This window comes from Symphodus melops (genome assembly GCF_947650265.1).
Source record: "Symphodus melops genome assembly, chromosome: 11".
In the NCBI taxonomy this organism is placed as follows: Eukaryota; Metazoa; Chordata; class Actinopteri; order Labriformes; family Labridae; genus Symphodus; species Symphodus melops.
In genome coordinates, this window is record NC_136701.1 from 14,192,790 (window position 1) to 14,263,229 (window position 70,440).

General features: G+C 39.8%; 5 protein-coding genes across 13 annotated transcripts in view; 3 read left to right on the top strand and 2 right to left on the bottom strand.

Moving 5' to 3' along the window:
- LOC306831120 (actin-binding LIM protein 3-like) overlaps window positions 1-12,870 on the top strand; it is a 42,658-nt gene extending 29,788 nt beyond the window's left edge. For 2 of the 5 annotated variants that reach the window (XM_079355021.1, XM_079355023.1), the window contains 6 exons: window positions 3,239-3,376; window positions 3,460-3,524; window positions 4,186-4,327; window positions 7,621-7,650; window positions 9,518-9,576; window positions 9,904-10,114. In XM_079355021.1, the coding sequence (XP_079211147.1) occupies window positions 3,239-3,376; window positions 3,460-3,524; window positions 4,186-4,327; window positions 7,621-7,650; window positions 9,518-9,576; window positions 9,904-10,071 (602 nt within the window). In that variant the 3' untranslated portion in view covers window positions 10,072-10,114. The other 3 variants (XM_079355024.1, XR_013780057.1, XM_079355022.1) reach the window with 3 other exon arrangements.
- Window positions 12,871-14,108: 1,238 nt separating this feature from the next.
- On the top strand, window positions 14,109-30,748 carry LOC306831904 (actin filament-associated protein 1-like 1). Its single transcript, XM_079356178.1, has 19 exons — window positions 14,109-14,307; window positions 19,642-19,770; window positions 21,333-21,413; window positions 21,552-21,637; window positions 21,719-21,836; window positions 21,960-22,049; window positions 22,173-22,369; window positions 23,528-23,707; window positions 23,795-23,887; window positions 24,461-24,563; window positions 25,785-25,940; window positions 26,573-26,787; window positions 27,824-27,969; window positions 28,089-28,167; window positions 28,406-28,520; window positions 28,670-28,837; window positions 28,941-29,107; window positions 29,551-29,676; window positions 29,854-30,748. Exons 1-19 carry the CDS (start codon window positions 14,286-14,288, stop codon window positions 29,878-29,880), a joined length of 2,298 nt encoding a protein of 765 aa, XP_079212304.1. The 5' UTR covers window positions 14,109-14,285; the 3' UTR covers window positions 29,881-30,748.
- Window positions 30,749-31,228: 480 nt separating this feature from the next.
- On the bottom strand, window positions 31,229-49,753 carry fgf13b (fibroblast growth factor 13b). Of its 2 annotated transcripts, none has more exons than XM_079356180.1 (5): window positions 49,435-49,753; window positions 39,458-39,568; window positions 36,018-36,121; window positions 34,611-34,809; window positions 31,229-32,578 (listed from the first exon to the last, which is right to left on the bottom strand). In XM_079356180.1, the coding sequence occupies exons 1-5, from the start codon at window positions 49,475-49,477 to the stop codon at window positions 32,439-32,441; spliced, it is 597 nt and encodes a 198-aa protein (XP_079212306.1). In that variant the 5' UTR covers window positions 49,478-49,753; the 3' UTR covers window positions 31,229-32,438. The 2 variants fall into 2 exon arrangements, with proteins under 2 accessions (XP_079212306.1, XP_079212305.1); XM_079356179.1 differs by lacking the exon at window positions 49,435-49,753 and adding an exon at window positions 40,094-41,068.
- A 5,304-nt stretch (window positions 49,754-55,057) lies between these two features.
- On the top strand, window positions 55,058-60,432 carry f9b (coagulation factor IXb). 3 transcript variants are annotated; one of them, XM_079356501.1, is made up of 8 exons: window positions 55,058-55,907; window positions 56,359-56,531; window positions 56,630-56,654; window positions 56,753-56,866; window positions 56,972-57,103; window positions 57,818-58,233; window positions 59,037-59,181; window positions 59,568-60,432. In XM_079356501.1, exons 2-8 carry the CDS (start codon window positions 56,481-56,483, stop codon window positions 60,125-60,127), a joined length of 1,443 nt encoding a protein of 480 aa, XP_079212627.1. In that variant the 5' UTR covers window positions 55,058-55,907; window positions 56,359-56,480; the 3' UTR covers window positions 60,128-60,432. The 3 variants fall into 3 exon arrangements, with proteins under 3 accessions (XP_079212627.1, XP_079212626.1, XP_079212625.1); XM_079356500.1 differs by having other exon boundaries at window positions 55,058-55,718; XM_079356499.1 differs by lacking the exon at window positions 55,058-55,907 and having other exon boundaries at window positions 56,218-56,531.
- A 3,369-nt stretch (window positions 60,433-63,801) lies between these two features.
- Window positions 63,802-70,440, bottom strand: part of mcf2b (MCF.2 cell line derived transforming sequence b) — a 13,003-nt gene continuing 6,364 nt past the window's right edge. Inside the window, exons 11-26 of one of the 2 annotated variants that reach the window (XM_079355379.1) lie at window positions 70,395-70,440; window positions 69,750-69,850; window positions 69,522-69,588; window positions 69,258-69,373; window positions 69,057-69,126; window positions 68,838-68,930; window positions 68,630-68,722; window positions 67,926-68,051; window positions 67,115-67,330; window positions 66,912-67,004; window positions 66,704-66,782; window positions 66,499-66,544; window positions 64,681-64,778; window positions 64,359-64,471; window positions 64,062-64,174; window positions 63,802-63,925 (exon numbers count right to left, since the gene is read on the bottom strand). The exon at window positions 70,395-70,440 is cut by the window's right edge and continues 43 nt beyond it. In XM_079355379.1, the coding sequence (XP_079211505.1) occupies window positions 63,844-63,925; window positions 64,062-64,174; window positions 64,359-64,471; window positions 64,681-64,778; window positions 66,499-66,544; window positions 66,704-66,782; window positions 66,912-67,004; window positions 67,115-67,330; window positions 67,926-68,051; window positions 68,630-68,722; window positions 68,838-68,930; window positions 69,057-69,126; window positions 69,258-69,373; window positions 69,522-69,588; window positions 69,750-69,850; window positions 70,395-70,440 (1,552 nt within the window). In that variant the 3' untranslated portion in view covers window positions 63,802-63,843. Of the gene's footprint in view, window positions 63,926-64,061; window positions 64,175-64,358; window positions 64,472-64,680; window positions 64,854-66,498; window positions 66,545-66,703; window positions 66,783-66,911; window positions 67,005-67,114; window positions 67,331-67,925; window positions 68,052-68,629; window positions 68,723-68,837; window positions 68,931-69,056; window positions 69,127-69,257; window positions 69,374-69,521; window positions 69,589-69,749; window positions 69,851-70,394 lie in introns of both variants that reach the window. The other variant, XM_079355378.1, reaches the window with a different exon arrangement.

The following is a 70,440-nucleotide window of genomic DNA, read 5'->3' on the forward strand; positions in this document are numbered from 1 at the left end:
TTTTTTAACATTGAAAATTGTTGTTTTTGTTGTTTTCTCGAACTGACTCAACCTCACAAGAGCTACTGTACAAGGTGCCACTTGCGCTTGTCAAACCTGAGTTTCTTCCTCTTCTTCCTGTTTATTGCTCTCCAACCAGCCTCTCCATCTCTCCACCCTTCAACTGCTCTCCTCCCTCTTCTTTATTTCTCTGCCATCTGCTGCTCTTTCCAGTAATAAGCCTGTGACTCTGTAATAATCAGCCTCCCTGCACGTCAGTCAGGCTGTCTGGATGCACAGCACTGCCTCCGCCATAGCAGTTTATTACCCGTTCTGTCAGCTTTATGGTTAAGGAGACTGTAAATGTACACAATTAATTTAGTGGGAGGGGATGAATAAGAAAACTTAGATTAAGCCCATCTCCTCTCCTCTTACTCTTCTACCTCGCTGCAATACTGATGTTGTTGTTGCCTCTCTTCCCAGCCTCGGAGGGAGCCAACATCTATAGGAAAGCCCCCATCTATAAGAGACAAGGTGAGCTGTCCTCACAATGTTGGGCTTTTTATAGCTTTTGTTTGGCCGTCTTCCTGTCAGGCATTCGATCGTTGATTTCTCGTCTGTCTTACATCTGGTGCTGCTCTCCAGCTCTCTCAAAGTAAAGCATTCGGAGGAAGTGAAAGCACTTCACAAGCTCTGTGCAGCAGTGGCCAGTTTATAGAGAGCCACAGAATCATCTGAGGAGACGATCAAGATCAGATAGTTTTGAATGCAGTATTAAATTTTGTTTTCAGCTTTCTTTTAACAGATCAGCAGATTGTGTCTGTGCCCTAGTCTCTTAAAAGCTCTTTTTTTTGGCTGTGAGGCGTGTATTTAAGTTATTGATAAGCCATTTCAAATTGAATTCAAGAATAAAAACTCCAAGCATTCACAGCTTTCAGCTAATTTAATTTGGGCGGTTTCTGCTTTTTTATTAGTTATTTACTACTCTTAGTATAAACTCTATTTTCTACTGGTCTTTAAATATAGCTAACTGTGAAGGTGATTGTTGGAGTGCACTTCATAAAGTTGTAGCTCATAAGTCGGATACATACTGTAGCAAAATGCTTGATAAGCTTAACAAACAAACACATCTGCAGAAACTAAACTAGTGGACCTCCATCCTCAAAAACACAAAGAATCAAACAACTTCCTTTCTATACGTGGGCAAGTCCACCTACTCAAACCCCTGATCAGCACCTGAGGCGGAAAGAGAGGAGGAGGAGGAGAGAGAAAGAAATGAAGCAGATCAAAACAAAACAAACCCACGAGCGGTGTTTCAAACAGTACAGGTGACGGCTACATCTGACTGTCGCCTCGTGGTTTGTAAAGCTCGATTACAATAACATGTTTATTATAAGCGTCAGCCATTGTCGTGCTGTCATAGTTAGATTCTTAAATGAGTAAAAGAATCCATGGGTTTATGTTACCTTATCTAAAAAGGTTACCATTTAGAAACTTTTCAAATGAGAAAAAGAAAACTGTGTGCTACATCTCATTGGAAATCAACATTGGGATATTCCATGATTTCCTGGCAGGGGAAAAGTCAGATTGGTGTAGCCATAATTATGTCACATAACATCAATGTCAACACTTACATCCCCTCGTAGCTAAACATACTCGCACTTAATTTCTACAACTAAACAACCAGACCTGAAAGGGTTCAAGAACAGAGCATCAATCTTTGAAAGTTGTAAGCAAATAGGGGAGTTTATAGATTCCATTGATGCTTCAAGACGTGAAGTAAAACTGTGAAGTAAAAGCGATTAATTTTTTTCCTTTTTTTTTTTTTTTACGTTCAAATGTGATGCACAAGAGTATGTGTAGCTGATCCATCAGAGCTCAGATGGCAGGTTGAACTGAGTTGCAGCTCCTCAGAAACACCTCTGCATGATTTACTCCCAGCTACGAAGTGCTGACAAACCGCTCTCTCTTTTTTTCTCCTCAGTCATAGACAGCAAGCTGGGATCTCTAAGGAGGAATCTGAATTTACAGCATAAATAACTTTTAATATGAAAAGAACATCATGTTTATAAAGTGTAAATTAAGTAGCAAAATGTTTGTCATAGTCAAATCTGGCTGTACCTGAAAAACTACCTTTTGAAAGACAGAGAGTATCAGTACATCAAATCAAATAATTGTTTACAGGATTAAGGTTTAGGTGGGTAGTTTTTTTTTGTTTGATTGGAAACATCAATATATGGCTTCTGTTGGAGATGAAGAATGCATTATGTGTCTGTTTAATAAGAATTTCCAATTGAATGGATTTCTTAACAACCTATTATCAGAATATAAGGCCTTAACATTTCTTGTGTCTGAGCTCACCGGGGTTTCACGATTTGATTGGGCTATTGTTTCAGTAACATATCTAAACATACAAAATGAAAGCCAATGATACCGCTGATCATGGGGCGCACTCTGGAGACCGGGTCAGAATTTATGGAAGCACACTTAAAGCTCTGGTGGACTTCAAATAATTCTTTATTTATATGAAATAAACTTTTAAGAGCTTGAGTAAAAAAAACTTTACTAACTAAATTAGGTTATTAGAGTGTATGAAAAATAGTTGTGAGAATTGTCTGAAAAGACTTTATTGTACTTCTTGAAACCTACAGCAACCCTGAATTTAGAAAAACAAAGAAATCCCTTCCAAATAACAGAACAGATCGCTCAGTTGGTTTTCAAGTTTTTGTTCAGTACAAGATTGGACGGTCAAAAACCAAAAATTCCCTTTCATGAATCCACATTATCAGTCCAAATATTACTCTCAATATATGACATCTCTTCAACAGTGAATAGTCCTCTATGAAATATCAGTATTAACGACATAACAACATTTAGGTCACGGCCTTATGTGTCTTTAAATACTTCATGTCCCTGTCTTCATCTCCCTCATTCTGGCTTGCTTGCTGAAAGTTGTGTATCAAATCCCATAACGTTTCCTCTGACATCTTTTCTGTTTTCCTTCCCCTTGTTTCTTTTTGCCCTGTTAGTTAATGCACTACTTTGTTGTCTCCTGCGTAAACGCTCGGAAAGATACAAAACATTTAAAACGGCTACATCAAACTAACCTCATTACTTTTGAACCTTCCTCCATTGTAGACTTTTCACTTTTGAGAACCTTAGCCTACCTACTCAATAGGCCTGAAAATACTTGGGCATGGGAAGATTTTTTTATTTCTTTCTTTAATTTCTAATTTCTGATTTCATCTCTGTCATGTAGACGTATCTGCCTCGCAAACAGCCAATAAGACTAAGACCAATGAGAACCTCCTTAACTCCAGTCGCCTTTCCTCCTCCAATTGCAACAGCCTTTATCACTCGGACTCCAACTACTACCCGTATACTGGCTCTCCTAAAGGTATCTCCCTTTCTTTGTCTGAAACAAATGCTTCTGTATTTCCAGCAACTGCTACAATTTTTCCTACATTTTTCCCCCGCTAGTCTCCAGGGTGAGAAGGTTTTCGTCTGGAGGAGAGGAGGATGGGTGGAATCACAACATAAACAAAGTAAGAAAGAGAGAGTGTCCTGCTTCTTTCTTCGATATATTTTAGGTGGTGTTAATATTTAATGAGCAGGTTAATTAAAGGCTTCCTGTCAGGCACACCCTCTGGACATGTTTCAATTAAATCTTTTCGTCTCATTCTCATCTGTTTCTGTCCAGGCAACAACATTCACTTTGTTCTGTCTAAAAGTTCATCCATTATAATCCATCAACAAATGATGAATTCCTCTATCCAAACTGGTATTCTTCCTTCAATAGGGATATAAAGATAAATCGTGAGGCAGAATTATAGGGGTCAAGGTTCGAATTGGTACTCTGAAAAATGAATCTCAGTGATATCATGAGTGTCAGCAGACGTTATCGTGGAAGCGTTTTTGCTTCCCAAGACAGAAAGATGAAGGTTGACAGACAGGACAAAAACCGTGTGCAAATATTGCAAGACAATGAGGAACTACTCAAAAAGCACAACCAACAGGATGCAGCATTTAATCAACAGCACAGTGAGAAGCTCCAATCACCTCCAGATGCTTTTAAAATAAATTGTGAATTTTATTGTATCGTGAGTTGAGTGAATTGTTACGTCCCTAATCAATACATATGTCCATTTTCCCTAACTTAATGTCCATTTAAAACATTCTTCTTCTCCCCTCCTCTCCTCCCTGCAGGGAATTGGCAGAATGATCTTAAAGGAGGAGATGAAGGCGCGGTCAGGATGTTATGACAATGACCTGTGGGGGAGCAGACGCAGTTCGCGCTGCAGCAGCAGGGAGGCGCTGAACAATCTGGGATTCACCTCCCTTAACGGATGTAAGTGTGTCGTCCGAGATGTGTGCTGCATCTGTTTTTAGTTGTTCTTAAATGTGAATGATGAATCCTTAACATCACTGTGTGACTGTTTCTGGTCCATGTTGGCTGTATTGTATGTAGGAGTCTGTAATCGTAGCAGCTGCTCAACTGTACTTTGGCTGCTAATATCTGACAAAGACCATGCTAACATGCTTATGTTTAGAGGGTATGATATGACCATGTACACCAGAGTAGTTTGCCTAACTAGCATTCTAGTGTTGTTTAGTTGAGTGGTGAGGACTGAGCTTGGAGTTGAAGGTTAGAGGATAGGGAAGAAGTATGGTCAACTTTATGAGAGAGGAAGAATTGTGTGCGTCTTGTTGTGATGCTGAACAAGCCTTGTTGTGGTGGGGGCGGGCGGGAGGGGTTCCCACTCCTGTATTAACTCTCCCATTGATCCCATTCCTCATTGCATTCAGCACATGTGAGGGTGAGACAAAGATGGAGAGACCCCATGAGAGAAAGAGAGAGAGTATTTAAGTGACGATCAAATGGGAATAGAGGCGAGGGTGTTATAACAGGATGAACAGAGAGGCAGAGAGAGAGTGGACAAGATATAGTGAAGTACATTTTAAAAGGAAAGAAAAGACAGAGTGAGCAGCTAAAGCAATTCGGAGCAGTTCACAGAAGATGTACGACATGAAGCTGAGAGGTAAATCAGGGTCAGAGGGCGGTGGCGGGAGATGAGCTACAAGCACAGCGAGGTCAGACAGAGAGAGGTGTGGATAATGTTTGTGTTCAGCGCTGTGGCTTTATAGTGTCTGCTGTTATTACACTGATAAGAAAAACTGCCCAGAGGTGTGTGCTAATCTATTCTTCACATGAGGCTAATTCCAAATGAAGGTGTCCACAGTTTTAGAAAAGTGGCATCAACTCCAAATGAATAAGAGACTTAATTAAGCTTAACTGATTTTAGCCAGTCGAGCACTCTGAGCTCAAGGGTAGCAATGTCCATTAACTGGTCCCAACTGAAAGAAATCTCAACACTGTGAAGGATTGCTTTGAAATCCCTGCATCCACTGAGTTAATTCAACAGACTTTTGTTAAGCTTTGACCTCTTACCTTGAAATTCACATGTAGTTTCTACTCATGAGTTGGTATTAATTCTGATGGAAACATTATTTTTTCCACAATCATATTCACGAGTGGGAGGGTTAATTTCTTATTGTTATGAATTGGTGTCTTTGAATTCAGTTTGGTGACTTTTGGGGGTTATTTTAGTTATCCCTCAGTAAATCGTATCTCCTCTGGTCATTTTACATCTCTTGAGTACTTTTTATTGTTTCATTGAACCTTCAGCTTGAAATGTTAAAAGTCACAGAAGTGGCGGCTCAGGCGCCCCCTCATCCCTTTCCCCCTGTGAACTGTGCACAGTAAGCCCATTCGGTTGGACATCCTATTAATAACTTTGAAGAGGATTTGTCTTCTCTCGCTCCACTGTATCAACATTAGCATTCAGTTTGTCTAATAATTTAATTTTTGAAAGGTACCTGCAAAAGTAATGCCATCAAGGCCAGTTGTATCTGCTAATGCTAATCAGCATGTCTTAGCATAAGAACAGGCGTAACTCAGACAGTGAAGCTGTTTAACAGTTCAGCATCATAATATCGGTATGCTAGCATTGTCATGATAATGCCATAATGTTACACATTTAGCTTAAAGCTACTGTGAGAAACTTCAAGCTGAACTGATTTTGTTGACCCCTGTAGACAAAGCAGTACCTCTTATCTCTTAGCTGTCAATACTTTCTAAAAAGTCTCACTGTTTTTTTTATTGTCAGAAGCTATCACTTACAGTGAATGTTCTGCTGAAACTGTAAACAAGGCATTTCCAGTCTGTGTTTCTTTGACACTGACTTGGGGGCAGCTGTGACAGGCATTAAAAAAAGAAATCTTCAAACTCTGTTTTGGTTTGCTCAGATTGAGGCATCAGTATTGATTTCAGTCGGTTTCATTACCGACTAAACTCCTCGCAGTAGATGTAAAGCACCGCTGACTCTCCAGACCTGATGCCATGGCTGACTCTAAGTCTTATTACCACGACTGTCAATGACAAAATAAAACCTCTCTACTACATTTCATATTCCATCATGTTTGATAAAGACAGCCAACAGTTCATCAATATTGCATTGTGCAGTGCTACAGTATACGTCTGCATTTTTTAACATGAGTGGTCTGATGCTGCATGACTGCATGTGCCCATGCTGCTCCATATTTTATACGATGTGTAGGTCTTCATGGCGATTTGACTGCATGTTGGTACTTCAGGGGGCATATTTCACGCAGCTAATGTTTTAAAGATGTCTTCCAGCAGCTGGCATCTTTTATTTCCCTCCTCCTACAAACTCTCTGTTTACTGTTCTGTGCATATACTGTTTGTTATATGTTTATCAACCCCACAAAGTAAGGTTACAGATACTGTGCAGGTTAATGCAAGACAATAATATGCATTGTGTGTAACAGAGCATGTATGCAACAAGTCCTCTATATCTTCTTCTGCATCATCATCACATTGGGTTTTTCTTTCTGCACATATAGTTTCTAAGTTCAGCGTACAGGACACAAAATCTGATCATTCCCCGCCAGTTGCTTAGTTGGAAGACATCCTGTTAACTTCTCTTCCTTAGAGGTATTCAAAGCTGGTGTCGATGTTAATAAACGCTAAATGCAAACAGACGAAGCAGACGTTACAAAAATGTCAATGTGCCAATCATGTCCCTGTTTATTGTAAACATTGTCCACAGATGGACATCTTTTGTCCTGACTTTTTCTGTCCTGTACGAATTGATTGTTTGTTAAAATGTTTGCTCCAACATAGCACTACTGGATCCTCTTCAAGGTGTTTTCTTTAGATGTTAATTAAACTGCTTCCACTTTTTTTCTGCAATATTGTAGCAATAGCACAAGTGGTACGTGACTTTAGTGTGGGTGTTTTTAATTTGTTTTTAGGTGTAGAGGGTCATGTAGTCCTATATTTTTATATCCTTAAGCTCTTTTGTGGAGTTAATGTTTCTGGGATCTTTTCAGTGTCTTTTTAGGTCAACGGAAAATATTATATAATCTATATTTTTATCTTGTTTATGTTAATGAAACTTTCCAAGCCCAGTGTTAAATGATCTATTCCATGCCGCAAGCATTTGTAAGTGATTAGATTGTTATCAACTGTATCTGAGGTGGATTTAATATGCAAGAGTGTTTGGAAGAGGATATTAATATGTGCATTTTCCTATGTTCTGCCCCCCCCCCCCCCCCCAGCTCCCAGGTCGCTCCACAGTGTAGACAGCGGTGAGTGGTCCATCAGTATGTTTGATAATCTGTGTGCCACCTTCCCTGTAAACCCTTTATAACTTCTACTGCGAGCTCGGAGTGGGAGATGGTTGTCAATACACACACACACACACACACACACACACACACACACACACACACACACACACACACACACACACACACCTTTTTTTCTTTGGTTAAAGGTGGGAAGGTGAGTGGTCTGAGGCTTATGCCTGTATTTATCAGCTTTTCTTCAGCAGTAGCACTTATCCCACAGGATCACTGACCTGAAGCTCTTTCAGCCATCTGTTTCAGAATCTATACTCTTACACACTTTTAATTGTTAAAATATATATATATATATTTTAAGAGCTCAAGTTACCCACACTCTGCCACAAAATGCCCTCTGTGTTGCTTCATTTTGTATAGTTTGTGTTTTTTGGTCTCCTTACTATCTCTTTTATTGCTCTCACATGGATATTAAAAAAACTCAGAATGTTGGAATTATGTTAACATCCTAAAATGTCATTGCTGTTCATGCAGACTGATAAAATCCCATGCTAGAGTAACAAAATAACTGATCAGTAATAGAAAGTTGTTTCATTCACACCTTTATATACATCTTGGAGAGAGCCATATGTGCAGATGAAGTTACAGCAGACAGAAATCTGCTGCATCACATTGTCTCATAACAAGTCTTAAACATCTATTTAATATGTTGTTTTCATTTCATACCAGAGAGACAAAAACTGAAAGAAAAGGTGCACAAAGCAGAGGAGAAGGAGGAGGGAGAAAAGCGAAAGAGTTGAATTCATGACAAAGTCAAGAATTAAGAATGAAAGTAGTGAGAGTTGAAAGAAAGGGGAGTCAGCACGTTAGTGTGACTCTACTGCCCTCTGCTGCTGCTACTGCAGCAGTGCATATCACAGATAACGTGATCCCGGAGGATGCTGATGGTTACCAATAGCTACATGAAAGATGCAACTATGTGAGAGGAGAGACAACAACTTAAAAAAACGATTTATGTTGTTTGTGTGGGGATTTGGTCTTCTTGGGTAACAAAAATACAACTTTTCTCAAATCCACTGACCCTAAATGTTTGTTTCTTCACACTTTCCACAAGGGATCAGATTTATGTTATTTATTTTGTAATTATGGTGTAAATTGCAATTCATGTTTTACAACTGGCCTCACATGCACTCTTAGTTGATAGACAAACACAATGTCATGTGGGTGCATTGCAAGCAGCTTTGAGGTTTACAAAGCAGATACAGTATTTTACAGGAGAGCTGCTGCTTTGAATTTTTATACAATATTTAAAATGTTTCCTCAAAAACGGATGACAAAGATGTTAGACATTAATTTGAGACAATGTCTCTTCGTTTGATGATCGGAAAGCACTTTAACTTTTCTTTAGTTTGTATTTGACTCAACCATATACCTTTGTTTACTACAGTTCTGCCAGTTTATTGTTAATTAAAATATAAGCTTTACAGGTTCCAACAGACTGAACAAGTTACCTCTAACCTTTACGGAAGGTAACCAGTGATGTAAAAATACACTGCCTGATTAGTGGTCCTTTTCACTGTCTGAACTTGGATGTTATTTTTATTATTTAAATAGCTGTTCTATGAATATGTAAAAAGAAAAAAAAGGAATCTAATATTTTACTAAAGCTGAGAAAACAATTGAGCTTCCAGTAGAACTATTCTTCAATTACAACAGGCAGATGAGACCTCTGTGAAGTTACTTATGTAGGTTTATAAATGAAAGGTTTTTAGTTTCAATAATGAATAAGTAAAATCTGTGATATTCCAACTACTTGACTGGTTAGTGTCAGTTCTGTCTATTCATGATTATTTGTTTATGTTTGTTTTTCCAGACTCGTACATTACCAAATCGTCATCGTTGCCAGGCTACGGCAAAAATGGAATAAACAGGGTGAGCAATCGTGATGAAGGGTTGTGTAAGTGTGTGTGCGTGTGTGTGTGAGATTGAGAGAAAATAAGACAGACATGGCCATTCACTAAGCCATGAGCTATGGTAAAGTCCTTCACTCACCACTGAACCTGTGAAATTCATCTGTATACATCCACTTCCTGAGGCCAGCAGAATCGTTAAGTGAATAAACAACTGATGTCACTTTTGCATGAAAGATTTTCATCCTGTAGGGCACTTTGCTTGAAAATTTCACTTCATTATTATGATGAAACAAATATTCATTGTCCATATTTACTGTATTAAATAGATCTTGATGTGTTCTTGCAGCCTGGGAGTGCAGATTATTACCAGTATGACAGCAACAACGCAGTTAATTGGCAGATCAGAGGTAAGCCCATTGTGCAAATCTGCTTATCCCAGTTCCTCCTGTCCTCTCCAGATTTACCTCCCCTCCTGGTGCATGTCAGTCAAAGTTATTTGGAGTGTAATAATTAACAGAACACAGATGACACCAAATGTTAACATATCTGACTCTTTATTTTCTTCTTTTCTTTCAGAATACAAGGTAAAATACCAGCGAACTGTTACTGAGCCAGGGCTAAAAGGTCTGGATCTATGGATTATAGATTAGGATGATGTGTTGCCTCTTTAAAGTTCCTATTGCATGGTGAATTGATATCACTCAGTAACACCCACTTCCTTTCAGCGAAAGTTGTGAAGCTGTCTGACTCATTGCATTGACAGCAAAGTGTAAGAACCAGACAGAGACAGAGGGTAACAGCAACAAACAACAGGGTTTGTGAATTTGAGGGAGACGAGACCAGTCCTTCCTGTGTAGAAAAACCTGATCGGAAAATGTTGATATTTTTCAGTAGTCAGAGTTATTTAAAGGGTTTAGCAGCTTTTTTAGAACCCTTGGAAAGTAATAACACCTCATGTAATATCAATGTATCTCTTATACGCCTTGATATTTTTCTTTCTCCCACTGTACATGTACTATTAACATCAAACAGTCATATCCATTAAGTTAAGCTGTGTTTATAGCACTCCCAGAAATGTTATATATTCCTCACATCTCATCCTTTTATGGGTTGTTGTAAGAAAAGTAAAAGCTGCTACTGTAATCTGTAAATTTAGCCTTAGCTGTTGCCTTGGTAATGGTGTAAATGCTATTTTGGCCACTTGAGGGTGACAGAGAAACTTCAGCATTTTTGTCACCTTGTCAGTCTTATTAGTTAGCAAGTTGAGCTTTTAGTAAACAATATGACAGGCAAAATTAGTGAGACACACTTGAAAGAGAATCTGAATCTGCCAGATTTACAGTTGTTGAGTTTGAGTTGTTGTTGTTTCTGTGTGTTAGATCTACCCATATGAGGCTCTAATTGTGTCAATTAGAAAGCAGCAGCGTATCCCAAGTGATGTCGACCGAGCCAGACTGGAGGTAAATAGTTCTTATAATATATACTTGAATAATTGATATCCTTCGGACAAAGACAGCCCAAAGTGTAATAGAGGCAAAGAAAAGAGCTTAATGTTGTACAACATTCACCACCTTAGATTTTATTGTGTTGGCATGCTAAAAGTGTCCACTTAGCTCTCTTTAAAGTACAGCTAAAACTGGTAGCAAGGTAAATAGTTCTCTGGGGACCATGAGCACCTATTGAGAAGTTCTTTAAAACACATTCAGTTAACATATTTGAATGTGTGCATCCCTGACAGGTCGACATACAAAGCAAGGCTATAGCTAAAAAACTGTTTCTGAGACAGACAGTGATTTGTTGACTTCATTTGACACTTTTTCATGTTAGTATGCTCATTAGTTAGTAACAATCACTTGCTCTTATGCTCTAAAAATTGTTCTGTCTCCCCAGCGTCATCTCTCACCAGAGGAGTTCTACAGAGTTTTTGGCATGTCCATGTCTGCCTTTGACCATCTTGCTCAGTGGAAGAAGAACGAGCTGAAGAAACAGGTCCGACTCTTCTGAAAAACTTAAGTCAATAGAGGTGCTCTACCCAATGCAAGTCCACTTCCAGCCATTAGTGCATTCTGAAGAGAAGCCTGATGACCCAATATTGACTTTCTGTCTCTGAGGAACTGGCCTAAGTAAAAGTTTTTCCCTCTGAAACTGTTGGCATCCTTAACTTAGCAAGCTTTAACTTATGCATACTTGGACTCCATCAGCACTTACATATGAAGAGAGCCAACAGACCAGAAGGAAAAAAAAAAGACGGACTTAAGAGCAAGGAAAAATGAGAGGGGATGAAGAATACTGGAGCTGGAACAGACCAAGAATGGATGAGGAGCGGGATTGGTTGGCTGATTCTCCATCTCCCCCCAGCAGATGGCATTGTGTTTCCAGGAGCATTAGCAGGGCAGGTGAAGTGTTAGCTGGAGGACTTGGTACCAGATTGATAGTCTACTACAGTGAGTCGAACACCAATTTAAGCCTAAAGTGACGGAGGTTGATCTGAAAAGCCTTTTTGCTGCCTGAAAGACCGACTAATATGTTGCTTATGAGAAAAAAAACCCAAGCTGTGCGGACAACTGTGTGGTCCTCAACATTAGGGGTTTGGACACGACACACATAGTGTTTTATAATGTGTTAATACTAAAATTCAAAGTTTTGAATTACAAAAAGATTTCTTTTTGTAATACAGGCATGTGTTTGATTTTAATGTCAGTTTTTCTGGAGCCATATCAGCGTTGGGTTCTTCTATTTGATCCGGGCAGAATGTAAGGCCACTGAAGTGGTCTTTGAAATGTGATGCGTCATGGCTCAGAGATGTTATAGTTAAGTTTAGAAATCAGGTTTTGGTACATACCTAAAATATTCGTGTTTCCTTTGTCCCTTCAATGAAATCATAGTTTTTTGGCAATTTATACCTGCAGCTGCACCCATGAAGGTGCTGGATTATCTTTATGCAAAATGAAACTGTCTGTGTGTGTAATTCCAGCAAATTTATAATTGAGGGCTTTTAATGGATTTGTATTCCAAAACCCTCAAAGAACTATTCGGTAAAGACAGGAATTGGGGAGATTTAAAGAAAAAAAAAATAGAGCAAAGAAGGCTAAAAGGGAAAGGAATGTATACAGGTGTGACGGCAAAGCCAAGAACTCCCTCAGATATGTTAATCAAGAGTTGACTTGAATGTAAAAGATGAAATATTGTTTCCTGCTGCTGCAAAAACTGGTACCACAAGTGTGCATGTGTTTTCAGGTCTTAATTTAAAACATTTATAGTATGCAAAGCCATGTCAGCCACTAGATCTCCTGAATAAATGTTTCAGGCATCACGGTTTATTTTGTATTTATTTAAAATGTATTTAACCAGGAGAACCTCTTTGACATCAACAATCTCCTTTACAAGATTGTCCTGGCCAAGACCGTCAGCAGCACAACAAAAAGATACAGAAATAAAACACAATATTTACATTTCCTAAATCACAGAGCACAAAGTCTTCAGTCAAAACATCTACAAGCTGAATCATCTTCTTCCAACTCCTTCAATCTACTTTTAAAAAGATTTAAAGAAAGCCGCTCCCTCAGACCCAGATCATCCGGAGATTCCAGGTCGCAGGAGCAGCATACCTGATATGCATCTTTGGAACAGACAACAACAATAAGTTTCACATAGTAATGTCCTTGTTCATATAATCAAAGAGTGCAACTCATGATGATAGCTGGTACTGACAATATGATAGTTCTTCCAAAGATGTCCGGAAATGTGATATTCAAATGTTTTATTAAGTTATTCACTAGAAAATCAATTACTGTCACAAGACTGACAGCAAGCTGGGTTAGAGTATTACTGAACTGCAATAGCATTACTGTTTTCTTAAGAATTAGGAAAAGAATGGACAAACGAATTAATCAACATACAGGACTGGTAAACCTACATGTTTCAAAAAATAATAATAATAATAACTTCAAGGCATTGAAAAACTGTTGACATATAGTCAATAAGTCTGAAGTATAAACAGTCAACTTGGTGAGCCTAAACGAATTGAGAACTTGTTGAAATGGTAAACTAAAGCAATATTTAGTTTTATGGCAATCTGAATAGCATATTGCAAACATTTGTATAAATAATCTCACAAAGGATTATTTAATGCTGATTAAGTGTTGGATACTTTGTTGAATAAATGTACTAAACATAGGCTTGTGGACTTGATGAGGGGTCAAAAGTAAAACAAAATGTTTTTCACTTAAACTAAGATTTTTTGTTTTGTTTTGTCTTTTTTGGATAGTTAGCCTTAAACAAAAGGGTTAAAATTTTAAGATTAAACTAATTAATAAACTGCTAAAATCATTGTTTTACACCATAGGGGATGGAAAACCAAACACTTTGAGGATTTAAGTGGGTTATAGGCCTGAACTAAAACAGAAACTGTTGAGAAAGTTATGAATGTGTTATCTCCTATTGAAACATTAAGCTTTACCATACAGTCATAGGGACAACGCGTTATATTTTTAGCATGTCAAATGGTTCAAAAGAAGACCTTCTCGTCTAGCACTAGGACCCAGAGGAGCTCTGAAGTGACGAACCAGCGGCTGCGAGTCAAACTCCGAACTGTAGCGGCCACACTGACTGAGTCAGCCGCGCGGAGGCTGCTGGAGCCTCCACACGCCTTTATCAACCGTTCAATGAAACGACTAAACTAAGGGACTAACTTCAGACACAAGCAACGTCTTTCTAACCTGAAATCACATGGACTCCATACGCCAAAGTGGTGAGTGGCCGTCTCTCCTTTAATATTAAAATGTTTGTCTTAATTCGTGGCAAATAAGTCAGTAACTTCAGTGGGATAACTGTAGGACAGAACACATTCAAAGTAATAACCGTTTATACGCACAACATTAAATGTGTGATCTCGACAGATACTTGTAAAACTGTTAACGTGTAATCGGACCTGCTTAATTTAATTTGATTCTCGTGGGAAAAAAAAGAGGAAGAAAGAAAGCCCCAGATGTTTTGTCTGAGAGACTCGTGCACACCTCGTACCCTGCTCCCGGTAAAGTGAACGGTTGAGTGATGTCATACACCTACACGCCGGGTGCGTGTGTGTGTGTGTGTGTGTGTGTGTGTGTGTGTGTGTGTGTGTGTGGATGGAGGCGGTGTCGTCACACAGGTAGAGTGATGCAATTTGATACCAACAGGGAAGTGCCTTGTTGGAAGCAGCGCCGCTGGAAGTGAAGCTGCAGTGGCCGCAGCTCAATGGCCGCTTTGTTTCAGAGCCTTCTGGCCACAGAGCTGCAAACAGGAAGCTGCATTATGAGACACCAGGTGATGAGCCTCTCAAATATCTGAGAAACGAAGATGACTATTTCAAGATGATACAACAAGTCAGAGGAAATCTTTCTTACTTCTGCTCCTTCAAGTAACCATTCATGTCGTTTTCCCCTAATTGATCTAATTGGCCTATGATGTTGGCTAGGTAACAATTCACACACAACAGTGGTGTAAAAAATCTCCTCGGCTTATTTTTGAAAGCGTGTTCTGACATATTTTACAAAACCCTTGAGAATTGCCAAATCCTTGAAACAACTTTTGACCTACAATCATATCAGACACTGTCTAAGCTGATTTCCATTTAAAAAAAAAAAAAAAAAAAAGTGACTGTGTGACAGTTTGCCGATGTGCAAACCATCATGAAGAAGCCAAACTGAAATGCATTATTTCCACATGGACAGATGTGCACTTAATAAGAAAAGCCCTATGGTGAAAACAAGAACATTTATAGAATTATTCAGGACCACAAAAAAAAATCTGCCACAACAAACAAAAGGAGATGTTAACATTAAAATGTTAAAGCCTGTTGAGAAATGTTACAACAAGGGCACAGTTTACATACATTCTTTGGTAGAGTTTGTACGTCCTTTCCTAATTGCATTTATACACCCACACGGGAACATAGGTCTTGTGTTCAACAACCGCCACAAGCCTTGACCTCGACCATGGTTCTCTTACACTTCCTTTTCCCTTTTCCTTCTTCTCATCCAGTGATCCTCCCTGCCCCCTCTTTCCATCCTCTCCCAGTCAGGATGTCCACAACTCTTCAGTTATTTCATTTGAATAGGGAAATGACTTTCCCTCCACAAAGTCATGGTCACTGTTTTACTTTCTGTAAAGTTAAAGTGAGCTGTGCTTCAAATCTTCTGTCATGAAACTTAATGCTAGAAACATCAAAGCACCATCTACAATTGTTGTAGACAACAACTCCTACTCAAGCTGTAGCGAAGCTAATGACTGCAACCTGAAAGCTAGCTTAGCTCAAAAACAGTTTAATTTTTATCCTTTTAGTTGTTGGACGCGTAACAGAAAGGGACTATAGCAGTTAGAGCTTTACTTTTACACTCCCACTGCCATGTTATTTCCCTCACTTTACAAATGCCTTTGCTAAGCTAAGCTACATTATTCTGTCCTACCTTCTCCTAGCGTCTTTATGGAGTGTTTTCAAAATATCAACAAGAAATGTTTAACATGAATTAATTGAGATTCCCCTTCAGCATACACCAAAGAATGAAGTCTAATAGCCACGTGCACATTTTTCACACTTTCACTTTGTGTTTAAATGCTTCTTACCTGGTGAGCTACATCACAACAGTCTGGTTGTTAGATGAAACTCCTTCTGTGTTACAGTGTCAGTTCCCTCTGTCTCCACACTATTTACTAGCCTATCTGGGGAAAGTGATAAGATACTGAAAGAATGTGAAAAAGACAGAATTAACGACTTCTCCTCCAGCTGTTTCTTTTTAAAGATCTCCACTTTGGCTCTGGTCGGGACTTTTGAAAGTGTCTGACTGAATAGTAACCCCGGGGCGAGCAGTGACACTTATCTACTGTCGTCGTGAGATTATGAGTTGCAGGATGCTGGATCTGTGTGAAGAAGACTTTTGTTTTAGAGGGAGCTGCCGGGGCCGCCAAGACTTGACCCGCGACCTCGGCCTGAAGTGGATGGGTGTCTTGAGAAGGGATAGAGAGGGAGGCAGACAAGGGAGTGGAGAAAAAGAAAGGAGTGGAAGAGAGATTGTGGGATCAACCTCTGGGATGGTGGGGGAGGCAGGAACTTGAGGATGCAAAAAATATCAGACACATTTGGAGGCTTTAAAATTCTCTTGAAAATAAGACATGTTTGTCTCACTTTAGTTTGTGTCAAGTCTCCTGCTTTGATAATTCACCTACGTCAGGGAGCACAGACTCGACAACCAAGGAAATCGAGTGCCATCACATATTTCTGAAAGCTTTGCCGTCGTAAAGTTAAGATTTGAGAGGCGAAGCAGGGAGGTTAGCCCAGGTTTGACATGATTGATGGGTTGGACGTGTAATGGATTGGAAGGGAAAGCCTCACGTTAGGAGGAGAAAAGTATGATTTCTCTGTCACCCATAAACATAATGTGGTGAGATAAACAGCAGCAGCAGCGAGCTTGTTTTGTTCTCTGCTGCAACCAAACAGGCTGAATCAGTTCAAATGAGAATCGCATGCTTCAAGGTCCCATGACTGACCTCTTCATACTCGCAGGCTGTCTACACGAGCACACAAAAATGTATGTCAGAGCTCACTGATTTCTTTTTTCCATGCTTTTTGACTGTATTTTTTATATGTAGGACAATGTCTCTGTGTAAGAGACAAATAAATAATGTATGTGTTCATCAGGGAGAAAAGAATTGGAAGCAGAAATCTGTGCCGTGTGTGCATCATGCATGCGTGTGTGTGCCTGTGTTTGTGTGGAAGGGGGGTGTACAAAGATCCCTCTGTGGTGAGACCAACCACAAGCCTCTAGAACAGCTGATCCTCAGCCTCTGAACCCTCGGGTGCCCCCTGAGAGAAAGGGGAGAGAGAAAGTAATAGAGGAGAGAGAGAGGGAAAATTAATGGACGGCCTTGACTGTCTGTGTAAAGTTCGACTGCAAGAAGCAGAATATAAACCAAACGCAGAGTCAAAAACTGCATCATCCCACTATAAACTGAGATTACACAGACGTTGATTGGAGTTTTTTTTAAAGCATATGTTGAAACATTTCCTGGAAAAGTGGAGCTCAATAGGTCTTCAACTTCCGTAACTATCCATGAGGAAAGTTTCTTAACTTCATGGTCAATAAGTGGGGAAAACAAAAAGGGATAGAAAAGGATGGAAGGCAGGCGGAGAAAAACAGCGGGAAGAAGGGAAATGAGGGGGGGGGGGGGGGAGAAGAGGAGGTGAGACTTCAGAACGATGGAGGAGAGAGTCAAGAACAGGAAGGAGTGGACGAAAGCTTCTGTTGACAGCTAAGACAGGAAATCACAGCTGCTGGCTGAGAAATACTACATAAACACACACACACATACACACACACACACACACACACACACACACACACGCACTCACACTCAGCTGCTGGAGAAATATGTTTAAACCCTGAATGCCCGTGGATCGAGTTGATGCAGCTGTGGAGCACCACGCCTCACACCGTGTGGTGTGTGTGTGTTTGTGTTACTTCCTGTTTTGTTTATGTTGGACTTTCTGACATTGTGTCGTTTGCTCTGGTTCTACGGAGCATTGTGATCATCTAAATTTGGCCCTTACCGAGACAATAGAGTATTGTGGGACTTGGGGGAGATGTGGAGGGGGGCTATAGGAGAGTGGGTTTTTTTTGTCTTTGTTCATTCTATGTTTGTCACCAAACCCAGACTGTCTTGATCTTATTTGAACTTAACCCTTGTTCCTGTCCTTCTACCAAACTAATTGCATAAGTTGTAAGTCCATTGTTTAATGGCCTCCTGTCTGGTCTGTAAAACGTCACAAGTCATTCAAGAAACGTGATCGTTTCAAAGCAGAGTAAAGAAACCGTCAAATATTCACATATAATGAGCTCAAAATAAAGAATTGTGAGAACTATTTTCTGATTTCTTGAAACGATAATGAGCTTTTTGAGGTAGATGGTGGTCGATATAAATGTTGTCCACTCATTCATATGTTGTTAAATCACTCACTGCTGCTCTCTGTTGAACATTATGGAACAAGTTCCTCCATAAAATGATGAATTATTTGGATCATAGGATGGCCCAGTGTCCAAATATATGCAGAAGGTTTTATGTCTCTTCAGTGGACCACACAGTTGTTTTTAGAAAACCCAATTTTATGGGTTCAATCGTCTCCACAAAAGTGTCCTTGAACTTCCTCTCAACCTTTTTTCTACTTTGGATAAAAAAGAGAAAAAAACAAAACTTTATGAATATTACATGTTTGTTTCAGAGAGTGAATAACCTTTGAATGGCAGCTTGGAAAAAAAGAGCATTGAAGTTAAAGTTGGAAAGTGAAAGTTTCCAGTGAACTGAAATGAATTATCTCCGGTCTCTGCATCAAATTAAGTCAACTCCACTAAAGGCCTGAACCAATGCCTCACTGTGTCTGAGACGTCTCTCATGAATGAACCAGCATCTGAATGATTACCGTTCTTTGTTACTCGTATCTGTGATGGGACTTGAGACTTTCCTCTTTACTTTGGCTCTGTTTCCTTCAGGATAGGAAGCCCCTCTCTCTCTCTCTCCCTCTCTCTCTGCTCTTTGTCATTTCTGAGCCAGCAGGATGTGTGAGAGTGTGGCAGGGCTTCTACAGACAATGCCAAGGTCAACAAAATGCACACAAAGAAACACACAGGATGTCAGTGTCCTACATGCAAACAGTTATTGGTTTAAGCTTGAAAATGTCCATATTGATGGCTGTGGTGTCGAAACTAGAGATCATTCAGAAAGCTCATGGTGCTCAAAAAGTTGGCTCTGCTGTAGACAAATATGAATGAGCGATATGTTGGTGTGTAAAAAAAATCTCCTCCATGTCAGCTGTTGCAACAGGCGGTAAGCTAATTCCAAAGTGACTGCATGATTGCTGGCACATGCCTGTGTGGCTGTACATGGCATGTGTGTGTGTGTGCTAAATTGATATTTGATGCATTTAGTGTAACAGCATGAGAATTGTGTAGCCATGTTAAGGCTTCTCTTGTATTCAGAGTTCGCCCAAAGGATGATATCCCCTCCTGTAAGTGTAGATAACGTCCTCTTTTGTCTTGTCTTTGTCTTTTTCCAGTCGTGATGGAGCGACTTGTGAACGAGCTGGGCTCCCTGCTGAAGATGCTGGACCACGAGACGGTCAGTCCTGCCACTTCTGAAAAGATGGCGTCCATACGTAACATCCTGGACTCCCTGCAGCTGTCAGGTAAAGACTCAAAGTGTCACTTGAAGGAGAGTGTAGTGAAAGGAAATACCTGTGCTCTTTTTCTCTTCTCTGACTGAAGCAAGGAAGTACAGTGTTTTCCAAACCGTCCAAAAACATAAACTCACATTCTTGTGTCCCTGTCTGTGATTTTGTGATTCAATGCTGACTGTTGAGCCATGTCCCTTGATCAGAAAGGGACCAACCTGGTTAAATAAAAGCTCAATAAAATGAAATAAATACATTAAACTGACACTTCTGTGCTCTTGCATGTTTTGCACTCCTGCTGTTTATATCCTTTGTTCTACAGCAACAACAAAAAAAACACACAGATTTGTTTGTTAACTGCATTCAGCTCAACTTTAAAAAAAACATTTAGGCACTTCCACCAGAAAATAAATGCCTAAGTATGTAACAGTAACACAAGTCTGCAGTACCAAAAGTCAACAGCTTGGTAATATTTAACTGTGTCAAACAAACATGTACTGTTCAAGGCTACAGTTTTAACAGGTGTTCCCATGTAGGCTTTTTAGTACGGGCCGACAGCAGCAGAATGATGTAATGTTTATTTTTTGTACAGTTGTGGGTCATGTGATTGGTTCCTTTTAATTGGCTGATACCCAAGTCTAGCTGTTGTAATCATTAACATAAAGAAGGAGAGGAAGGTATTCTTGATTAATCCCGCATGGGAAACCGTTCAGGATAAAGAATGACAAAACACATCAGAGGTCGAACATTTCACTTTCTAATGTGAATGCTGTGAGAATTAAATAAGATGGTGACTTTGATTTGTTCCACAGGATTTGACAGAATGATGCTGCTTCACTTTTATTCTATGTGACACTTTCTGCACTTCAGCCACCGCTGCTCTGATCCCACAGTTTGAGGTTACACAGTTTTTATTTAGACAGGAACAGAGCTTCTTTTTTCTGCTATCGGCAACAGTGCTGTCATGGGCCAACTGCACTGTCTGCACTGAGACTGTGCTACACTGCCAGTACTTTTAAAGTGGCTCCTTGTTTATCCGGGAGAATACAGGATGCCGGTGAGGTTAAAGAGATTGAGGTAAGAGGATAATTAAATGTTAAGTCTAAAGAGGGCGATGACAGGAGGTCAACGAAAGGAGAAAGTAAACAAGTCTTCACAAGTGTTGGGACGGACTCGCCCCTCCCAGACTCACTCTTTAGGGCTATACACAAAACATAAATATATTCCACATCAATTCAGCTTCTTTTTACAGCCAATTGGTCTCTTTTTTTCTGACACATTTTCAGAAGTCTGTGTGGGTTTGGAAAAGTTTCACACACACTTTGTGACTTCACTTATCTTTGTTCTCCTGGTACAAAGATTTAAAGGCTCCAGTCTGGACTCTCTCGCTGTCTGACTCAGATCGCCCCATGATGTATTTGTCTGTTAAGTACTGTGATACTCACAGAGAACTCACTTGGCTTGTTGCTGCCTTTCAGTTCACTCCAGTAATCCTTGCTCTCCTGATCTCTGTAAAGAACACAATCCTAACCCTTGCTCTCATCCTATTTCTAACCCCTACTTTATCCTTTCCACAGTCAATGGATCAGACGTCTACATGAACAGCTGTCTCTATGGCAACGGGACCAGCTTTGTCGAGTCTCTGTTTGAGGATTTTGGTGACTAGACCTTTAAAACACTAGATCTTCAGAAATCATATGTAGACGTTCTTATTTTCATATTTATAATGAGCATATCTACAAAATATAATTTTAACACAATCTATTCTACTTATACTTGTGATAATCTTCCTCCAGACTGTGATTTGCACATGCTCAGTGCATCTCCTGTGGAGCAGAAGGAGCACAAAGAGGAAGAGGAGAAGACCCATCTGAATAAATCTGTAAGTTGTGTACAGTGGCTACATGCTGGACGACCTGCTTTTCCTTTCTTCCAATAACTTCTAATAACTTCAATCTCTCAGACTCCGACTGACACGCCCCCTCCTCTGCCGACCACCCCCCTCCCCGATGACTACTATGAAGAGGCTGTCCCTCTCGATCCTGGATCCACACCTCAGTATTTTACCACCAACATGAACAGTTCTGTACACTCACACAAACTCCGAAACGCACGTTGGTTTACTCATCGAATTTTAACCAATAAGAGGGTTCTTTCTGTCTCGTGTATTTTCTAAACTGGATTCATCTGCTCTCCTCATGTAGCATCCAGAAACTCTGTGGAGGATGCCTACTATGAAGATGCCGACAATAACTATCCCCTCACCCATATTAACGGACCTCCCAAAAACTCTTGTGAGTCTATACCCACACTTTTACATTATTGTACAAATACAGGCATGTTCTGATTGCTGATATGGTAGAACATGTCGACTGTTTGCAAATCAGTCATTTGTTATGTTTTTTTCCCGTCATTAGACAATGACTCTGATGCTCTGAGCAGCTCCTACGAGTCTTATGAAGAAGAGGACGAAGAGGCCAAAGGACGGGACCAGAGGGAGGAGAGCTCAGACGTGCCAGTTAGAGACTGCCGCATCTGTGCCTTTCTGTTACGAAAGAAACGCTTTGGCCAGTGGGCTAAACAGCTAGTTGTTGTCCGAGACAATAAACTGCAGGTAAATAAAGCTCTATATATATGGTGTTAATTTAACTAAATACATTTAAAAATAGAATTATATCCTACCAAAATATCCCTTAATTTGGTGCATCAGGGTAAAATATTGCGAATGGATCTCTACTTCCACAATGTTTTGCGTAGAACATTTGAATCATCTTTCTTCAGACAACAGTCAACCTACATCACCAATACAGTGCAGTGGTACTTCTCAACTTGAGAAAGATGTGCAACAAGGTTAATGTTGTGCTTGTTAGCTATTACTCCGTTTTTGAGTCTGCTCACATTTTGGTAACATCTCCTCAATCCTAAATAAATCTAAAAAGCTGTTTTATCCAACACTAAATTGGCTCTGATTATTCTGAGGGTAGCTGTTAGCTAGCTTCATCTGACTGCATCAACACGGTGTGAAAGCATGAGCATCGTATCCAGTATCCAAAAGTTTATGTTCTTATTTATTGCAATAGACTTAGTCTTTTGTGGTTATTTGTGTTTCTTTATTAAAAACTCTAATTTAGTGATGATGATCAAATTGCGATAAATTGTGCTGCCCAACAGAGCAGAGCAAAAATAATAAATATCTTTCATAAAGAATGAAGGGATCCTCGGTCACAGTGCTTAAACATCTGCGAGGGAAAAAAAAGAGAAATACATGAAACATATTACAACATCTTAGGAATGAAAAAAAGAGAAAACAAATTATGACAAATGAACAAAATAAAATAATAATGTCATTAACATTGTTCATATAATAGTAGGAATGTGTTCTCCTGTTGTAGAACATTCATAAGTCTTAAATTAGAAGTTATATTATTCAGTGACACTGCACTGATCATTGGTCAGATTACACAAATAATTTTATCTGATGCTAAATCACAAAAAGAGGGAAGCGCTGTCAGTATTTTAAGTGTACCTGCGTCAAACTGAAGAACTCTTTGTTCACCGACACCATCAGGAGCAAGCCCGTGTGTCTGTTTTAAAATGTAACTCACAAGTGTTCAAAAATGTTACATCAAAGCAATATAGGAAACGCAGTAGAAAAAAGTTATATTGCTTTGATTTTAATTTCAAGGATGGATCCAAAAAAATATTTAGTACCAGAATAAAGAAACACCAAATGATACTTGAAGGTTTGTTTGTCCATATCTCTCCTTTACAGTGCTATAAGAGCATCAAAGAGAGCACTCCTCAAACTGAGCTCCCGCTGAGTCTGTGCAATGTCATCTACGTTCCGAAGGAGGGGCGGAAAAAGAGACACGAGTTACGCTTCTCGTTGCCTGGGGGTGAAGCTCTGGTCCTGGCGGTTCAGAGTAAAGAGCAGGCCCAGCGATGGCTCAAGGTACCTTTTATTCAAAGTATGAGAGAGCTGGAGCTGGATGTACAAGAGAGGGGGGGGAAACACATGATTTTCTTTCTTTGTAACCAGGTGGTGCAAGATGTCAGCAGCCAAAGTAGCTACACTGATGGAGTGGAGGGGTCCACCTCTCCGATTATACAGAGGAAGTTAGAGCTTGACAAGGTGTGTGTCTATCTAAATGTTTTTCACTGACATTATGTTCATCAAATGGGTTCTCTTTGTGTTTCTCTTGCTTTTCTTTTGTCACCTCTTACTGTCAGAGCTTTACAGTATTGTTAAGTCATTTTTTGTCATGCATGTTTATTTCTGAATCCATACTCTAGTTTTCAAATGGCTATATAAGTCGCTGACATCACCCCTTTCAGCCCATGCATGACACAACTGTTCCCTTGGCTTTGAGTTGTAAGCACAGTGTGGTTACATTATTGCAGTTGCTGAGCTGGCAGTTATTCAAAGAGCTTCAAACACTCTACAAACTTTTTTTTTTTTTTTTTTTTCCAAATGGTTGCAACGAGCCAACGGGTTGAATGAGCGGTGACATGGCAGTTATAAACCTGGAAGGACAGTGCTGGAAACATTTATTTTAAGGAACACCTGTTTCATTTACGTTGGCATGTTTTTTTCTCGACATCCAGTGATGGATAATGTTGGGTTTTTTTGTAACATACTGTACCTCTTTAACTCTTTACAAAAGGTAAAGACACGTTGTATATATTTCTACTTTTTTTTTAACAGGTTCTGCACTGTGAAAGGCAGGCGTCCGACTCAGACAGTGGGCCAATAGCAGACAACCATTCCACTGCACAGGGACCAGGGCGGGACTCCACTGACTCACTTTGTAGGTTAACCATAAAAAGCAACAGTATGCTAACAGTAATGATACACCTGAAAGAACGATTGTATCATTTACATTTAAACACTGAAACAAGCTGAGACTTTTACTCCATTGTGTGTTTAGGTGTGTGATTGTTTCCAATAGAAAGTAAATGTAGCCTGTGTCTGATAACTGTAATTAAGAAATGATGCCCTTTGGATTTACAGTGCTTGGCAGGAGCAGAACCTCACAAGATTTAAAGTAAATATTTTTTTGTTACAAAATGTCAACAGTTCTCCCTAATAAATGGAGTACTCATTTTAAAAATACATCCAAACACAGGAGGAAAATTAAATGTTACAAGTTCACTTTTTTTTTTTTTTTTTTTTACTGTAATTCATGTTGTTTTAAAAGTTGGAAAAGAAACATTTAGTCAGCACATTACTACCTTCACTTACGCCTCCTCACTCATATTTAGAGAAGCTGGTGAAGAGTGCTTAAATGAACCAGTTTGGCCTCAATCAAGCCTAAGAGAATAATAAAAAGTTCTCCCTTTACAAATGGCCCTCACTCATAAGATATGTATATGCACACACACACGCACACACACAAGTACACACGTACACACAAACATAGCACACACCCTTCACTCAATAATCCTTTAATTCGAGAAGGTTAAAGTGATGTTGTGTCACAATATGGGTCAAACACAGACGTGTTGTTACAGCTTGTTTACTGACTGAGCGACTCTGAACCTGAAGAGACGAGAGAGAGAGTCAGGAAGTGAGGCTCAAACAGATATGACATCCTTCCTGTCCTTTTCCTGCGATTGTGTCTCTCTGACATCATAGGAAGTAGGCTGGACTGATGACTCCAGCACCTGCTACATGCAGAAGGAGTTGTCTTTAATCCATTTTATGTTTTATATCTAAACGTTATACCTGTATCAGCTCGATTTCTCAAAATCAACAAAGGAAGTGAAACAGCATGTTGGGCATTTGTAGGGCACTATTGTTTAAACTCTCTCTGCTCTGAATTAGTCTCTTTGTTACCAACATCTCAAGCTTTAGTATGAGATTGTCAACACTGGGTCACTCTCAAATGTATGAGCTGTAGGACTGCATAAGGGAACGATGCCTTCGGTATGACAGCATAATTTAGGTGGTCTAAAGATAAGGGCTTCATGACACTGCGACCCCAATTTTCAGCCTTCGCTCTCTCTGACCAGGATACGTTTGATCTCAGACAGGGGGAAACGAGGAGCGTTCTCTGAACTGACGGGGTCGATGAGCCGAGCTGCGGGGAAGAAAATCAACCGGATCATCACTTTCTCCAAAAAGAAACCTCCTTTACCCGGAGAGCCTTCCTCATCTTCCAACCATCATGACAACCCAGGCTGTGGTGGGTACACAGATTGATATGAGCGCTACTTGGTTACTTGGCTGGCCTGTTGTAGCAGTTTTTGGGTTTATCAGTATAACTCACTAATGACTATTACGTTATTTGCATAGATATTTACAATTGAGATTTTCTCTCAAAAGCTAAGAACTGTCTCATAAACAACACCATCCTGTTAAATGAATTACATGCTTAATAATTCAGAATGAACTCAGTGGAATTCTTCAAATAAACACAAACTTTATTTCTACTCTGAAAGAATCGATTGAACAAACAGGACCTGTCTGTACGACTCAGCAGAGTTTACATTATATAAACTGAAGAAATGTGCAGACTATGAATGACACTGAACTTTGATTGTAAGGAACAAACATCTTTCAGTCTACATAAAGGGAATATATGAGAATGAAATGGTTAACCTTGCCCGTATTGTGCTGCAGTGATTGGAGTTCCACTTTGACTGACTGATTTAATGTCTCCCGTCTATGATTACAACAATCCTCCGCTTTCTCTCTCTCTCTCTCTCTCTCTCTCTCTCTCTCTCTCTCTCTCTCTCTCTCGCTCTCTCTCTCTCGCTCTCTCGCTCTCTCGCTCTCTCTCTCTCTCTCGCTCTCTCTCTCTCTCTCTCCCCTCAGGCTACCTCAGTGTGTGTCTGAGTGGTTCCTGGAAGGAGCGATGGTGCGTTGTGCGAGGTGGGAACTTGTGCCTACAGAAGGACCCCGGGGACCAGCGGCCTCCACTTAATGTGGTGCCACTCAAAGGTGCAGAGGTGGTGACAGGCAGCCTCGGCCCCAAACACCCTTTCTCCTTCTGCATCCTGCAGGGAGGCAACGAACTTGCATCTCTGGAGGTACATCATTTTGGTGTCAAAGATCTCGAACAATAAAATAAGAGAAGAGTTTGTTTTAATTACAGTTGACTACACAGTTATTGAAACTTGTCAAACAAGGAGCAAAATGTCAGCCCAGATGCAATACAATGTGCCTCACACTTTTTTCAAAACGCAACAAAAACACTTCACTATCATAATACAAATCATTCAATTCAATTCACCTGATGTGTGCGCTAAACGCTGCCACTGAAACAACACTCAATCAACAATCAGCCGGCACTAACAATTCACCTGTGAAGAAACATGTCACCTATCAGAGCACAGCTTGAACTCCATGAAAGGGGTCAGCCTTGCTCTTTGATGTGCACAACAATAGAAGGGAGTTTTTTGGAGAAAGAGTTAGAGGAAGCGGTGTTCTAGTAAGAGGAGGATGAAGAAGAGGAGAAGTAGGAAGAGAAAGATCAGAGACAGAATGGACGGTAATTTCAGTTTTAAATATTGTAGAGAATAAAGCGACGACAAAGCCAAACAAAGGATTTCTTTTTTGTGTTTCTCTTTAGCGTTCACATTTGTTTTGTCATATTTGTTCATATTTTTGTTTACATTTACAGCATTCTTTGAACGAAAATGCCAACATATTGTTATACTTAGCATGTATCATAAGAGAATTGGAAATGTTCGAAATGTTTTTGAGTTAGCACAGCTGTGTGCTAGTTAGTGGTGGAAACATTGATTTATTTGGTGTTTGTGTGAACTTTTTTCAGCAGTAGTTCCATTTGTAGAAGAGTTTTAAATGCAGTTCTTGTTCTTTGTAAGAGATGTGATGAGTGAGATGTTTTGTACTTTGTGTGTTAACTATTGACAAACTAATCTAAGGAACTGTGTTTATGTAAAAGTGAAAACAATTATTTTAACGCTGTAGCTTTTAGGACTCAGGTGGGACCGAATGATAGAATAGATTTGCACTGGGACGGCACACCTACGTTTTGTTGATGTTGAAATAATGTAATAATTTTTGTGCCTGTGTGTGTGTGTGTTTGTTTGTGTGTTTCAGGCCAGTTGCTCGGAGGATCTCGGTCGCTGGCTGGGTGTTTTGTTTGCAGAGACAGGCATCACCACTCTCCCTGAAGAGCTGCACTATGACTACATTGACGTGGACACGCTCACTGACATCCGACATGCCGCCAGACACTCCTTCCTGTGAGTCACTTCCTGCTGTGTGTGTGTTTGTGTGAATTATATCTGGACTTTTCTGTCTCTTATTGTGGCTTCTATCCTCAAAACACATCCGTCTCTGCCTCTCTGTTTTTTCCTCTCAGTTGGGCCACCACCACTACTTCATCCAGCAGTGCCTCGACAGACTCCAGGATGTATGATGAAGTCTATGAAAGTGTTGCGGTGAGGGAACAAGTAAACTAGGGTTTGATATAATATAATATGAATGGAGCTGTGCAACATGCTCAGTTTCAGACAGATCAGAAATTATTTAGTGACTTTTGTGTGGTGGCCTTAAGGTCAAAACAAAACCAGCACAGAACACAAAGACATTTACACCTTTTCATGTACAGTTGTGGATTAAAATGCATAGGAAAAAAAGTGTATGTAAATATTACCCTTTACATCTGATTTCCTGCAGGAAGGGGAAGGTGATGCAGAGAGCAGAACTGGACAGATAAGACGTCATGCGTCCTTCTCAAGCAGGGACTCTGAAAAAACTGAACAACAGGCTGCCGTCAAAAGACACGCCTCCAGTATGTTTGCTTTAATAACACAATTTAATATCCTGACCACATGGAAATGAGATGGATTAAACATGAAGAGGGATTTTGCCTTGCCTTCTTCTGACCATGATTGCAAATTTCTTTTTCGTTTCTTCGTTGTGTGCTGTGTGCGTCGTTAGATGTGAATCAGTATGCACGGTATGGGAAGACGCGTGCAGAGGAGGACGCCAGGCGTTACCTGAAACAGAAGGAGGAGCTTGAGAAGCAGAAGGAGGAGCTCAGAAATGCACTGATTTCACTCCGCAGGGAGAAGAAGGAGGTGAAGGAAGAGATGAAGAGCATTACAGGTCAGAGAAAAACGACACACACACACGTATTTACTCACACACAGTGATGTTAGACTGGAGCTTTGTAGCAGCACTAACTTCGTCTGTCTCTTGGTGTTTCCAGGTCATGGTGTTGAACAGCGGTTAGCCAAGCTGGAGATGCTGTGTAAACAAAAAGAGGAGGAGAGGGTGGAGCTGGAGCTCAGACTGACAGAGGTCAAAGAAAACCTGAAGAAGTCATTGGCTCGTGGAGCACTGGGTCCGCCCACTGACACCAAGATCAGCATCAAGGTGGAGAACATTCACAACTTGCTGTCGGAAGGCTTTAACATTTGAACTTTGCAATGCTTAATAATACAAATGTAAAGCAATTTGGTACTAATCATAGAACGTGTGCCTCTCTTTCACGCTCCGCCTTTACTTAGGGTGAATCCTAATGATAAAATGTGTCATACATGTATAGATCCTATATACAAGTTTTTGCTTTTCTTCCGCCTGTAAGCTAAATATGAAACAACATCTGGCAGCCAACTATAGCTAAGCACAATGACAGCATGTTTATAGTGTGTCCGAAAGTTTAAAAATTGTCTACTAGCACCTGCAAAAACAACAAGGTTTGGATTTACAACAAGTTGAGTGCTAGAATGTTTCTAAACTGTGGTCAATGTGGTTACGTAGCAACTTCACATTGACCTGTGTGTGTGTGTGTGTGTGTGTGTGTGTGTGTTTTACAGGCACAAGGCAATAAGGTGGAAAAGGTATACAATGAAACTTTACCGGTCAACTCAGCATCTGAGCTTCGAAAACGCCCTCCATCTCTTTACGCCTCGTCAAAGGGGACTGTCATGCAGAAGGCAAAGGTGAGCTGTGCGTGCCTCTCTGTTGGTTTGCATATTGATAGCCTTTCATTGGGATTAAAATCATGAGGTTCATAGTCTGGTTGCAGCTTGTGCAGGGTTTTATTTGTGTATACGTGTGAGAGTGGGATGAGGACAGAGCAACGTTTTTCTCACTTGTTACTGTTAAATGACTTACAGGAGTGGGAGTCGAAGAAAGGGACCTAAACCCTTTATAAACGGATTCACAGATGGAGAAACAAAAACTGAGCTGTTACTGGAGGATGTTTTAAAGAAGAAACAGATGAAGATCTATATAAAGGGCACTAAGAAGAAGATGGAGGTGAAGAGGAGAAGGAGGAGGAGGAGGAGGAGGAGGGGTAGAAATGGGGAAGGAGGAAGAACCCTAACACAATCTTCCCTCTCTAACATATAAAGAAAACAAGGAATATTTGCAAGTTCAGGCTGCATGGTGCTGTCTTAAAGGATTTATTATGTTGTATATATACAACACATTTGACTGATATAGCTGCACAGTATTGTTGTGGATCACGAACATAAAGTCTGCATGTGTGTTTACATTTGCACGAGGCTGCAGAAATAAAAAAGGAGGGTTTTTTGTTATGTTTTGTTTTTTAGAGAAATCCAAAGCAAAGGGATAGAGTGTTTCATTATATGACTGTGAGCGCAGAGATTCTGATGTCCACTCTGATTTTATTCCCATTTTTAAGGATATTTGACAATGAAAAATGAAAAACGAGAGGATACAAATGAATATTATTAACTTATCTGTAGTAGTGAGAGGATATTATACATATGGTGGATGTATTTCAAACAGAAAACATATTGAGTATGACACTGTTCTTGAAACCAAATAGTAAATGTCTATTATTCTAATGTGAAACTATTGGTTTTTAAACATTGTGTATTTTTCATATTTGCCTTTTGCACTTTAACTTGTTGTATTTTGTAATTATATAGATGTATTGAAAATTAGACAAGCTCCCGAGTTAGCAGAATAATGTTAGGAAAAATATCTGCCTCCTCTCCCTGTTCTCGACACCCATGTTGGAGTAAAAGATGACTTATGAAAAAACCTTTTGTCTCATTTTTTGGTCATTCTTGAGTGTGTTTTTTTTCACATACATTGACTTTTTTTATTTTCATGTCTGTCAGCTTCTTCTTCTCAGTATTAATGTAAACTAAGGAATCAACAGCAGGAGCCCAAATCTGCACATCAAACGCCATCTAGTGGTGTGTGTGTGTGTGTGTGTGTAGAGGCGTCTCATGACTCCACTATTCATTTTTATTCAGGTGAAGCAGCACCAGCTGCAGTATACGTACGTTACACACAGTACTTAAAACTTTAAAAACTTGTTCAGTGTTTGGTCAAGTACATATTTATGTTCTCGATAATTACATGTTGGTCTCCCTTCAATACAATGTAAGTAAAATGAGTAAGGTTCATGCAACCAAAGGCAAATTTGACTTGAGCAGTCAAACAGCTTTTTTAGACAGTTTTTAGTTTTATTAAAAAAGAAAATACATTTCATTTTAATACAACGTATTTCAGACAGTGAAAATGAAGACAATAAACAAAACAAGTCAAAGACCGGCTAATTTATTTAGAAATAGTTTATTTAGTGCATTTCTAGTTTGTCCACAGTAGGAACCAAAATATTAAGTAAATCTGTGCTCACATTGGTTAAAATGGTTCTGGTTCTGGTCCAACAACATTGGTCCACTCATGTTCTGGTGCAATACTATTGGTCCAGCAGTGTTCCCACTCCTCTCGCAGTTTCATATGTTCACTAGTGTTCTGGTACGACACTGTTGGCTCACTAGTGTTCTCTTTTGGTCAGGAACACGTATGACCAGAAAAAAAAAAAAAAAAGGACCCTCGGCATGCTGCTACTGAGCAGAGGTCCACAAGCTTCCATGCAACAACAAACAAACAAACAGCAAGGGACAACAACAACCAACGGAAAGGGGAAAAAACAGCATTGCTTGTAAGAAGTAAGCATGGAAGCATATACAGTAAACCTTTTTTATACCTGCTAAAGCCCTCAGGTGGTGATATACAACAGATCTTAAAAAGGTAAAATCCCCCCCCCCCGACCCAGACACATGCGTGCGCGCACACTCGCTCTGGTTTGCCCACACACACACACAACACACGCACGCTCTCACACAGGCGCACCTGCATGCAAACAAATGATCAGTCCTTATAAGTGTACAAGGATACGTTTGTCATTTTTAAAAATTATGACTTAACCCCATGAGCTCTGTGTAAACATAGCATACGGTAGATTAGATAAAGACTCCTTTCCTTCCTTTGTCGCTGTCTATCTCTCATGCCTTTTCACAGCAGTAACTTAGTTAATACTTGTACTCTTTGGTTCTCTGTAACAGTCTTATTATCGCACTATGTGACTGACTGACTCTATCTATCACGCTTTTTTTGTAAGACCTTGCTCCCTTGTTCTCTCTGGTTATTATACAGCAGGAAGAGGAGTCGAGGGAAGAGTTCTGCAGGTCCTGTCCCTCTGCAGACCAGAGCGGCAGTGCCAGGTCGATTGATTGTCCTTGATTTATTTACATCGTAGTCAGTCACAGTGGGCTCCGTGAAGTGGAAGAACACATTCCTGTCCTCGCTTCCTCCTCCTCCTCTTGCCCCTCACCAGCCTGATGTGTGGGCATGTCGGCCTGAGATCTGTAAGTGTGTGTGTGTGTGTGTGTGTGTGTGTGTAGGTGTATGTGTGAGTGTGCGTGTGAATTGTTAGGGGCTAGGATAAGTCATTGGTACTGGGCGATTTCCCTCCTCCGTTAAGTATAGCCGACGCGCTGCGGCTCTTGGTTGGTGTGCCACTGCCTGACCTTGAGAGTTCTGTCAGGTCATGGAGAGATGGCTCCCTATACATGGCCACTGCGTACACAGACACACACACACACACACACACACACACAAACGTTAGATTTTTTTCAACTGACAGGAATAAATAAACAACACTTAACAAACTGTTATTTCTGAAAAAAGCAAAAGACTCCTTTTTGTACTTAACCCTTAATTACCCAAGTTTGGCTTTTAGAGGCATAGGGAGCAATCAGCAAAGGAACAATTATTTTTATCAAGTTTTGTCAAGGACTAGTGATGATCTTAGGGGCCTCTAGCAGGGACATGGACTCAAGCTGATACGAGAAACTAGATGGTGTGAAACTTCCAAAATCATGACTGGTCCTCTCTAGTGTCTGTTCTTGTTTGTCTATTATGGGCTACTGTAGAAACATGGCAGGTCAACAAGGCATCAAAAGTAGAGGAGGACCCAGTTGATGAAAGGACCTCTTTCTAAAGCAGTGGTTCTGATCTGGTGGGTCGGGACAAAAAAGTGGATAGCAGAGTAATTTTCAGAAGGTCGCCAATGTTTGCCTGAATTTATTTATTTTTTGTTGCAAAAGTCTATGCTTTCAAAACATGTTCTGTCTCTCTGCTCTGTCACAGTGTGTTCCATCTGCACTAGTTTTCATCAAAGAAATCTTAATGTGTCCTTATTTCACGTTGAGGAGGTGATAGTGGGTCCTGAGGCTAGACCAATTAAGAACCACTGATCCAAAGCAACAAAACCTAAACTATTAATATTTGTAGGTGCTTACATACAAATGAAAACAAATCATAGAATGCTGAATTCATCAACACATTTATTTATCCATAAATCTTATTGACTGCTCCTTTGAGATGGAACCTTTAAAAAACAGTCCAATTACACAAACAGCAGGTTTGGGGCACGAGTTGAATTCATTTGCAGTCCTCTTTGTGTCCATCTGATGAATCTTAATCCAATAATTGCTCTCTTTGGCTCTGTTTGTGTGCCTACTATCTCCTTAGGGAAATATCTGGCTGTTTAGATGCTAAATGCTACACTGAGTTCGCCAGCTCTCTTACTATCGTGCTGTCTGCTTTTTGGTTTCGAGCAGGCAGCATACAGCAGGTTTTTAGAGCCTTTTCATAGTGATCTGCTGCCTGTAGCATTAATGTAGTCATTATGAATTTTTGAATATTAATCAAAAGCAATGTAATGTTTCAATGTCTTGTTTTTTCAGGTCTTTTCCTTATTACTCTATTTCTAAAATCCTTTTACTCATGTACTCACAAACGGATATACAAGCAAGGTCTCCTGTGGATAAATCACATAATATAATATTAAATATTCACAAACTGTGTAGGCAGTTGATGTTCTTCCAAGCAGAACATTTTGATAATACTCTGAGATTCTTAACACTTGATAGTCTGAGTTTTGGGTGAGCTCAAAGTAAACTGCACAGTACTGCCACAAGAACATGAGTAATACTGTTACTTATTCAATATGATTGAAATGTAACACTTAATCTTGAGCACAAACAACGCGTTTTAGGCATTGACGCACTTCACAGCTCCCAAAGCTATCAGTGAGAAGATTTTATACAAATGTAATGAGACAGAATTTTGGTTGATCATGTAAGAGATGGCAGAATCAGTGCTTTTTCAGTCTGATCCGGCTCTATTGGATAAATGTGGGGTAATGCATTTTATCATTCAGAGCCAGGCAGTCTGATAACTGTGATGTTTTTATTGTCATGATGCCAGGGAGATGCCATTGTCAATCAAATGTCCTCCAGTCCTGATAGAGCGCAACAGTTTTCAATGCTCACTTTTTCAAACAGTAACTGAGGATGTTTGCCTTAAATTGACACAAGTCATGAAGCATCAAAAATCCCCTATAAATATGCCTTTTTTTTCACAGTTGTCATGTTTTGACGAGGTACAGAAATGCATGTTGCATGCAGAAAGATGATCTCTGACTCTGTTGTTTAACTTTTACATTTCTAAATTGTTGTGTATCATTTCACTCCTAACTTTAGTTTGTCTCAGTCTGTGTTGTACTGCACAGTGCTTAAGTGTTTCATCTCCTTTGTAGTCTTACCTTTGAGTGGTTTGGGTATAAAGTGTGCTGCTGCTTTGTTCTTCTTGACGTGGTTCCCCTTCATGATCCCGCCATCCTTGTTGAGTCCGAGGTACCAGGCCCGACCTGAAGCCTGCTGCCGGTACAGCATGGAGGAGTAGGTGACGTAGTAGTTCTCAAACACTGACTCCTTGAACTTACACTCTGGGGTAAAGTGTTCCTGAGGAGACAACATGACACATTTAAGAACAAACCTGGAAAGACAGGTGACATGAAGGTAATCTAGTTAGTAGATATAAAGAGGAGAGAGGGTTAGCTGCAAAGGAGAAGTAGAAAAAAAGGGTTTGAGTTTTATAATATAAACTCCATCAAAATGTTTTTTTAATCATTCTTCCACCAGTATATATACATCCATCTCTTTAGATCATTATCTCGGCCAGGCTATAGTCTCAGAGAACAAACTGCACCAACTTAGGACAGCTGACATTTGCATTTCCTTATTCCTGCATCTCCATGGCAACCGGCTACTCCCTTGAATACCAACCAGCCCAGTGAGAGAAGGATGGTGCCCAGAAAGATACAGAAAAAATACTTTTTTTCGACATCATCCATTTATCCTGTAGACATTTTAATTACGTTTTTTTTTTTGTATGATTGATGCACGTTGTATGTACAGTACTATTAAATATCAGATGTGAAGATCAAAAACAAGTTAAATCAAGTGTTTTGACTGAAGCAAGTTAATCCAACTGTGCAGGAGTGGACATGACGGGTCAGGTTATTGTTTACGTGCCTGGTTGTTATTACATGGAGCTGTGTGTCATTTTTCTATTTCCTCTTTTTTAGTTTTCATCTTTTCGCCTTACATGCTGGTTTAGATTGCTCCAAGAGTTATTTTTGTTGATTCTCTTTTGTTATTGCTTCTACACCACCCACCACCACCGCTCAGGAGCTAAAGTGAAGCACTTAATACAGCTTACTGCAGCCAACAACGCCTTCTGACCGGCCTGAGAAGATATATGCACAGCGGGGATGCATTTGTAAATCTAGCCAAAAGAAAAAAGCATAAAGGCAAATTTCAAGGAGCTGTTTTTGCAAAAGGACACAAAGTGATCTTTCTATCAAATACTATGTGAATGGAGATAAACAAAAGGAGGCTTGAGGGTGATGTGAAATCAATCCTGCGAGGCCACAGTATCAGCGGGCAGATGAGGGAGGCTCAGACAAAAGATTATAAGAGCCAGTGGCAGCTGACTCACGACGCGGCTCTGCGGTTCAAGTATTGATACGATGATAGGAGGATAATGAGAGTGGTCACACTGATAGAGGCTGCTTCATTACTCAACCCGACTCAAAGACCAGGTTTTAGTCTCTATGCATTCCTAATGATGAAGATGATACTGACGGCCATGATGGTGTGTGACCTACAGAGGTGTAGAGAAAGCCTTCGTTGTTCATCGCCAGATACAGTTTGGTCTGGACGCCCTGGATGGCCACCACGCGGAGCCCCACTGGGATCAGGTTGAACACGGCTACACATACACACACAATACACACAATACACACACAGCAAACAAACAAGCCAGAGGGAAAAAGAGAGAGAAAAACTCCTCATCAATATCAATGTAGCATCTGGTTTGTTGACACCATCATTTCGCCTCAGGGACGCTTTATCACAAGATATCTAAGGGACCGAGGCTACAGAATAACACGAGTGATATAGAGACTGGTAATATGTCTTGGATTAAAAAGATAAGAACATTCATCAGGCATGCAGGAAAACCAGGTTTATGTATACACTTGGCAGAAGAAGGAAAAATATCAACAGAAGAGCCAAGAGGCAGAGCTGCAGCTGTGCTATCATCTTTCTTTACACTATAAACTTATCTGTCGCTATTTGTTCTATTAACTTGAGAATGCCCATCACGACTTGACAAATCCAAATAATTACATTTATGAGGAAAATAAGGGAAATTGAGTTTGACATTTTGCTTGACAACTTACTCAAGCAATGCGAAAAAACACTTTTGGATATTTGTCCTACTTTATGATCAATCAACTCGTCTTTTCAGAATGGGAACAAAGACGGGTCTCTTTAAACAACATCACAAAGGGTAAAGTCCAGTTTGTTCTGATATGGCGCGACATAATCAAAAATAAAGAGCAAGTACAGTGCCGCTAACATATTCAGGCTTATTGACACTGTAGCTTCAAGATGCTTGAAGGACGTCAGTTTGTCATTTTGCAGCACAACTCAGAGACATACGGTGATCTAGTGAAACAGTGTTAAAGCTGTTCGGGCTTTAAACTCTTAGATTACAGTGAATATGGCCTCTGTAAACAGATATCTGCATATGAATGCAGAATTTGCAAACAAGGGACAAAATGTTGGTATGAAGGCCTTCTGGTGTCTGTTTGTAGAAAGCAAATCCTGTTTGAGTGGGCTGCAAAACTGTCAGTGAGTGTAGAGAGCTAAAGAGGTGGAAAACACAAGCCAAAAACACAATATAAGACCCTTTCTACACATACAGTCCTGAAAATGCATTGAAATTTTGAGCACAGCCTTCATGCGACATTTTCCTAAATTGACCTTTCACATATATCCCTCACAATATAATATGTGAAAGTATTTGTGTGTATGTGGGGGACATCTATGCACACATGCATGCATGTCTACTTTTTTTAAATATATTTTTAAAAGAAGTCTGTAATCTGTTGTCCTTAGATGCTGAGTCACCATCATATTACTGTATCATCCACTGATTTTTAAACTCAGGTAAAAACAAGGGGAGGTAGACAGGACTGAGCTCAGGTTATATTCGAGAATATCTGAATGCATGAAGGCTTCACGATGCAATGTACACTGTATATAATATCTACTACAGTCCCTGCATGTTCCTGTAAATTAATCAACGTAACTTTACTGAAAAGATCAGTAATCAAAGCCCTTTACGGCTCACTCCCTACTTATCCCTACTTCCTGCCAGTCACTGGCTGTTATTGCAGCGACTCTCGTCTACTATGACGTCATGTGCATACTCTCTATTGACAGTATAAACAAAGCATGTCAAAACTGGTACTGGTGAGCATGAAATAGTATGAATACTATGAAGCAGCTTTAATATAAAAAACTGCTCACTTGCAGAGATTTTTTCTGAATATTACAGAACCTGTTGCATCTACACATCATTTTTTACCATATTTTACTGGGGGGTTGGCAAGAAAAACATCTTGAAAATGATGAGAAAATCAGGGGGAACACTTTCATCCAATAACAATTTTTACCCCACCCAAAAAATATGGGGACTTTTTCAGAAGAGCAATGCATGTGTGGACGGTCTTCAACAACTGACGGAAAAATATTGACCTTTTTTTAAATTCTACAAATCAGAACCTGAAAAATTGTCTAATTCAAAGGATTTTCCAGGGATGTGATAAAGGCTCTAGAGTGCTTTTAAAGATACACGTTTTTGTGTGCATCCAAAGATGACATCATAGCATTCATGCTATGATCATATTTTTTATTTTCCACTGTGGTTTGCATTCAGTGAGCACAAGCAATGAAATGATTGATACGTTTCACAGTAAAAGCTCTGCAGCAGAGGCGTAATTATTTCAGACAGTTTGATGACTCAGTGCCTTGTTTAATTATATCAATTTAGGCACCATGTTTTTTTTTTTATAATGACTGGTTAAATGGATACTGGATTACATGGATTACTATTTAAATCCAGTTATGATCGTCTGGTTTTATGTTGGTGGGCCTTTACATGATGTATACACAATGTAACCATCTAATTAAAGAGCACACATTCTTTAGCGCTGCTTTTTTATCTGTTTTCACACAACAGTTGGTGGCCTAAGAAGTGGCAGAGATTAATGTGTGAAGCAGAAAACGCCAACTGTTCACTCGAAGGAGAGTGATCGTCGTCTGAACCACGACAGCAGAAGTGAATTAGCCGTATCCATCACACATTGTAGCCTGTGCATTTTTTTTTGTGTGTGAGAGAAAAAAGAATTAGATATGGCAAGAGAAATGTATTATCTTCACTGGTTCACTTCAACCTGGTGTCTTTCATTAGGTCACACATTTGAACCTGAGAATGTATCCTTTATTGATTTCTTTAACAAGGAAACATTTAACACAGATAGATTGCCATCTGACCTTTGGAGGGAAACCGGCACCTGTTTACTAATTAAATGAACACTTGACATGTTGTCAAGTGAATGTCTGAGTGAAACCTCCACATCAGACAGATGTCCACAGGGTGAAGCTTATCACAAAATTGGATTTGAATTGGTTTTGGATGAGAACTGCAAAATGGGCAAATGGGAATTAAACTAAATCACACCTTGCTAGATATCGCGCTTTCAACATGTTGAAATACTCTGCTGTAGCTCAGAGTAATATTAGAATCAAAAGAAAGGTTTGTGTCAGTCACTAATCTACATTTATAGGTGTCAAACCTCTTGGCTTTCCCTCATGTATTTATCTACTTTTTTTATACCAGAAATTAATGCATAGTATAAGGCATGCTATTTAAATAGTTTCATTGGCACAATACACATTTCTCTTTCCATTTCTAATAAGTTTAGTTCTCTAAAGTTGTTTATAACACTAGTTAACCTGTGTTTATTGACAGAAATGTGTCTTCCATGGTCAAAGTTATTTTCTGTACCAGAAATATCAAACATTTGCTGGTTCCTGAGGCTAAAATGGGAGATTCGATGCCTGTTTCGCAACATATTTATTAAATGCTTAATCTGTAGGTTTTAAACTGTTGTTCGGGTAAAAGAAAAAAAATTAAACCTGTGTAATGGAAACCTTTTGATTGCCATCATTATCATAGGTAAAGAGTTGGACTTACCATATGTGCTATCTTCATCCTTGGTTCCATCAATGGTGCCGTCAGGCTGCATCTGCAGCTGGAAGCCCTGTCGACTGGAGAGCCTGGTCACAATGCCCTTCAACTGGGGCTCTGAGAAGAGGAGAGGAGATGGGAAACATTGACTGCATGCATTCCTTAAAACGGTCATGTGATCATATGAACCAAAACCAGCAGTCTGCAAGAAGCTGGAAGTGTCAGAAGAGAAGCTGTTTATGTTTCCATCACAGGGCCTTCTGGGCCTGGGATCGATCCCTGAACCCTTAACAGTGTACACTGTACACTGTGGCCCACACCTAAGTCCCATCTTACCTTATGTAAGATATGTAGCATAATATGAGCTCATGAATATACCGAAGTAAGGATCTCTATTATCCAAAATTTTTATCAGCTACACACACATGCTACTCTGCAATGGACCTCTAAAAAGTTGTTTACGTGTGATGCTTGTGGCTTCATGCAACAGGAGAGTGTCAATGAAGTGATGAAGGAGAAGCCTGAATAATGGGATAAAATGGTGTTGGTCGGCGGAGGTGATGGTGATGGTACTGCTGCTGGTGGTTGTGGTGATGATGATTGGGTGGGGGTTAAAGCCCATCTCTCCCCTCACTCTCGGACCTGGTGGTCGCCTTCTCTTCCGTTTCTTCCTTGATCCAAACAATTTAACACGCGAGAAGACGTTCAGCTTGCTCGGCTTCTCGTTGGTGCCTTTGCTGTTGCTCGGGCTGCCGCCGCCGCCGCCGCGGCACGCGTTTGCCTTCTCGCGCTCCCTCGCCTGCCGCTTCTGGCGGATCAGGGAGCTGGCTATCGCCGCTGCCCGGGACATGTTCCCACGGTGGAGCGAAACAAGGCTGTGCGCCCCGGTTGAAGAGTAAGTGGGGGTCGCGGATAAGGCGTTACGGGGTAGCGGGAAAGTCTACGCCACCCACAGCTCAGTTCGCATCACACACCGGACGCTGCAGTCTCACAGATATCCGTGATTTTAAAATCCGGCCACAATCATCCATCATCAGTGCGTCCATGCGCTTCAAGGAAGTCGTTAAACAAATCCAGTAATGTGCCAAACTGCGAGCCTTAACGACACCGCCTCATATCCCCCCAAAAAAAGGGTTCTGAGTTGCAAAGCTGTCTGCTTCCCCCCTCAGGTGATTCTTCGGGCTGTCCCGGAAGAGGGGAGCTGGCTGCAGAAGGATCTAGTCCCGGGTCCAAGAGGCGAATCAACAGCTTACGGACGTTGGTTTGAACGACACTGGAGCTTGTTGTTGCTGCTCACTGCAGCTGCTGCCGCTCTGCGCCGCTCCCCCGGTACTGCTCCGTAGTTCGACGCGCTCCGTGACACAAATGCAGCAACCGGAATGTTTGTCAATGAAACAGCTCGGAGCCGGTTCAGAGAGAGGAGAAGGATCATGATGCAGCCGTGCCGTTCATAAAACTGCTGCAGCCCTCCCTGCCCGCCCCGAGGAGAACGAAGAGAGAGAGAGAGGGGGGGGGAGCTTCTGTTGGTATGTGTGTTGGGGTGTTAAAGAGGGGAATTTTTGCTTATTCTTTCGCATAGGGCACCTGTAACCCCGAGCCCCACGTGGCATGATATTTACATGTTTAATCATACAATGATGTGTGATAGGCAGGGAGATTGATTGGAGGGGAGGGGGGAGGGGGTGGAGGGATGGAGAGGGATGTAGGAGGAGGAGTGAATGGAAAAAAAACTGTCAGAAAAAAAGAGGGAGCTAGGAGACAGACAGGTGAATGAATGAGAGGAAAAATAATGGAAAGAGGGGGTGGGGGCCGGAGAAAGAAAATGAGATATTGAGTGAGTTGTGTATGTGAGTGTGATAGAGAGAGCTTGAGAATATACAGCCTACAAATAGATTAGAAAAATAGAATGATGGATGAAAGAGGGGAGGTACAAATCTAAAAGAGGCAAATGAGCAAGAGGACAGGAGGGAGAGAAAAAAGGATTGCGTAGAGATAGAAAGAATAATGGTGATAGAGATAAAAGAAGCTTCAATAAAAATTATGGGAAAATAAGAAATAAAGAGAGAGAAATTGAGTAATGAGAGAGTTGGGGGGGTGTGAGAGAGAGAGAGAAATTGAAAATAGAGAGGGAGGGAGAAAGGAGGGGCTCTTCTCTTATTTTGGTGCAGAGGTTTACTCCTGCTGACAAGCTGCAGCAAGAGAGGAGAAGGTGAAAAACCGAGCAGCACTTCAGCGTGGATGAGTTGTGACATTTTCTCAATGTTCACATAGCAGTCAAGGCAGACACACACACTCACACATGCATGCATGTCTTCTGGCCACAGGCAGCCCCCACAGCAGACAGCTGCACAGCTGTCAGAGAAAGACAGCTACACTGGCGCATGGCAACTGCAACTCCAAATGGTTCTGCATTAGGAGGAGGACAAGGAGGTGGATGAAGACTCGCAGCAGAGGTCGACCTGTGAGCACCTGGCGCCCAGCAGCAGGCGCAGCCGATGCATGCTGTTCCACTGTGGGAAAAGTGAGAGAAAATCGATGGCTAAAGATGAAGGAGGATGTCTTCAGCAGTAAATTAGGCAACTGAGGCGGAGGTGAACTCAGTGTGCTGCAGCCCACTGTGGAGATAAAGCAGTGGTTGGAGGGGAAAGTGATGAACTGTGGACAGAAGCTGGGTTCAGAACTTGGTCACTGAGTCGGAATCGTTTGGCATGAAGGAGCTGAGGAGCCTTATGAGTAGGTAAGCCCCATTTAAATGAGCTGGTAAATGTAGTTTTTGTGTGAATGTGAAGCTCAACCTGCAAGCTATGAAACTGCAGGGATACTTCAGCCATAAAGGATTCCATAACTAATCCATGATGTCATCTGAAACATCCAAATATGTGAGCAAACGTGTTAAAACCACTGTAATGAAATGCATGAAAGCTAAGCCCTTTCCTTCATCATTCATTTATGACATCCTTTTAAAAGCTAACCACATGTCCCTAAAAGCACAAGCCAACACACAGATAAGGAAACACAATTTCATTATACAAGCTGCAGGGAAAACATACCATATAGAACTGCAAATTCTTAATTTCCTTTGCTGTAAATTTGCAATCAACTAAAATTCAAATGTATACAAAAAAAGGAAACCAATAACAAAATGGAATGATGAACCAGAACAAAGGCACAAAAAACTAGTATACTTCCAAGATTGAAAAACAACGCTACTGAAAAAACACTTTAAATTATTTTTGTGTCAACAACTATAACATACCCCTGTAAGAATTTTGAAGTTATGGCAATGATAAGCATTTAAGCTGTTGGACCCAGTGGGTAAAAACTTCAATGATTGTTTGGAGCTCTTGCGCCCCCTACAGGCAGTGACATGTCAAGAAAAAAACTTGGAGGTGAGAGGTAATCCTGACGCAGAAAAATAGAGTCTATTTACCACAGACACCCGCAAAGAGTCCTTACACTGTGTGTGTGTGTGTGTGTGTGTGTGTGTGTGTGTGTGTGTGTGTGCGCGCGCGCGCGCAACCACTCTTCTGTAATTACATCAGTTACACACTTTGCGGAAAACCACTGAGACTTTTAGAAAGTGTTAGCCATGGAAAGCTGCACAGAAATACACGTTAAACGGTTAGTCTTGTTTTTTTAGAGGAGAAAATATTACAACTCGCCTTGAGGGTCAACATGAAGCTTGAAAGAACGCGCAAAAAGCTTTGTTACAGGTGCTCGGCAGGTTTGGTGTAAATTATTTAAACAGTGCTTCCAAAATATTGCTATTGTGTTTTTTTTTTTTTTTTTTTAATCTTTAGTTCAGAAATGATTTCAAAGTTGCCTTGTGAAATATGCCCTTCAAGATCACTTTAAGATTTTGTTTTTGCAAGATGCCAATAATAAATAAGAATATTATGAGACACCAAAGCGCATCATCTTTTAAAGTGACTATACGTCTATTAGACGTTATTTAATCTATTTTCCGTTTCATCGTGTGCAGCACAAGGGCGCGCCCGGTGCTGCTTTCAGCACCATGGACAGCGCTTCAAACTGCCCACACGTTTAAAACAGAAATTAACTGACTTTAAGTGAATTGCATAAAGACATAAAAGATCATAACATATTTTGAGTTAATTTTTAAGTCTCCTCTTTATCTAAAACACATGCAAAACACCTTATCATGGACTACAGAAGATCCCTTTGGAGTAAAATACAGCGTGTTGACCAGGTACACCGTTCTTGCAGCAGCATACTCCCAAAGCACAGAGTCGCACTAAAAGTTCAATAACTTCCGCAAAGATTTTTTTTTTTACAGAAGAACAAAATCCCGGATTAACATGGATCACTGAATCGCTCCCCTCGGACATACCTGAGGTGGATCGTCGGAGAGGGAAAGTCATGCTGCGCCCGTGGAGGTCCGGAGCTTTGTGCTCGCGACTTTTTCGCACTTCCTGTTGTACGCTACCCGACGAAAAGAGGAGGAATTACTGAAGTTCAAAGTAGAGACAATTCTCTATGGTATTGGATCCATTAAGGCCGCGCACATGGCGTTTGACTTGAGATCATTACAGAACATTAGAGGCCATTAGGCCTTCGGAAGCGGTCATTAATGATTCATCTCAAGGCCCCGCTGATCTGGCACAACAAGAGAAGGAGGGAGCCAACAGGCCGGTCCCAAGTCCAAGAAGCAATCCAGGAGGAATAGTACGCGCGTGTGTATGTGTGTGTTAACAGAACTGTGACATACCACTACAACAGACCTGTCCGGAAACACACATTTCAACATCTTATATTGACATACAATGAGGACTTTCTATTGGCCTCCCAACTGCCCCTCACTTTAACAAAGTTCCCTCCATCATGATACAAAAAAAATACAAAGCCAAAGTTCTTCATTGCAGATAAAATAAAGCCATTGTTATCTTTTTTTTATGTGTATGATTTAACTTGTTGCAGGCTTCAATGCTGAGGAGTTGTAGATGGGAATTTTCAGATTTTTCTTTAAATGAAAACAGAAAATATTCATCAAAAAAAGTTGCTCTTACAAAACCAAACTGTAAAAGCTGTAACATGCTGGGCATTGTTATGATCAAGATATCTTTTCTGCCTTTGTGATGCATCAATCCTTAGTCAAATTGACAGAGTGATTGGGCCTATAAGAACTGAAACTGAATTAAACAGAATATAGCCTGACTCCTGTTTCCATTTTGAGAGGATTTAAAAAGCTACAACGCTATACAGCTGCAGTTGATTCTATTTGCATGATAACGCTCTTTCCCCCCCCCCCCCCCCCAAAAAAAAAAAAAAAAAACCTCACCTTAAAATCATAGATTTATAAATTATGTTCAGTAGAGAGACAAACTTACACAGCTTCCAAACATATAAAAACGCTCACCTCATAGCTTTACACTATAGCCTATCTCTCTGCGGTTATAGGCTATCATCAATTCTCACAATTGAAGCACATTATTTAGTAACCACACTCAGACAAACGCTGCTGGTCCAGGATTACACACAGTCTCTACATAGCCACACATAACCGTCTATCATTAGCCCATTACGTTGTTGTGCTTCCTGTGAAGCAGCCAGCCAAACACAACAGCATCCAGAGATGATAAAGATATTGTTACAGATAGCCTAGAGTCTACAGTATATACAGCAGGGCAGGATGCTGTAAAAGTTTGCAGATGGCAATAAAGCAGGATGTTGTAGCAGAACATGTACACTCAGCAATTTGAAAAGTGAATTCTTTAGAAAAAGCTGTGTCTAAGTTATCTTTGAAATAAATGTGCTTTGTATATTTCTGTGAGGCTGCAAAACAATATTTTCAGGGAAACAATCTTATCATTATTTCTGCACATAGCATCGTCATAATTATTGTATTATTGCTTCCTGTGATCAGGAAACAACTCGATTAGATCAAGCAGATTGTTGGACACGGTTTTCCTGTGTTTGTTTTTCTTTCCTTCTTTTGGTTATCTTTTTGTTTCAGATCGACTGCAGTGTCATGAACAAACACAAAGGGCCCTCTAAAATAGCTTTGTAGCTTTGGCTTGAAATAGCAGACCTCAAAGATGGCAGCAGGTAGAGTTTGGCAACGGCTTCCAGGCCAATAGCCTGGGCAGACAGCCAACGGCTAATCAATGGAGCATTTTGGATATCATCAGCTGTCATTCACTACCAGTGATTCAAATAATTCGCCACTAGATGGCGCCAAATTATCAGCTAGCAAATAAAAAGAGAGCGCTGGTGATAATTGCTAAGTATGTTTCTCGGCTATTCAAGGAATCCTCAGTCTTTTTTTTTTTTTTGCACATGATTTAAATACGTGTGCAACTTAACCAGAATGTTGAATGTTTTTAAGATTTCATTATGGACCTACACACTATATCTAGAGATCTAGATCTATTGGGTGGTTGTATGTTTTTCTTGATATAAACGGGCTCCTATCTCTTCGTGTGATACATTAAAGAAGGAAATCAACTTTATAATGTTTTGTATAAAAATCAGGGTTCATAAAGAATAATGTCTCTATACTGAATCACTTCCCCCCCCCCCCCCCCCCCCCCACACACACACACACACACCAACAGTTATAATCCCCATCTATAGACCTAATCTCCTTAAGAACAAGATGTTAATGAGGTCTTGTTCTACCCAAACTTAATCCTTATTGCTACCATTATTATATACAGAACACTACAAGGTGACATATCACCCGAATTCCTGTCAAGGGGAAGTTTGTCATTGCTGGATATATTTAAATCAAAAAGTCAAACACACTTGACACATTTTTACAACCGTGAGATCACATACTTCTTCAGTCTCCTTTTTTTCTTTAAGTAACTGAAAAAGTATCTGTTTAACTCAACATATGTGTCCCCTTTTATGCACGCTTTGTCTTGAGAGTGATTCTATTTTAGGTCATCCAAAAAAATACAAACGCTCAGCAAAATACTAATATCTAAACAATGTGTTGCACCAATGTATAGATTAGGTAATGAGTCATCTCTGTGCTCTCTTTGAATGTTGTCTCCTTCAACTAAAATGGAAACTTGGTTCTCTGTTATTGTACACACTGAAAACAGCCTCCCTTAAGATGTGTTGAGTCACCAGTGTAAACTTTAATAGCCGATATCATGTCTCATAAAAGTAGTTTATTTGTGTAGTTTTGCAGTAAATGAGTGCATGTTGTGCTGGGATCCATCGACATGGCATGTTCTGTCTGTCAGGTAGGTTTATCATCCTATAAATCACTCCTTCCTGTTTATTGACTTGGTTTTGAAGAGGTGGTTTGTATGCTTTAAAGGTGCTTTATGAGTTAAGGTCACAATAAATAAGGTTTATTGCTATTTTGCGTCCAGCCACCAGTGTCAAGTGAACACTCTATTGCTATATCCATCCATAAACTGTATAGGCTATGTATCAACCCACTGATTCAATTTTGTAGCAGAAAAAGTGTAAATCATTATAACTTAGAATCTTTTTCCAGCGTAAACTCTGACCAATAAATTATTTATCGAGCTATGTCTAGTTATTTTATCTATTTATATTTTACAGTGTCTGCTTTACCGAGTGTTCATTCATTGATAGTTTTTAGGATGTACAGTTTTATGTGACTCTGCAAAATCTTGATAATATACCCGAAAGTAAACTTAAGGGAATAAATTGCACTCTGCAGCCCAGATAGGGATTGATCACCATAGATATAAACACAATATATGTTAAATAAATATTTATACATGTATATGCACACACACACACACACACACACACCTAAACACACACACACACACACATGCATACATACATACATACATACATACATACATACATACATACATGCATACATACATACATACATACACGCATACATACATACATACATACATGCATACATACATACATACATACATACACGCATACATACATACATACATGCATACATGCATACATGCATACATACATGCATACATACATACATACATACATACATGCATGCATGCATACATACATACATGCATACATGCATACATGCATGCATACATACATACATGCATACATACATACATACATACATACATGCATGCATACATGCATACATACATACATACATACATACATACATACATACATACATACATACATACATACATACATACATACATGCATACATGCATACATACATACATATATTCACACAATCAAAGGGGAAAACCAGACAAATGCATTAAACATTTAGCTGTTCTGAATTCCTTTGTCACCTGTTGTGTATCTCTAACGCGAAAAACAAAGTTCAAAATATTTGGTGGCAAAGTTCAAATAATTAACTTGGCTAAACATGTCTTCGCCTCAAACCACAGGGGGCGGTAATGAGTCTTTTTTTTGGGGGGGGGGGTGAACCCTTTTTAATGAAGAAGAAGATGTCGCGTTTGGAAAACATGGACAAGTGGAAGTGACTGAGGTGAGAGTCGAGCACGATGTATTTGCATGGTTTTAGATAGTATATTTTGATGTAATATGTAATACAATGTCAAGAGCAAACACTGACTGCTTTGTTTGTCAAATGTTCGTCCTGATAACGTGCTTACCGAACAGCACAAAGCCACTTTCTTTGTTTTCTTACCAACTTTAAACTAGTTTGAGGTTAAACATCTGACTGATCCAGTAGTTTATTTACTGTTGTCTAACATTTGAAGAGGTACTTTTGACTCTCTCTTTCTATTTGGACTCATTTTGACCTTAAAGGATTTCTATCTTTCGAGGCTGATAATTGATTCGCTCCATCAATGAGTAGACTACTTTTAAATAAATAATACGAAGGCCAGAGAAACCGGCTTATTTGTTAAACCCTTTCTCGTGTTACTGTATCTAATGCTTTGTGTCTTTATATTATTTAATTATTGGGCTTTCACAGTGTTTTCTGATTTGTAATTATTAGCCTGCCATCAGCTTTGTTGTAAAGAGATGTGTGTTTTTGCTGACTTCAAGTGTGTTTAGCTGACTCAGCTCATTTGGGACCAATACCGTTTTTTACAGTCTATCATGCAGACATACAGAGAGTAACATTTACTAGACATACACTCTTCAAATGTACTCACGTGGAGGTCGTATAAAATGTTTTACCACATAAACTAAATCTAAAATCATTGGTTAAAAAAAAGCCAGCGGAATCGAAAATTAAGATATTTCAGGTGGAATTACACAAACATTTTTTTACAGGGGGGTATACTATTGAGGCTACTTTATTCAATTAGCCATCCACAATCATAAGGATTCATCAACACTATCCCATGGGTGCATTTTCTTACTCATTGTGTTACTGCAAAACCAATGTTAGATGGATTTCCACCATCAAGCATTCTATCATGCGTTTGTAAAAACATTTCTACTGTCACTAATGCTTATTACACCTCTGTTTGGTGTTATTAAAATCCATGGATGTGGTATTTTTTGTGCCTTTTTATGAATGGGTGCGGGTCATATGCATAGATTATGATGCACACGCACTGGGAGCTTGCGGGCAACACCCTTTTCTGTCTCCATGGCAATGAGTTTCCCAGTTTCCATTGCGGTGTGTCGCGCGTCAATTTTATTGCAACCCAGAGAGAATAGAAAAAAAAATGTGTGTATTAAAACGCTGAAATTAGATGCTTGGTACACAAATTCATCTTTGGGGAAATAATAGCTTCATTCAGTGTTTAACAAGATCGGCATTTTGGAGGTTTCTTTTAGCACAATATAATAAAGGTCTATGCTTCTTTTACACGCGGATGTAAAGTGAAATGTTGTAACTGCAAAGACATTCAGTTTGTTCAACTGTTCAACATTACCTATACATTATTCTCGGGGCTGTCGCATGTAGCCTACAGTTTGTGTGCCCTGTAGTCTGCTCTAAAGCCAAGTATGCTGATCTCAGCAAATTCCAAGCAGAGGTTGATCCTTTATGGTGGCAACATGGCAAACCGTGACATTAGATCTTTGCTCGTATCATCACTCACCTTTAGCGGCATGGTCCTCTTTGCTTTTCGTTTTTCCGCTCATGGAGCTCCGCTGCTGCTGCTGCTGCTGGTGGTTGAATCAAAGTTTCTGAGAGAGATGAAGGACCGTGATTTTACTTTTTCATCCTCCTCAGGTTTGTTTTTATCCCCTCTTCACACGTCAGTCCTCACACTCCCTCTCGCCGTCCCTTCCTCTGTTCTCTCAGCCTCTTTTTCCACAGCCTGTCCCTGTATGAGAGCCCGTTGTGCCTCCACATGCCACTATGAGCAGGAGCGCTCTTAAATGTGCACGCGCAGAAACTCCCCCCCACACGCGCGCACTGAAAGACAAAGAATGGTTTTATGCACGTGTCACACGAAGCAATAAACATGAACTAAAAACATTTAGCTAATAAACACTGTGTCAGTATGACACATTTGTTCTTTTAAGCGTATCACTAGACCTGCAAACCTTTTATGAACAGCATCGCATTTACTGTTATGATTCAGTTTATTATGATGTGTAATTAGCAGTGTTAAGATCATCGTTGATTTATACTGACTTTAATATAAGCCATAACCTCTTGAAAAGTAAGACCAAAACAACTCTTTATTAATATTTAACTCTTGGCTTATAAGCAGGAACATGTCTTACTATAAGTTGATTGATTATGAGAAAAAGCCCACAACCCTTTATTGTGACAGTTTTATTATGTGAATGGTGGCTTAGGAAAATGTAAAAATGAGACCTCCGTGTTCAAACGTTAGCAGATCATTGAAAAAGGTTTAAATAAATAAGATTAAGATTTTCAATTACTTATCCTAGTCTGTTAGATATAATATATGTATTTAGTCTGTTTCGATGGATCCTACTGAAGAATTAATAGAGCCAACTGTTTCCATACTGTAACGACCAATATGTAATTCAGACACAGTGTTTAAAATTGGTACTGCAATCCAAATCCAAAGCAATGGAGAGAGCTATGGCCCACCCCCTCCTTCCTAGACACCCAGGTTGCCATGTTGTAGACATGGAAGCTTCAGTGTTTAGCCAGCTCTGTGTCGCCCTTGAAGCCTTTCTGTCTTCCGAACGTTCTCAAATTTTCAAAAGCGTCTCCAGTATTAATCCTTGTTTTACCTTGTTTCTGGCCCTGGAGCTTATTAGAAAAATGCCAAGCTCGAATCACCCATGTTGCTTGCCTGCTTTTATATCTGCAACACCTGTTGGTTTGCTGTTTGCCTGGTAAACCAAGGGATCTCTGTTTAGGGGTGTCTTAAAACCGCTCATTCCAGACCCAAATGGAAACTTATGAGGGGGACATACTGACTATTGAATTGTTGCCGGAGAGGCCAGCACTGAAAGATATTTCCTAAATGTGTGATGATCTAATAAGGTCATTCTATGATTTGATTTAGTAGATGTCTTACATTATTTACTCCTTTCATGTTGTGCTTGTTGACATCTATAAAGCATCTGTAGATAAAACACTAATTAAGTTATCACTTACAGCCTATACATTCCTGCTGGGGGGGGGCTAGTTAGTGTGTAGATCCGGACTGAGTATATTCGTATAAGATATGTAGCAATACAAAGACAAGTGTGAGTTTGAACCTAATTGAGTAAAATAAGAACTGTTAGGTTACGATAGTAAGTCACACATCAACCTCTTACCGACTAAAAGAAGGTCATCACACTCAGAAGGTTGTCTTATCCCATATATGCACATCAAGCTGCAGACTCAGCAGTCTGACACTATGCAAATGAGTCACGGTCACTGTATTGATCATTGAATCAATTGATGCTGTAAAATGGCTTTTTTTACTGAGGCAGAAGTAGGATACACACGTACAACATTTCATCCGGTTAGAGTTTGCCTGTAAAAATGTTGCTTCCAGCATATCAGTTTGTTAAACATGATCTCAGATTCAGAAAACGTCATTAATTGTAGAAGGGCTATTCAGCTTTCCAGCCTACAGAGTCATTGAAAGAAGACAGTATAAAGGAAACAAAAAGAAAGCTTTTTCGCTTGAGATTCAAATATGATCACATATCGCCTTTGTTTTTTGTTTCTTTGTTGTTGTTTTTTCCAAAACCAGAAATGTCTTTCAATTGACTCCATCGGCATCTATCAGAAAATTGACTTTACAACTTCGATATCCTGCTGGAAAAGAAATACTACCACTCAGTTTCTGAGACCAATCCGTGACAAAAAAATGTTATTAGTCCTCTGTTCTTTTAAGCTTCAGCTTCTTGTCAGACTATAAGTTGTATTAATAGTGTTTTATTTTCTCCTCTCCTCTTCTTCTGCCTGCAGCTCGCCTTCAAGTTCAAGTGCATTTAGTGAGATCGTCCTCCAGCATCATGTTGTCAGTACTCAGTGGTAAGAAGTCTGTGCAGAAATAAGTTTGCTTTCCTCTCAACACAATTATATTGTAATGACTAATATTACTGCAAACATACGAATAAAGTGTCTTCTAACAGACAGGTGCCATGTGTCTGGATTTATCTCTTGTCTTGATGGTAATCATGAAGTATTTTGTCTTTTGTTTCGAGCTATATCTTGTCTTCTGCTCCTCATACCCGTTGCCTTTTCGTTTACATATGAAGTGATTTTAAACCAGTTAGATAAAGAGATAACGATGAATACAAGGAGCATCTTCATATCTTGCCACTGGGATAATGTGTAGATTCTGACTATTTATGAGAGAGCCACAACATGTGTAGATAATCACAACTGATCAAGCACTGTCATCAGTGTGTCCTAAAAAGCTCAAAGGAAAAATTATTTGAATTTAGTCAAAATAAATGCAATATCTTCCTAAAAATAAGAACAAGAACTTAAAAACAAATAAGAACATATCAAGTTGAGGGAGGGGCGTGAGCGTAGGCTTGAAAAAAGAGAATGAAATCCAGCTCCACGAAGTGTGTACACACAGAAAGCCTAGGTTTCAATCTCTGCTTACTGGGATTTTTAACAGGATCATGTGCATTAAAGAATCGAATTGAATTTGTGTCACCAAACTAACCCTTCAGTGTTGTGCTCATTCTCGCACCCTTTCTAAATCTGCTGTCCTCCCTTAATTTGTCTCATCTGAAAGGTTTATCTGACTCTTGTGTAACAGGTCTGTGATGTCAAGATGTGGTGGCTTTTTTTGACTCCAGCGATGAGCCAGCACAGAAAATCACAGCTGCTCTCTGACCGAGCTCCCCTGAAGGATTACTAATCTGAGATCAGATGCTCTGTTGGAACAAAAAAACTGACACACATGACGTTTAACGTACACACCCCCTGTCCAGATCAAACCAAACATGTTTTTTTTCATGTAGTTATTGAATACAATCAGGTAGTCTTCAAGTTGTTTTTTGACCTCCTTGGTGTAACAGTTGTTTCAGGTTAATTAAATCACACAGACAGATAACTGCAGATAAAGTGTTAGGCATAGAGGTGTTTAATAGAAAGCAGAAAAGCCAGAACACTCAACGTCCTTTACCATCTTTTAATCTGGGCAGATCGGCAGCATACATACAGTATAGTGAATGCAGACAGGATGTGTTTTCCAACAAATCTTATACACAAGAAGTCTTTTTACACGAAAGGCTCAGTTCGATGGTAAAAGTCGACCGTGCAATATCAATACATAAATGCAATAAATAAGGACATAGTTAAACATAGAAAAATATAGAACCCTAAACTACAAGACAAACCCGGACATAATTATTGTAATGTGTCCACTCAGATGTTGTGTAAGCTATATTTAAAATCTTGAATAAGATGAAAAACATGAGTCTGGCTGAATAAAACTCAAAATGACTTCTCATTATAGGAAGCTGCAGCTTTTTAAAACCTCTTACAATCCTGAGGTATATACTTTACAGGCTATTTTTTCCCAGCTCTGTAAGTTGTTTCAGGTCAACATAAACAGTGTTGCATTAACAGGAATAGCTGAGACGTTGACCCGGTGAGTCACAATGGCAGTTAAACAGCCATATGTTTATACTGGGAAGAGAGATGACATTTCTGTATTGATTGGTGACAGTGTGTCATGAAAAAGAGGTCAGTGACTCCGTGCAAGCCTGCTTACAGAGCCCACAGTCCTCATTGTCAAATCCCTGTCCTCAGCTGCTCCTTAAATGGATGCCTTGTCTTAGGAGCTGCTCTGGGCATGTCCACCTGATGGGATACCTCAGGGTAGACCCAGAACTTGCAGAAGGGGATCATCAAGAGCTGGAAAACAATGTTGGACAGAGGAAGGTATGAACTAACCTGCTTTGGAAGAAGACAAATGGATGTCTTCATAAACACCTGTATGTTCAATGGTCGTTGAAAAGTCAAAAGATAATTAAACAAAAAAACACTGTCAGTAACCTGGCCTCTTCACCTTGTGGGCAGAGGTCAGGTTCTTGTCTGCAGCTCTCAGCCTCTCTTCATGTTATCTCTGCTCTCTCTTTCCTGTAGTTTCTTTTTTTATCCCCAGATGTACTGATGTATTGTCTTTAAAACAAAAATAATCTTAAAGAAAATGTGTTTCTGAATATGTGAACACAGTAACAAAATAACAAGAGATGCCTTTGGATGTCAAATGTGAAATTCATCTTCAGCCACAACTGTATATGATACTGTAGGTTGTGATTGGCACAGTAGGCCTTGTTGTTCTGGAGTGTTTTTAAGCCTGTTTATTCAAATCTTTATAAACACTGACTTTACCAACTTGCAATCAAAGAAACATGAGTTATCCTACTGATAAGGCAGTTTAGACTGATTGTACTCAATGGGGATGTGATTTACCCTTTTTTAAGAAGATCTTTTTTGCCTTTATTCAGTTACAATTACAGCTGAAGAGACGTAGGAAATATAGGGAGGAGAGAGTGAGGTAGACTGATAATGAGTCACCTCTCAGGTCCGAGTGGAAACAATTCCCCAAGTACGTTTCCTCTGGGTGGGGAATGCCTGTTCTACTGACGAAGCTAAACAAGCCTCTTGTATTTCTGGTGTGAATCCACTCTCTTTCTCTGTACATTAATGCATTCCTCCTCCGCTGCTGAGCAGAGCTGAGCTTTAAAAACGAATCACATGGAGTTATCTAGATAATTTGTTAACACCCTGCCCTAATAGTCACAACAACATAAAAAATTTTGGCAGTAAAATATCAAGTTTGCTGAGGGGGTGGAGCTTAATGGCCGGCAAAAGTTGCACTAAAAAGAGAGCTGCAACCCCGCCTCCATCATTCCATTTAAATTATCCTCAGCCAATAAGTCATTCCAAGGCCGTTGTTGCAAAGGCACTGCTGGCTCAGGGCCAGCTGAGCCGCCTGTCAGTCACAGTGATTTGTCAGCAGCCACACCCTGTGTAACTCACAGAGTAATCAAACAGCCTTCAATACTTGAGATCGAGCTCCGAGTTTGGGTGTCCTTCACATCAGTGTGTAAACTGCAGTACCAGCTGAGGAGTTTTAATTATGCTTCAGTCTCTCCTGCTGCATCTAAATGGCTTTAAGCTGATTTAGCCGGATTTACAGCAGCACTTGTCCACTCAGATGTGGATCTGGACACATTTGTGTGTGTGTGTGTGTGTGTGTGTGTGTGTGTGTGTGTGTCTGTGTGTGTCTGTGTGTGTGTGTGTGTGTGTGTGTCTTGATAGCATGACTATTCTGATGAGGTATTACAGCTATTTTAATGTGAAGTTAAGAATCTTTGGCTCCTAAAAGCTGAAATGGGTAATGTTGAATGTGAATAATGGTTGTCTCATATATGCTAGTTTGAAGGTGTGTGTTTGTGTGTGTAGTTCTCTGTGTATGTGCTGATGAGTTTCAAACTGTCATGCAATCTATGTTGCGAAAGCTGCTTAGATGACAAGACTCATGATTAACAGCTGGCCACGTCGCCGCGCACCCACACACACGCAAAATAATGTTCAGGATGGCCCTTACTCATCAGCTGTCAATATTTGCTTTTGCTCAATTTCAGTCCAACCCGACTGAATAAAATCCTCTTCATTTCAAACTTTGTCAGTCTGTACTTCTCTCTGATTTCCCTGAAACACATTTTAATAATCTCTCTCACACTTTTTACTTTTCTGTCTCTTTCTGTCTCGAACAAACAAACGCACACACTCTGCAGCCTCCCAGGTGGGTAAACAGTGTGTTGCTGTACTTTGGAGTGGGGGATTTTTCTCTCCAGAACAGGAGTTTCAGCTGACTGACAGCTGACAACGACAAGATGGCTGGACTTTGTTTACTGGTTTTTATTGCTGGTTTACTGCTGGAGGTGAATGGACATCCTGCTAAATCTTCCCAGGAAAACACAGGTAAATGACACATGTAGGACGGGGTTGAGGAGGCAGTCAAATCAGAAGCTTGAAACTATAGGAAGAAGACGCTGGTGATCAATCTGCTGAGCAACGGATCATTTTAAGAGGTCTGATCTTTGACCCCAAGTCCAAAAGTGACAAGACTCCAAAATCTATTGGGATATTATAACATTAAATAGTTTTATGGTAGCGTATTGGCTATCCTTTCCAACTCTAACATCTGGCTAATTCATTACCCAAACCAGTATGATATTCTCATGACTCTAGCTGCATTCTACTTATACATCGTCATTTTAGTTCTACAAGAGGCTGGTGTTTAACTCTCAACAGAGGATTATAAAGGCAGACTTTACAATATGACAGATGTGATGCTACTCAAGCTAGACAGTTATGATTGATGTTGGTGGAGTGATTGCTGTTCATATCTCTAAATTAATTCTGATTGAAGGTGAAGCCCAGGTTAAATTAGTAGCTCTCTATTTTTGCCTCTTTTTTTTTTACTGTTTACTTCTGTTCTGTCGTCATTAAGGTTCCGTGATGGATTTTGTTGAGTTTGGGCTGAATTGGAAATCGCCTGAAAAAGCTCAAAGAACTGGAGCTCTGTTTCAGAAACGTGTTGGTCTTCTGTTTCTTCTAGGAGCTGTGTTTTTGTCACAGCAGGTAGCTAATGCTGTGCTGATTCGCCAGCGCAGGTACAACAGCGGCCATCTTGAAGAAGTGCTACAAAAAGCTAACCTAGAGCGGGAGTGTAAGGAGGAAATGTGCACAATGGAGGAGGCCAGGGAGGTGTTTGAGAATGATGAGAAAACTGTAGGTTGCACACACATGTACACATTATTCATATGTATGGTATTAGTGTGTTTACTGGCAGATATCTGAGGTTTGTCTTCACATCTTGTTTCTCTCAGCTGGAGTTTTGGAATGCCTACATTGGTAAGAAAAATGGAAAATAAATACACACATTTGCTCTGAATATAAAATATAGTATAATCTGTAAACCTGTGTATGTATTTGTGCGTACGTGTGTGGAGATGGTGACCAATGTAAGCCACCCCCATGCCAGAATGGAGCTGTGTGTGAGGATGGAATCAGTGCATATACCTGCTGGTGCAAACCAAACTTCAGTGGCAAGAACTGTGAGATAGGTGAGAGAGTGAGGCTCAAAAATAATAATAATAATAAAAAACGTTTATCTTTTTTGAGAGGAAAATAAGATTTTTTTTTTGTTTGACTCTCCCACTTGTTTACAGAGGTGGCCAAACAATGTGAGGTGAACAACGGTGAATGTGCTCATTTCTGTGTGATGCAGGAGGAGCGACCTGTGTGTCAGTGTGCAGCTGGTTACATACTTGGGATGGACAAGAGGAGCTGTGAACCATCAGGTAGAATCAAAGGATAAACATTAAATTAAATGAAAAAATGCTGTGGCCACATTAGAGAAAATATCAATTTGATTTGATTCCATCCAATTCTCTAGACCTAGGATCTGATTTAGGGATGATTCATTAAAATATATTACAACATTTTGCACGAGTCAATTCAATATAATTGGAAATTGAATCCAAAAAGATTTGTTTAACTTAATGGAATGTAGCAACGATTAAAATTGTTCAAAGAAGGAGGCGTCAACATGCTACACTTTTCATCCCTTTGGTATTCAACAACTGATCAAAGATGAGGTCAAAAAGGTGGCCGAGTCAATTTAAATACAGTATATAGTTAATGGGTATTGTCACAGTGTGAATACGTTATAAGTACCAATCTCTGTTTCACTGACCTTAACCTAAAAATGTTTTTAACAAACCCAACTCTAATCCTCAACTTAAACATACCAAGGTATGACCCATATCGTCCATTCTGATAAATGTATAAAAACAATATCTTTCTTCTATTCCAAAACAATATGTTTTTCAAATGTCAGCCTGTGGTTTGCTCAGGATCCAAAGTGTTCAAAATTCAAACTGTGTCGTAAATGCTGAAATAGAAGAATTCAAATAGCCATTCATTACAAAAAGGCTGTGTGCCGACATCTGCTTGATGTCTTAAAGGGAAAACCAAAATGTCTCCCTCTTTGTTTTGCCTTTATTCTCTCTCAGAACCATTCAGCTGTGGTCGTACGGGCCCGTCCTCCCCATCCGTCCCCAGGTCCGCCCTAAGGCCGCGGTCATCTATCCAAACGAACAGCACAGGGGGACACAACAACAGTGAAACCTTGCTCGATGAGGACTTAAGCGAAATTATAGAAAATTTGGATTATTTCTATGACTATCCTGTGAATGATTCACACCCATCCAACATCACTGAAGTATTTAAACGTTCAGTGAGGTCAGATTCAGCCTCCTCTGTGGATCCAGCAGAGGTTGTTGTGAATGGAGCAGAAGGGAGTGTCGCTGAAAAGCAGCTGCCTTCCTGGGCTTTCTTTCCTACACTCCCCAGCATCATAGCACAAGACAACACTGACCAGAGGATTGTGGGAGGAGATGAAGCCACACCTGGAGAGATACCATGGCAGGTAATGCAGTGCAGAGTTGGGATGAGATTCAATGACAAATGAAACTTTTATTGGCCCTCACAAATTCTGTTGACCCCCAAAAAATTGAGTTTGTAAAATTTGGACAACACTATGACATGAACTGACCAAATTCACAAGGCTGTCATCTGATAGGGGGTGCTGTTATAATTTTAGACTGGTGAGTTCTAGGTTTTAAGTGTCAGAATTAATCATTAATTATTCAAACTGAAATCCTGAGCTAGATTATGCCACATTTCTAGTTCAAACAACAAATATGAACCAATTACCGATTTTTAGATAAAGGCTAATGTTAGCATTCAGCCACGTGCTAGCGAACAGCAACTTTGCTAAGACTGTTGCTAAGAAGTGGCTGAATGCTAAAGTTAACTTTAAAAAAATAAAACTTTAAATAAAGCATAAGCTTCCAACTGAAAACAGCTAATTGTAGCATTTAACCACTTTATTTCCTATTATACACGTACAATCAAAAGGTACAACTTGCATATGTACACGTTTCTCACAACTTAGTTATTTTGAAAATGGCACAATGTCCCATGGGATTTTATTTTGTCCACTGTGAATTCAGTCTATGAACAATTGAGCGGTGTAACTATAATTTGTGAGATTAACTGTGTTTTTCCCTCTCTAACATAAAGTCATAAGTAACAATATTGACTGACATAATGAAACATGTTACATCCTGTGACCATGAGGCAGTATGTGCAAAAAACCCGAAAGCAAACATCCAGTAATGATGCTTTTTTTCCCCATTTTGTGCTTAGTCAAAGTGTTTGTGTTTACAGGTGACACTGATGTATCAGTCCCCTTCCCTTGGTAGAGCACAGCCTTTTTGTGGAGGATCTCTGCTCAGTGAACTGTGGGTCATCACTGCTGCTCATTGTCTGGTACAAGCTGATGTTGCTAAACGAAATTTCTTTGTTCGAGTGGGTATGTAAAACAAGTTTTCTCTAAATCTCTCAACTATTTGTCTCTAGTTTTTCTTTTCCATCTCCACAAAGTTTTTGTGATTTTTGATCAGTTATGTTGTTGTTCAACCAAAACAAGATGTAATTAGGTTTAGAAATGGGAGTGTGCATAAATGCATCCTGCACCAAGAGGCTTCCTGCCTGCTACAGCAGCATGCATGTTAAAAAAGGAAATAAATTGATAGAATTTTTACCTTTGATTTATTTTCGGGCTTTTGATGAAATAATTAAAAAAAGAGAGACTTGAGGAAGCTTTGTCGACAGCAGTGATGAGATCAACATCATTTTTAAATGATGTGTATCATAACATAGTGAGATCGTAGTGTATCCATCCATCTTTGCTTCTAGGTGAACATGACGTTAACAAAGATGAGGGTCCAGAACGAGACCATTTGGTGGAACAGCGGCATATCCATCGCAACTACAACTTCAAGAAGTCACCTTATAACCATGACATTGCACTGCTGAAGCTTGCTTCTCCAGTTGAGCTGTCCAGTCAACGACGTCCCATCTGCCTGGGCCCCAAAGACTTCACAGAGAACTTATTGAGGGATTCCAGCACCTCTCTGGTGAGTGGCTGGGGAAGGCTAGCGTTCCAGGGCCCTGAGGCGACCAAGCTTCAGAAGCTAGAGGTTCCTTACGTGGAACGTACGCTCTGTAAACAGAGCAGCCGAGACCATGTTACTCGCTTTATGTTCTGTGCTGGCTACCAAAGTGCAAAGAAGGATGCATGCCAGGGGGACAGTGGGGGGCCGCATGCTACCAATTACAAAGGCACTTGGTTCTTGACAGGCATCGTCAGCTGGGGGGAGGAGTGTGCAAAGGACGAAAAGTATGGCATCTACACTCGAGTTTCACGCTACTACCCGTGGATTAGTGGCTTAACAGGGATTCGTACTAAAAAATAAATAAAGTCGACGACAAAGATTAAACAGCTGTCAGCCAAAAACACTGCTAAAACTTAATAATTTCAGAGTTTGTCTGAACTAAATTTGTTGCGATAACCCTCAATGAATGTTTGGCATTCAATAAAGTGTAACTTTCTATCTGGGTTTTCTCTGTTTTTTTAAACTTAACTCACACTGTGTAGCTTCTCTTTTATCTTAAATTTTAAAACATGTAATCTTGAGTAGCTTATTTTTTAAAAGCATATTTTCTCACATAATCTGTGGTCAAATAAAATGGACTTCATGAAACCAACTCAAACTAACAATGTTGTTGTTTTTCATTTCATTTCGAATTGACAATAATCTAGTTATTTTTAACAACTTGTAACTGTGGATGAAAGAACACAAGGTGATTATTTAATTTCCTGTTATGTGTTTTATTGCCGCAATGAAACTGTATTGTGTAGTTAAATACACTGCCACATGTCTACCAATTCATCTACTTGTGTGCCGTGAGGAGAAAAACAGACAATTACACAGTCGACTGCATATTTAAACGGGCGGGGTTGTGTTTGCCACTGTCACATGGGAAGTGACGATTCTTTCGACCAATCAAAGGACTGCAGTGTTTAGCTCCACATTGTAGGATCAGATCGATATTCTTGGCACCCCAAAAGTAGGACTGTACCGATTGGTAATTTGGGAATCTTTCCCGTCTTTTGTCTATGGAAACGCCACAAAATGTGTGCTGAACCGAGACGAACTTTGTGGAAAAGGGGCTAAAAGGTAAAGAGTTTTTCAAGCTTTCCTACAAAATTCAAACTTTTTTTGTTGTAGGCCTACAGTGGGCAGAACTTCAATCCTAGATTGCTTTTAATTTCAAACTGATATAAAAGGCTACAGTTTCTAAATACAGAATAAGGCTTTAAACATAAACAAAGCATCGGGCCAATCTGTAGAAGGCTTCATAATATATATCGTATGACATGTAATCAATTTGGGTTATCAAAGGAAGGAATAATAAAGACCTGCCTCTACATCGAGTCTGCTCAAAGCCTTGCACTTTCTGCATCTTTGGTTTATTCAGATCCTAAAGCAAATGTAACATTTGAACTTTAAAGACGAAAAACCACAAAGTCAAATTGAATAATACTGTGCTTATATTTCGAAAATAATCATGTACTTTATACAAGCTTTCACAATGGTTCAAAATATAAAAAAGTGCAAAATGAGCAAAGTAGCACACACCAGTTTAAAGTACTGTGGAGATTCTACCCTAAATGAACTAATCTAATGATTATTATAACTTGTGATGTTTCAGTTTAGACGGTGTCGGGTGGAACACAAAGACAACGTACATGAATTCATCTCTGTTCTTAAAGAGTTGTACCTGATGGACTTTATTCGGACAGACGGACGCTCTCTATCAAGTAACCAATGTTCCTGTAGCATATAGTATACAAGGAAATATTATCTGCGTTAGTATTTGTTCAAGTCTCAGCACTCATTATTTATAGCATACAAAGATACAGCTAATACAATCGGGATCAAATAATCCTTCTGTCACTTGATAGCAGTGTAAATATTAAACTGTCCAAATCAGTTTTACCATTTAAACAACTTTTGTTCAGTGTTTTTATGTGTAAAATTCAAATATACATTTCACAGTTAGCTGCAGCTACCATCTCAAGCTGTTGGTAACTTTACACTGTCTGCTCTAAAGAGACAAACCCTCAGTAATTATGGCGGTAAAGTGGCAGTGTAACAGTAACCACTTTTTGCTCTTTGTTTTAAAGATGCCTCACAGTCTAAGAAAACCAGTCCAGGCAGTTTTAAAACCAGGCAGTTTAGTATTAATTAATAGTCCATACATATCTTTCCTCATTAATTTAGAAATCTGAACTCAAAATAAACATTTCAGGAATCAACACTGTAACTGTAATACTTTGGCCCCACACTACTCTATTTACAGTTACAGTCTCCCTGTTGGTGTAATAAAACAGCAAAGCAGCAGTACAGGAAGACATACTGCAGTTGAAACGTGCAGTGATTTGTCCAAGCAGAGAAGCAAACAAATAGAAATGTTAAGCTTATTTGATCTCAGTGCAATAGTGGGCATAACGGCTGTGTGACAATCACTTGATGGAAGAGTTTTAGAATTAGAGCCAGTAAAACAAACAGTCAATTACTGAATATCGACTAAAACAATACCATATTACAATCAGCAAAAATAACAAATAAGCAAATTAACCCAGTGACATGTTTAGAAACTGCTGAGTCATGATAACTAACTACAATTACATTTAATGTAGAAGTCGTGCTGTTAGTACTGTGTGAGTTCTGCAGTGTTTTTCCCATTAAGTTCATTGTGTGTGCTGACCAGGAGCGATGCATCAACACACTTTATTTCACAGGAAACATGTTCATTGCAGGAAAAACACAAAAGACTGTAAATGTTGCTGATGGCCCTGCTCAAATTCACTTTGTCTAAACAAAGCAAAAGGTCAACTTTATTGTAGCCACATTCATAAGTACATCTGTGTTTTTCCTGCTATGACATAATGGAAACAAGATCAACAGGGGGTTTGCATTGATATTTTCATATTCTGTATACATCCTTAACCACCACACTCAAAGTGCAGAGGTTGTAAGGAATGAGGAGACTCACTCTTCACTCACAAAATGAAAAGAGTGCATACTACACATACCATGGTATACTACAAAGTTCATTTATGCACAATATGCATAAATTGAAAAATTGATTTGTCATTTGCAATCTCTGAATCCTGTCTTGTTGGTCTTAAGAACAACAACTGTATATTGTTGAAAAGATGATTGTAGTTGGTTTTACAGAAAAACAATTTGGCAAACTCACCATTTCAAAAAAACATTCTGGCATGTATAGTGCAAAAAGTGACCAGATCAAGAACGACATTCTGACTTTTGTAATTAATCATTTATCATACATGTATATGGACTTACCAATTATTTTTTTTACACCATACATAATAGTGTGCTGGTAATGGTTTTTAAATGCCTTCCTTTGCTTGATTTATTCCATCAATTGACAGTGTCTGAGTTTTTGTTTACGCCCCTAAGAGATAAAGGAACACATTTTGTTTTCCTGCAACACCACATGCTCACCCTCTACAGATGTAGCTGCTTGATTTTCTATTTATTGTGAATGTTAAAAAAAGAAACAATAAAAAGCCACACAAAATAGCTGAGCTGTTTGGCACATGTACAGTGATGCTGTAGTTTAGAAAGCATAGACACAAGTCTTGTGATTATCATAAGAAAATAGAAATGAGAGGAGAGTCTCAAAAAGTCCAATTTCATGCTTGGATGACGTCCCCCTGTTCAATGTCTTGAAGTAAGCATGAAATGACAGAAAATGTAAAATTAGGCTTTGGTTCTTGTGAGGTCCAACATGTGTGCTTTGTTACATTCTTCTCTGAGGTCCGCTCTGTAGTTTACAGCTGTCTGAAAGTCCATTTATGGACTACAGTATGTGGTGGATGTGCTTCAATATGAGTCAGATGAAAGTCTCAGCAAAGTCAAATGCCATTTGACTTCTGGTCAAGAAGTTGATGGAATAATTGTCTGTGTGGTTGTTAGTGTGTGTGTGCGTGTGCGTGTGTGTGTGTGTGTGTGTGTGTGTGTGTGTGTCTGTATGTTTAAATAAAGAAACAGAGTCCTGTAAGAAACCACACAGGCTTCATTTATCCAATTGGCTCTCAGCAGGTCTCTCCCAGGATCCTGTGCAGGTCCTCAGGTAGAACACGCCCTTCTTCGCCACGACTTACATTCCTCACCATCCTGTGAAAACACGCACAAATACACACGCACAAAACAGACTTTAGGATTAAAACAAAACATTTCATTTACAGATTTTAAAAATCGGTACTGAAAGTGGTCTGAGTTTTACATTTCTGAAACAAGTTGTCTATTTTACCACATTCCAGACACTTCCTCATGAAGCAGCTGGATGACATCTCCAGAGTTGAAGATGATGTCATCAGTGCTGGCCATGCTACTCTCCACCATGACCCTGTACCTGCCCGCCACCTGGAACAGTAGAAAAAACAAGACAAGTAAACTCAGGTGAACAGTTCATTTGGATATTTTTCGAAAGAAGAAGGAAATGAAAGGCAGTACCTGCATGTTAGGCTCAGTGTTCATAAATACAGCAGGGATGTAATAATATGTGTTAACTGAACTAGCTTTGAACTGAACAGTTAGAAAATCTCACAAGAGGTGAAGGTTGATCCTCTTCGTCTGAGTCGGATATGTTGGAGAGGTCTGTTGCACCCCAGTCCTCCAGGCCATCACAAATTGCCACTGAGTGTGCAGGAAGAGGCCAAGCTGTGGGCGACAAGACTGCTGAGACAACTACAAACCGTAACTTGAACTTTTCCCTATATGTTTCCACTGTGGGAAAGAAGAAGTATTTTATTTCACAGTTCTTTCAAGCCTTCAGGATAAAAACGAAAAAACAAGCCAATGAGAAAAGAAGAGGAACTAAAATAGTGTATGTAATATAGTGTGTATGTTTTTGTCAAAAAATGACTCACTGCGTCTAGGTGAGTGAACCACAGGGTCCGAGTGGGCAGGGCTAGTGCGCACTGACTCCTCCCCTCTATGTTTGTAGGAGTGGGTTGTTGCTGAGGAACTGTGAGGAACAGGGAGACACGCTGAGCAGCCTCCCACCGATGCTCGGCCCCACGACACACATATCTCTGATGCACTAAACCATCACCATGGGAACAAGGCACAACCAAAACAAACAAAAACAAAAAACAACAAACAGCATCCACCGTGTCACAAAACTCAACCACATTCGGTAAAATAAAACCGCATTCCAGTGAGTTCACAATCACATATATTTCAGCATCTGATGTCAAAGGATGCTGGAGTTTATAACACAAGTATCAATGTTATCAGAGATTGCTGAAATACATGGATACATTTTTTTTTGGGAGAACACATCATCCTGCCAACATACCAGGCCTTGAGAAAACAGCATTTGCAAATAATATACAGTTTGGTTTCACCCATTTTGAATTTTAGATTGGGAGTAAATTTCACATTGTCCAAAGAATAGAAAATAGAAATTCACATAAAATGTTTGGCAAGCCTATCTTCTAGATTATTATTTGCAAATGCTATGTGACTCACACAAATGTAGAAAAATAATTCAAAAAGTGACAGAGTAAAAACAACTCAAACAGCATATCTGATTATTTTATCCTCAAACAAATGCACTTTTAGATTTGATAAATGGGTCTATTGACAGGATATGACTAAAGTGTGTTTATTGTAATAAAAGACCCCAACAAGCAACCAGTTAGTCTGACTCTCAGTGCTGTTTGTGTCCTCAAGGCCCAATCATTTCATGCTATACGACAAAGATTACAATCTTTTCAAATCCAAAACAACTATACATTGGTTCCTGTTTTTGTCCAAAGATTTGAATGTGTTGGAATCTATAGCCACCAAGCTATAAAGTGAGAAACACAAAAATAACACTGCAGTGCCCATGTTCAATCTGTGAAACAGTGTGACTCTTGCCTTGGGAAGAATAAAGATTAACGCTGCAGACAAACACTGTACGACAAGTTGGATTACACAAAGAGCACTTGTTAGGGCCGGTCTACTGATTGATGGTTTTGATATCTGTCTTAACCAAAATAAAACCATGCATCTGCCTGCCGCGATGATAACAAGTTTTGTGTCGTCTGTAACTAAAATTATATCATGCCAGCATGCTACCAGTTCACAAAACAGAGGCTTCTCCACCAAAAACAGCACAGTAACCCCAAAATCCAGATTCTAGTATCAAATATTGACATTGTCCTGGACAACCAGTAATTTTATACACAATGTGTTGTGGAAAAAGTAAGACCTAGTAAAATATCTAATATTAATTCAAGTTCTGTTCACACTTTGATGGTAAAGTCTTAAGAATCATCAATCATGTTCATCCAACTAATTTAGTCACTCAATAAAAAAGCTTTATCACAAAATCCAGCTAAACTGTTTAACCTGCTGAACATAAACTGTTTAAGCAGCTAAATCCATTAGCAAGCAGGTCTCACTCAGTTATCACAGGTCCTCAAACCATCTGATCAGGGACTGGATCGCTCTCTACATGCTCCTGAATTCAGTAATTTGAATTTCAGCACTACAGACAATGTCATTGTTAAATGAAGTTTTCAGGGATGGTGATAAATACGCTGTTTCATCCCAAAAACACACTGTTCAAGTTTAAAACATACTCATTATTCAGCGCTCATCTTAATGTGCCATTTTTTACACATCATGTGCACCACACACCAAGAGGTCATACACTGACACACAGGATGGGGGGAGGGGCATACAGAGCGAATTACCTGTCAGAGATGGGGTTGTCTGAGAGTAGAAGAGAAGGAGTCTCATCTGACAAAGGGTGAAGAAAGAAGGGACACAGGGTCATGGCTTAAATACTGCAATGTCAGATCATCCAAGAAAGTAGTTGTCTTCATAAGCAGTACATTTAAACCAATAGATATATGGCAATGTCCTAAGGCAGGAAAGTAATAAAGCAAAAAGAGAAACCTTGGCGTAGTTTCTGCTGGTTAGTGAGAATTTTTCGAATCTCTGTCAGCCAGGCAACTTTGACCTCCACTGTGGGGGCCTGTATTGACAAGTGCACAGAAAAATTAAAAAAGGAGTGAAATTAAGCCATGAAGCAAGAGATGATGGTGAAAACACTGAAACTGCCATAAACGAGGGAGTATAAAATTCAAAGAAGAAGATGAAATACCTGAACTATGTACACTACTTCTCTGCCACTGTACCACAGTTCAAATTTCTTCACATCTCCTTTCACGGTCTCTGTGATTCCCACTGCACTCATCTGAAGTAAAAGAAAAGGTTTTTACATTTCGTAACCCACAGTACTAATTTCCTTCATTGTGCACAATAATATTCAAAGTTAGCATAGCATGTATCCAATAAAGGCTGTACTCTGAGGCAGGATTTAAAGCTGTAGAAAGGCGTCCTGTCGTGAGAGTCTTCGTCTCTGCGCTTGCAGAAGAGGAGGGCGTGGTCGTAGAGGAAGAGATGTCTCTGCATGGGCTTGAACCTGGCCATCTCCTTCATCCGCACTGCTGCCCTCTTATGGCTGATCCATACACTAAAGCCCCCCTGCATCACAACTCGGCCCAGCTGGCTAAGGTCACCCTGGGACAGACGGACAGAAAGATCAAGGTGACTGTAACGGAAATCAAATGTTCCAACAGGTGACACATGTAATCTAATCTACACCATACTGTATATTATGTATTTATCTGCATATGAAACTTAGTGTGCTTTGCCTTTAATCACGCAGCAATATAAATAAGATACATGCTATATGAAACTAGATTTCTGCCTGTGTTTGGTCCATATGTGTTGTTGTTAGTTTTAACCAAATTAGCTTTTTTAAAGTTTTCTTTAGATGTTTCTGCATCAAAGAAGTACACAATTGTTTCAAGCTGAAAAAGCATTGAATAAAGGAAAACATTAGACATATTTATTTATATCTCTTCTTTGAAAAAAGTAATAATAATACATGTATACCGTATGACACAACTTTAGCAAGAGCTGTATTTCTTAAAGCAGCGAAGTAACTCTTGTCATGTTGCTAATACAAAGTATACTGTGGCAGATTGTGTATATATGTTTTCTTTTTCATATAATTTCCTTTACTATCTTTGCTTTTTCCATTGTTTCTCTAGTTCAAATTCAAAAAACTTTATTTGTCCCCGGGGGGCAATTCAAGATACCTAGTTGATACCTGATATCCAGTGATGGCTATCTGATGCATTGAGTCGTTGACAGACTTCAGCAGCTCCAGCATGGAGCTCAGAGCCTCCTGCAGTTCACAGCGGAATCTCTCCTCCGTGCAGTGTTTCAGCAGCTCCTGAAGATAGAAGTAGTCACAGTTCACAGGTCAGTGTTTTTTCCGTACATCTAATCCAGTCTGCATCAGTGTCTGACTACAAAACTGTCTGTGGGTACAAAAGAAATGTGTGTAGCTCAACAACTCGAATATTGTTGTTATTTTTAGTCTGTTCCTGTTTACAACTTCTTTTTTTTAATTAAAAAAGAATATATATAACGGGTTAATTATTTTATAACACATACACATTTACATGATTATGGGCATGGCTGAGTTGATGGCTGGAGGGTGTTGAAGGCGTTTGCCCGGAGACTTAAATTAAAGCCCATCTCAGTTCTACCTCTTTGCATGTTCCTTAAAGGTTAGATAGACATAATGTTTCCAATATGGCCCCCGCTATCGCCAGGCTTCAAAACTCTTCTTCAGAAACAAACAGGCAGTGTCACTGAGACTTCGTCCACGTCTTATACGCTTTAGGGAGAAAAACTAGTTTTCCTGTTTGAGGTGTCCTAATCTGCTCCAGCCATCACTAAACTAGCTTAGCATGTTACTGTCTTGGCAGAGTTCCCAGAAGCCTTCATCAATGATAAATACAAAACCTTGAGTAGCAGCTGGTACTTTGTCAAACGCTGGACAGGTTTCAGGAGGTAAGAGTCCAGACCCAGCTTATGGTCCAGCTTCTTCTGGCACTCCTGCAGAGACAGAGAGATACTGATTGTGCCTCCAATCCGCATCAGTCCAAATTATTTTTACACCGTAAATGTGATACAGAATGGGGGTCTTCCTAAATGTTTGGCCTGCAACTACCTGGAAAAACAGCGAATCAGAGCACTGTCTCCATAGGAGATCAGAGCGAGGCTTGTTTTGGCAGTAACGCTGATACACCTGGAACTTCTCTTTCTGCTCATAACAGAAACATAAAAAAAACACACACATATACTGTATATATTCTTAGACTTGGGTTTGATATATCTTGGTTTTTTTTTTTTACACAAAGTCATCATGTTAGCCTTCATGTTTCCTCACCCGCCTCAGGAAACATGCCCCCACCCTTTCCGGCGTCTCCAGGCAACCCTGCAGATCTTGGAGGAAGATCCTGAGCAGTGAATGAGAGGGGAACGAAAAGGAGTCAGATTGGCATGAAAAGATCGAGAGACAAGGACATCTGTGTGACAGCTTGTGAGCTCTGTGTTTGTGTGTGTGTGTGTGTGTGTGTGTGTTTCATGCCTGCTGTGGAACTGGTAAATCTCCGGCATGTTTCCAAACAGAACGTCCTTCTGGCTAAGCAAAGCTGGAGGAAGTAGATTAGACATGGATGGATCCTCCATTTCTGCCCTGTAGCCCTAAGGAGAGGAGAGTGACAAAACGGCAACATTGTGAGTTAAAATGTTGGCAGGAACCTTTCCTTAATGTTTCTTGTTCACTTGTAAAACCTTCTGCCCCCTGCTGTAAACTGTAATCAAAGTTTTTATTTTATTTTAATAAACTCACCAGAAGAACAGCGAGCAGTTCGTCTACATAGATTCTCTCTGTAGCAATCAGTTCCTTCATTATATGGCTATAAAATGACAAGACAGCGCACACTGATTCCTTTGCTCCAAAATGCATCGTAAGAAAAAAAGCTGGCAAACTGACACATAAATAGTGCAGGAGAGTCTGGAGAGTGTAATGTAAATTTTCAGGTAAATTATCATGTGCTAGAGGTTTTCAATTTCTCACCGCGTGACTTGCTCTGGATTGTCCTCTGTCTCTGATTCTGTTTCTGTCGTGGATCCGTACAAACAGCTGCGGTTGCCTTGGAAATCATGCATCACCTCGATCTAATAAAAACAAACGGAAAGCAAATATGTCAGCTTTGAGCTTCAGATGGATTTGTTAGACATGTTCAGGGTCATATTAAGCAACAATGGCAATGATTGACTATCATAACAACTGTACACTAAACAACTAAATGACCATTTAAATGTTAAAAGCAAAAAAAAGTCAAATAAAGTGTAACACTTAATAAAACAGTTATAAGTGTACGAAAACAGTTATAACTGCAGAAAACCAATATGCTTGTAGAAAGCATGTCTAAAGTAAGCTGTATTTGTTGCTCTCTGTGAATGGGGATAGCTTTGTACAGCTCTTCTCTCGTCTTTTGACAATTCTAAGCAATTTTCACTCTATCAATTCAAAATCATTCAAAACAATTTGAGGTTCAGTGTCTTGTGTAGGGACACTTCAACATGTGACTGCAGGAGCGGTACATTCAATCTCATAGTTGTCCGGGCTTTTAACTATAAAATAAAATATGATATCGTCATTGAGATGCTCATTATTGTGCACAGTGTTTTCACTGCCAGTTACACAAAACACACTCCCCTTAGGTTGGTTGCTGTTCCTCCTCGCAGCTCTCTTGCCAGGGAGC

Bases quoted from the DNA above. Each gene is read 5' to 3' on its own strand.
- LOC306831904 (XM_079356178.1), top strand. From the start codon at position 14,286: ATGGACTCCATACGCCAAAGTG. The intron at 23,888-24,460 runs GTGTGTGTCTAT...TTTTTTTAACAG, and splicing joins GGAAGTTAGAGCTTGACAAG to GTTCTGCACTGTGAAAGGCA. The intron at 25,941-26,572 runs GTGGGTACACAG...CTCTCCCCTCAG, and splicing joins TCATGACAACCCAGGCTGTG to GCTACCTCAGTGTGTGTCTG.
- f9b (XM_079356499.1), top strand. From the start codon at position 56,259: ATGGATTTTGTTGAGTTTGGGCTGAATTGGAAATCGCCTGAAAAAGCT. The intron at 56,867-56,971 runs GTGAGAGAGTGA...ACTTGTTTACAG, and splicing joins TGGCAAGAACTGTGAGATAG to AGGTGGCCAAACAATGTGAG. The intron at 58,234-59,036 runs GTAATGCAGTGC...TTGTGTTTACAG, and splicing joins CTGGAGAGATACCATGGCAG to GTGACACTGATGTATCAGTC.
- fgf13b (XM_079356179.1), bottom strand. From the start codon at position 40,301: ATGTCCCGGGCAGCGGCGATAGCCAGCTCCCTGATCCGCCAGAAGCGG. The intron at 39,569-40,093 runs GTCCGAGAGTGA...TCCTCTTCTCAG, and splicing joins GAAGAGAAGGCGACCACCAG to AGCCCCAGTTGAAGGGCATT. The intron at 34,810-36,017 runs GTAGGTCACACA...TTGTCTCCTCAG, and splicing joins AAGGCTTTCTCTACACCTCT to GAACACTTTACCCCAGAGTG.